Source organism: Lagopus muta, chromosome 4, assembly GCF_023343835.1.
Source record: "Lagopus muta isolate bLagMut1 chromosome 4, bLagMut1 primary, whole genome shotgun sequence".
Lineage (NCBI taxonomy): Eukaryota > Metazoa > Chordata > Aves > Galliformes > Phasianidae > Lagopus > Lagopus muta.
The window spans coordinates 8,877,655-8,949,743 of record NC_064436.1 but is presented as its reverse complement, the minus strand read 5'-3'; the positions used below and the strand labels follow the sequence as shown (position 1 = coordinate 8,949,743).

The 72,089-nt window shown below is 36.4% G+C and overlaps 1 long non-coding RNA gene across 6 annotated transcripts; it reads left to right on the top strand.

Moving 5' to 3' along the window:
- Positions 1 to 25,039: 25,039 nt before the first annotated feature.
- LOC125692486 (uncharacterized) lies at positions 25,040 to 55,529 on the top strand. Of its 6 annotated transcripts, XR_007376704.1 has the most exons (14): positions 25,040 to 25,080; positions 29,426 to 29,492; positions 30,336 to 30,386; positions 31,499 to 31,707; positions 32,056 to 32,169; positions 32,637 to 32,688; positions 33,628 to 33,726; positions 36,666 to 36,793; positions 43,644 to 43,678; positions 44,961 to 45,128; positions 46,441 to 46,581; positions 47,414 to 47,585; positions 48,075 to 48,158; positions 53,760 to 55,529. It is a non-coding gene; the product is annotated as an uncharacterized LOC125692486 (long non-coding RNA). The 6 variants fall into 6 exon arrangements; XR_007376706.1 differs by lacking the exon at positions 32,637 to 32,688 and having other exon boundaries at positions 47,522 to 47,585; XR_007376702.1 differs by lacking the exon at positions 32,637 to 32,688.
- Positions 55,530 to 72,089: the final 16,560 nt, after the last annotated feature.

Below are 72,089 nucleotides of genomic sequence, written 5' to 3'. Positions count from 1 at the left end.
TTTGGTTGATTGTTTGCCAAGATTCATCGAAAACACTGGAGAATTTGTAGTCAGCTACGTCAACAGTTTCAGTAGGTCTAGATGTCTGTCTCTCAAACTATGCCTTGTCTTTTCTGTGTAGACACAACCACACAATTTCATTTCAAATGCTGAAAATGCTCTGAGCGCTTTCTTGCTGCTATTATCCTTAAATTCCGTGAGTATTGTAGACTTTTCCAAAAGTATATGACCTCAGTTAAGTGTTTTTAATGAAAATACTAATGCATATTTAATAAACAGGGCTCATAATACAGTTTTAGATTTCAAACAGTTTTTAATTTCATTCAATATATATGAAATAACTCTGAAAGTTTTGTCTTTTATCAGCCCTGCACATTTAAGCTATCAATTATATGCAGCTTGCCATGCAGAATTCTTCTAAATGAGAAGAATAATACAACTTAACTTGATAAATGTTATATCAAAGTGTCAAACTTTTGAGAATGTGTGAGTACTATTTCTGATAAAACATGATACTCCTCTAGGTACTCCTATGCTATTAAGCTTCTTTAACTTCTCGTTTTAGTTTTTATTTCTACTTTTGGCATTAAAAAGAAAATGAAACTGTAACGTGAGAATTCTAACTGTAGTATATCTCTGATGTGTTGAATGACCATTACAGAATGTTTCTTTGCTTTGTTAATAAAACCTGTGACAACTTAATAACAGAGCATACTTTGTTGTTATTCCTCACTTGTTAGTGAACTAAATTTCTCATAAATTCTAGGCATAAATTATGTACTTTGGTGGGTGATGCAGCTGCTTCGCAGTTACGTACAAAAATGTTTTACTCTGTTTTTAGAAAGAGCATCGGTGAAGTTGAAGAAGGAAGCTGATTCTATCTGTGAAGATTTGCTGTGTAATGAAAATTATGTAAGTGTAAGAAGGGATGAGGATATTGCTTTTTCACTGAAAATAATGTAACAGATGTGTTTAAGGAAATTTCTGGTAGCTCCATGTACCAGAAGGAATTAATTTTATGCATTTCCTTCTTTTTTTTTTTTTTTTTTTTTTTAAGTAAACTTCATTGTGTTAAAAATTCATGATTGAGTAAGCTTATAGAGCTTCTCCTTTCAATATTTTTCATTAATTTCTAACTCCCTCCCCTATCTTTATGGTAGGGCAGATGTTCTCTTTTATGTCTTAATACAGAAATTTTTACTAGAATCCTTTTTGAGTTCTGGGAAACATTTTAGCATCCACCTGGGCCATCAAAATCCACAATAATTTGATTTTGCTATTGCAAATTTTTTAAGCTAGCGTAACTTCGCCAGTGTTACAGGGGTGGCCTTTCCAGCTTCAGTCCCTTTTTCCAGTTTCTGCTGTAAGATTTGTTGTATAATGTATAGGCTGTTGAATAATAACATGTGCATGGGCTTTTGTGCCGGCAACCAGTCACTAGAATTGGAGCATGGTGCACTCATGTCATTACTTATGCCTTTCCTACGTGGTCCTATTCCATCTGCCTCTAGGTAAATTTAAGTCTCATATCTCACATGAGTTTATTTCTGCTTTGTCTTTGGTAGAGCTCTTGTGTAAGCACAGATCACTATTCTGATATTCTTGCAGGATGCAAACTTTAAAACTGTCCCTCACGTCATTCTTCAGGATATGTAAGGATTTTTATTATGTCAGAAACTCACTTTAGAGAAGCTTAAGTTAACTGTTTTAGGAATGTAGTTAATATGCCTTCTCTTCAATAGCATGCCAAACTGCTAAGGATTGATAACTTAAAGCAGAAGCTATAAGCAAGAGCATTGTCACAAAAAATGCTGAACATTTCTGCAGAATAAGTGGGATATTTTCAGTTGGTTTGCGTTTTTGTTGTTATTTTTCAGAATTTGTGGTAAAGTTTTTCTCTGTTGATCTTGCCGAAATAAAACTTAACTTACAAATATGTTCTAAGGACTTCAGTTTCCAGTGTGATACATGAAACATATTTTCAGGGAAGTTAAGTCAGTTTGGCTAGTTTATCTCAGGTGTTTAAAGAGAGGAGAAGCTTGTTCAATTACAGAAGATCTAAAGAGATAAATCTGTTAGAATTTCCAAATTAAGAGCAAGTGTTAAAAAATTTACGAGAGGGAATAACTTTTTTTCTGCAAGTGAGTCTTTCAGTTAATAGTAGCAATAAGTGTTGTTCACTAACACAATTAAAATTATGTATGGAGATTTGTCTGGCATCTTGTTATTTAAACAATAACATAAGCAAGAATTTTACTAGATTGATATCTTCTTTCCCTCATTCCAGTACTAAGTATAAGTAGGATCTCTGAGACCCTGTGTCTTTGACATTCTTTTGTGCAGACAAATGAAGACATTTTTAAAGTAAAATATTATCTTTCTTGCCCACAGAAGAAATATTCTAGACTTTAGCTTCCTGTCAGGCATAAATCAAGCCTCAGGGTACTTTATATCCTCTGAATATCCTGAGGAAAGAGAAATTCATCAAGAATAATACCATTAGTGAAGGCTTGGAGAACAGCCATCTTTTATTCTCTTATACCAATGAATAAACCGCAAGTATGCAATATATTTCAATGGACTGGTATTTGCATGGAAAAAGATAGCAAAAAGATTCCTAATGTCATATTCTTCTTAAGATTTGAAAAATATTCCTACCCCAAGTTTTCAGTACCCAGATGCATAATATTTTTCTATTTTTGACTGAAAGTACTTTGTGTAGTCTTGTAAAAGTAAATAGAGTTATTAATAAAATAGATTTTTCTTTAAATACTGAGAAAAAATGCTTTCTTTCTGATTGATTAAAGTAGTGGTGTGATTAGTAAGAGACTAATTTTCAGACTTTATTTTGGTTAAAAAAAATATTTTAACAACATACCTTTAGGGAATCAGAAATTCAGACCGATAAACAAAGTAAATGTTGATTTAAAAAGTTACATACAGGCCCCCTTCACTTTCTAATTTGCATGAATGCTCACCTTAGGAACCCTTCTGAATCAGCTCAGTACTCCTCATCTTAACACTTTTCTCTTGAAGTATCTATTTTAATTTTCTGTGTCATAGTTTTAGGTTAGTTTGACCACAAACAAAACAGACTCAGTATAATGATATAATGCCATTAGTTGTTTCTGACCAAGTTACAAGTCTAATTTCCTCATGTATGCGTTTCCTTAATAGAAGTGTTGAGAAGTAGAGTATATTAACTTTAATTATACATACTATGTAGAGAAAACACAAAGTGCTTAAAGGTAACAAATGAAATAGAAGTTTGTTAAAAAGTGATGCCTTGAAACTGTAGAAATTGTATAGGGCATATCATGGGGGACCAAAGGAGAACATCAACACCTGCTCAAGAGGAAAACCTAGATAGATACTTACTGGACTTACACAATGCAGTATTTCGTAACAAGAGTAAGTGTAGGATCTTGCACCTGGGGATAACTGCATGCTTCAGTACAGGTTAGTCAACTAACTGCTGGAAAGGAACTCTGCAGAGCTGATTGCCCTGGTGAACAACAAGTTGGCCATGAGCCAGCAGTGTGCTCTTGTGGCCAAGAAAGCCAATGTTATCCTGGGATGCATTAAAGACAGACTGTGGCCAGCAGGTCAAAGGTGGTTATCCTCCCCCTTTATTCTGCCTTGGGGAGGCCTTGTTTAAAATGTTGTATCCAGTCTGGTCTGCCTTCCAACCTCTGTGATTGTGTGATTCTTATGCATTCTTACTGTGTCTTTAATTATACTACTCAGCCTTTTGACTTCATTGTAAAACAAACAAACAAACAAAAAAACCTGTGATATGCAAGGTTCTTAGTGATTAGGAAGAGCAAAAAGATCAGGGGAAACGTGCATTTGTAGTCCAGCTAATGTGCTTTTTGCTAAAGTTGATTTTACTGTTTTTGCAAATATTTTTTTCTTTAAAGGGGAGGGAGGGGCTTATTATTTTCTTTTTTTTTTTTCCATTTAAGTCTGCTACATAAAGCTTGCATATGGTAACACCAGAAAAATAGAGTAGTAATGTTTTTTTTTGCTCTTAATATTAATGAAAAGTTCATTTGTACTTTTTCAGGCTTGAAATCTTTTAGCTAAATTTGTTCGAAATTGTATGATATTTATTATTCAACTTTACATGAGATGATTATATGAAAAAGGGCACTCTGTTCCCCAGCTCTAACTTTGTTAATAAGGTATTTAATAGGAGTTGCCATGGTAATCAAAGTTAGAAAAGTGCTTTTTCAGACACAAAAGCAGAAAGTACAAGACTCCTAATCTTGTGATTTTCTGGAGCAGAGGTCTGCTACTATGACTTTGAAGCTTGCCAGGGAAAAAAAAAAAAAGCAGTCTGATGCTTTAAAGGCTTTACGTTTAACATGTTCTATACAGACATAATTCAAAATTTTATGGAAATTACTCTTCCACTTATTTAACTCTTCTTCCACTCTTTTTCTTTTTTTCTTCCAGCTCTGGAAATTTTTTTTTTTTTTTTTTTTTTTTTTGCATACGTATATATATATATATATATATATGTATATATATATATATATGCCAAGAGATATATACCTGTGTGTGTGTGTGCATGTGTATGTGTAGGACTAAATCAGTAGAATTTCAAAAAATGAGAAAATTAAGACACTGCAGTTCTTATTCCCTTGCCTGGAATAGGGAATGTTGAATTTAGTAATCTTGGCTTTTTACTTAGTAAGAAATACAGGGTTTATACGAATACGTATCTGAGTTATACTTCAGATTCAATCTTTTTCTTCATCTTAAAAGTGTAGATTGTAAATATTAAAGACTGCAATATCTGTGTCTTGGTCAGAATTGCAGGAAGATAGCTCCACAGTGATAATATATCTTCTGTATTCCCTATTTTTATTAAATATGAACAATTAATATGATAATATATCATGGTATTGCAAAAGTATAAATCTAATTGAACTATATTCCAGAAAAAAAAAGAAAAAAAGGAAGTAAGATTTGCAGTGGAAAAGTAAATGTGAAAGATGAAATTGGGAGATTTTGTTTGAAAGAGGAGACTGATGTAGTTTAGGAACCATCTTCAAGAAAAACACAATTATAAGACCAGTGAGTTGTAAGCATGCATGTAATTCTGTTTGGATAGATATTGTTTAGTGAGCTCATTAAATGTGAGGAAAAATACAATGATTTTCAATTAGAGAGAGGCTATGCTGCTTTGTGGACAAATGAGCTGTGGCAGAACCCATACTGCAGTTGTTATGAATCTAAGACAGGAATAATTTCTAAAGGAAAGAAGAAGAAAAAGAATCACCTGAAAGAGTTGCATAGAAAACAAAGAAAAAAACAACCAATTAGATACAGTGCTGTCATGCCAAACTATTTTGGGACTCAGGTTTTGTACACGTATATAATTCTAGAAGGATGTTATCTACTATTTGAAAAGGTGGAGAATGTCTTTTCAATATTCCAAACCTTATTAAAAGGCGCCTATGCAGTCATGTAAGCCCAATAATCACATTGTACAAGAATATATCAGTATTTACAATATCTCAAATGACCAATGTTCATAATTTGTAAATTGTTAAATACTTAATATTTCTAATTCCATAGTGTAAATGTTTCTGTGAAATGTGGCAGGCAGACAATTAATAGCAATTAATTTTACATTGATAGAAGAGTATTGGCATGTGAATGAATGATCAGTTTTAATTGTTCTCTAATGTATTTTTTTTTAAACCTTTGCTTGTTGCTCTGCTTCAGAAATATTTTAATTTAGATATCCAATCTCACAGCACACACAGCAATCATGGAGTGAATAGGAAAGGGAGCAATTCATCAAGAACTCACTGTCTGAAATTTGTTTGCCTACGTGATTTAAGCAAATATTAATAAAATTCAAAATCTGTTCACATCTGCCATTGGGCAGAAAGTTGGACCAAATTCATTAGGCTGCATTTCTAAGTAGTAGTTTGCCCAACTCTAATTAAAATCTGCTAAATAGTTATCATGGAGAAATGTACTGGAATTAAACATGAAATAGTAATCTAAAATATGAATTATGAGTTTCTTCTCCTGTTTTGCTATACAGATGAGCTGAATGATATTTAAATCAAAAGGTAAATGTTCTTCAGTGTGTAAGATACTTTTTTTTTTAATCAAGAATCAATACATTCTTTCTTTCTAATTAACATGAGAGAGGTTAGGAGAGAAGATCTCAATATTCTAGTTCAGATTCCTCTGCAATAGTAAGAAATACAGTTTAACTGTGCATGTATAACACATGGTATAAAATGTTAAGTTTAAAGAACAGATGCCCTACTCAGTATTTTGTCACTTAGAGGTGACCAGCTTTTTATTCTTTTCAAGCATTTGTTTTTAGAGTTGCACAGAGCTACTTAAACTTTTTCCTTTTACTAATGTTTACACTAATAAATTTAATTTAAGGACTCTTGTAAACTGAGGCTGGATGACTTCCAGTGACAGGGAGAGTTGTAGTGTGCCTTTCAATTGAATAATATAGATAAAGCCTGCAAGTTCACAACTCAGCTTATTTAATCGTAACTCGTTTGCATGCTTGCTGATTTTGGAATTAAAAAAAACTAATAATATCTAATAATTCTCCCAAAACTTTCAAACTTAGTTTTAGGATTTATCTTCATACGGTACAGTATCTGAAATTAGTGAGATTTTTTATATCAAGGTTTATAAAGAGTAACTCATTTTTGCAGTCAGTTATGAGTGGATATGCTAGCATTTTTTTAAATAAATTTACCACTAAGGTTATAAGAATTCTTTCTACAGCAATCTGAATAACCTAAAAAATGAGTTCATGCCACTACTTAATTCAGAGAACTTTTACTTCATCCTATATTTATGACTAAAGCAGCTAAGTAATATTTCAGATGTACTTTTGTCAGCCATTGCTACTTAAGTGTTGACCTTATATATTTAGTCCTGAACTAAAAATGCTGTGCATATAAAATGTAAAAAAAATTGCCTTCAATCTTTTCCAAAAAATTAAGTTCATGAAATAAAGAGAAAGAAAATTTAAAACAGGCTGAAGCTCGCAGCATTTAGAGTCATGTTAGTAGTGAATAAAATGAATAAAAGCATACTTATGTATAAATCATATTCAAAAAAGCTTAAGGTACAATGTTCATTTGTGTGCAGCTGAATAATTATCCAGTATAGATTCTAGAATGAAGGTTGCATTGAAGGTGTGTATTAGATCTGTTTTAATTCTCATCAGTTGGAAAGAATATAAACTATCTCCCAATATTCATTTCTTTTTAATTTTTATTTAAAAATATATGCCTATATGTATTTTAATCTGTTTCAGGCCAAATCATCAAGCCCCTAGTCAATCTGCAAAGCTATGAAACTCCCTTTATCTGGAATATTTCCGTTGATTAAAGAAGGAAAAAAAGTAAATTTGCCCCACAATTCCAACTAGTACACGTCACTAACAGCAAGGATATCCCAGCAGTAGTTGTACACAGTTCTGTAGGACTCGTTCCTTGTAGACAAACTACATACTGTGGCAATGAAAGTAAGGGATTAACAAATTGTAACCGTGATTTATGATATCTAAATGTTTAAGATTCTATAAAGCTTTCAAGTTAATTTGGTTTGAAATGTCAAGAGAGGAAGAAAAAGCCTGCTGCGTGTTTAAATAAATGTAACCTATAGACATAGGGTAATCTTTTTCTGCAATGTTGACAAGTACTTCAGCAAGTACAAGAACAAGGCAGATAGAAATAACAGAATTTGTGGGTAACTGAAAGTCATTAAGCTGGTTGAGGTTAGGAAAGTGAGTGAAGAAGGTATGAACATCGTGGCATGAGTGGTTAGTTACCATAGATTTCGAGCGGAAGGAAACTGAAATGTAGTACTGTCAGTTTTCATAAGATAGTTTTCCAGTATCCCTGCCGGCTTTGAACAAAATATTTTAGATCTGATAATTTTGAGAGAAACTTCCAGATACTGAAGAGCTACGTTCCCTTTCTTAGTATCATCTACTCTTCCTAAACCAACGAGGTTGAAAGATGGTTAGCATTTTCTATCCCCTCATAGGATTAAATCAATTAGAAACACAGATTAAGAACATCTTGCTTCTTTTCACGAGTACAAAACCTTTTTTCTTATCTCTTTTTAAGTAGAATCTGACTATGGCAGGACTTCTTTGACAATAGAGGGAACCACGGCTAGTCAAAAGCAGTGTAATCCAGTCCATATATTTGCAAATTGCGCAAGTTCCCAACTGCTGTTATAATCTTAAAAGGCTTCATCAAAACTCCTTCAGTAGGAGAGAAGAGCAGAAGAACTTCAAAGATTTCATGATGAATATGATTTTTCCTTGAAATTTTTGTCACTGTTGCTGGAAATCTGGCTCCAAGCATAGTGCCCCTTTCAGATGACAAACCTGATTTTGTGACAGTCGCTCCTGTACTTTTATGAATGTCCTAAGTTTCCTAGCTAAATCTAAAGAGAATAATGGGACCAGCAAAAATTAGGCCCCAGACATTAGATAGGGTGTTTTAAAGAGGTAAAGGAGGAATGAGGGAGTTCCAAATGTCAAAGACCTAAAGGACAATTACTCTGATTTCGAGAGTTAACAATTTGCAGCAGCTGTATATCAATTACAAAGTAATTTCCAGAGCTTAGATTTGGGCTGGGATAAATGAGATAACATCTTTTTCATTCAGGCACTTTAACTGAATTCCAAAGATTTATTGACTTGATCTAACAGTGCACTTAGGGGTATAATTGTTCATAATATAGGATGATCTAGCTTTGGTAATATTGACAACCAGAAAAAGGAAAAAAAAAAAGAGACAAATAGTAAACGGGAAATTTCCCAATATTTATTTTCAGAGGTGTTCACCCAGTCCCTAATTCTACTCCCTCCAAAGCGTTTCTAATTAGGAACTAGTATTTCAAGTCAGATTAATCAAGTCAAATACTGTACAGTTTGCACTAGTTTTGTTCCCTCACACTTCTTCTGTAACAGACTTTATAATCCAGTCACATGCAAATATTTCTTTTACATTCTGTCTGAAATATAGTTTTCTAATGCACCTTTCCATTATTCATATAAACTTTCTCTCTTCCTTTATCATTTATTATATTTTACAAGCTTACCCACTGCCCAAAAGTTTCTACAAAGCTATAGCAATGGAAAAAAAAAAAAAAAAAAAAAAAGGATAGAAGCTATACTACAATTGTAAAGATTTTAAATGGAAACTTCATCTGAAATCAAACATATCATTCTTACTGCATTTGGTTTCTGCATAGATTGCAAGACTCATGTTCTTTCTCAGCATAGCATCAATAAGCCATTTTCTCCTGTAGCTGCTGAGATGCTACATTTTTTGTAACTATTAACCCGTAGAAAAACTGATTCAGTATTGAATCTCACTGATGAAAAGACTGAAGTCATTTTGATTTCTTGCAGTTACTGTGTGGTGTTAACTGGTTAAAAATATTTATATTACTATCAAGGGCTTTAGCAATGTCTAATAACTATAAATCAAACAATTTCCCAAGAGTTTTATATTGATTTAACTAAATAGCTCTATAATTTTTGTAATATGATTCTGCTTCATTCTAGTTTTGAAGATTTTTGTATTTAAAAAAAAACAAACAACATTGAGATTGTAAATGTATTCCTTAAAGCTTAGCCTTTTTAGTAGATTCATAAATAATTTTTTATACTTCAACGTGTGCATATTCCATTTAATACTTCAATATTTGCAGTGTATTCCATTTAGTACTTTCTCTAAATGTAAATCTCCCCCAGTCTTCCAGAAATGCGAAATATCCAAACAGTAAAATCATGGATCATGTTGACTGTGGAAGTATGCAAGGCTTTAAATCTTTATCACTGGCTTCCAAAAATTTAATGAGCCTCTAACACAAGGGAAATAATTTGGCAATCCAGGTTATTTATCATTTCTAAGTTGTTTTTTGGTTTTGATTTCTGGCAAAAGTGGTGTGTGTCAAAAGAGCTATGAGAAATCTTTTCCCAACTAAGTATCACTTTCTGTTTGTAATGAAACTCGTACAAGATTCTGACAAAGATAGAATCACACGTATTTAGGATGTTCTCGGTTCTATGAATGGCCAATACTAGAGACAACTTCATAGAAACTGGTAATACAGAGATTGTTACTGTAAAGTGCAAAAAAACAGTTCAGAGTTTGTTGAGTTCTGCCAGATTTTATTGCTTTGAATATGGTGTTGCCCAAATATTCTTTATGGGTAAAAAAATTAGAAAACATTATTGTTTAAGGTGAGCAAAAGTGGCAAATAATGATGCTGGTAGCACTATTTGTTTCAACCATATTCTTGTTGAATGCTTTGCTGCTGAAAGTTTTTTTTGTTTTTGTTTTTTAACATAAGCAGTACTGTAACCAAGTGCTTGAAGTACTGTTTGTGCAGACAGAAAAATGTTTCCGTGAACCAGAGATTTCATTTTTATAAGTATACTCTTTATGACAATTCTAATTGCAAGTTAATTCCAAATGCTAAAAATTCTACTTTGTTTCCTTATCTTTTTAGTGCACAAGCGTATAAACCTTAATCATTTTCTTCTGAGACCAATAGTCAAAGCAGCCCTCACAAAATAGCACACTTATGTTGACTGAAAGAGAAGAAAATCTTTAAACCCTAGCAGAGTTCCTAAAATATGGTACAGTTCCATATTAATAGAAGTAGTTCTTTATCCAAACTCTGCAAAACAAATTTTACTTCTGAGTGTGGCATGTCCAAGATATAAATGCAGGCAGCGAAGAGCAAGAAATGGCTTGCTGATAAATAGGTTTCCTGTTATATTTTTATTTGTTGTCATCAGTCACTTCATGAGAAATAAAAGTAAGTATAGATAATAGGTAGAACTGGCTGCCAATTGAAGTTCATGTTTTGAATGTTGTGTTTAAAGTCACTTTGTCTGTAGGTAAAAATGCATTTGTGAATTGGATCTACTGACATGTAAGCACATTTGCATTTGTGAATGTCTGAGAATTTCATGGAAAAGTCAGTGAAACGTCATCTGATCTGTCTCAGCTTGTTACAGAGAAACTCCCGCAGTGAACAAAATCCATTATAGCATAGGATTATTTTGCTTATAAACAATACAGCACTTTAACTTTACATTCCTTATTATAACAGCTAGTACATAAAAATAATTTTTTCTAACTTATAAAAAAACCCCACCCTTTCATAGCAAACTACAAACACTATTGTTTATTTCAGAACAGATGGTGTTTCAGAGTGAAGATGCAGTAACCTACTAAAAAGGTATAGTTACTGGGATACTAGTTGGTGACAGATGTTAGTAAGAGCTTACAAGTTTATTTTGTTTTAATTTCCTTTGTTGTAGCTTTATAGTGCATCTCATAAAGTTTGAAACAATATAATCCTATTTTCCTTTAGAAATTTGGGTACAGATTTTTTGCTTCGTATTCCTGTACGTTGCTAAGTTTTCCTCTGTTTTGTTATTCAAACTGCCCCTTCTAATAAACATTTGACTACAGAAGGAAAATCTAATAATGTTTATCCCTATTTTTATTCCCATGGAAAAGATACAACTTATTGCAAGAGTCACAGAGGTTCCAAAGAAGGGAAAAGAGTGTGAGAAATGGACTGCTGTAATGTACACAATAGACTTAATTTTTTTTAGAGCATATGGGAAAGCGAATGCTTAACTGACAGATCTTTACTAAGAACGGCCCTGTTAACTAGGGAGATTGAAATCCAGGAGGTATTAGCTGACCTCAGCTGACCTTAGCTTTTTCCTGTTAGCAGAGAGAAGCTCTTAAGGATTTTCCACAACTGTGTTGAACTGAATTCATAAATGCACAGGAAAATGATGAACTTATGGAATATTTTTGCCTGAATCTAACTGTATCAAGTTTACAGACAGTTTTTTCACCTCAGAATAAACTAAATAGGAACTCAAAACCTTCTTGAAACTAGTTGCAAGAAGGGATTATAATGGTGATTTTTGGATGTTGTGTTCTGTCTTTTGTTGTTTTTTGTTTTGTTTTGTTTTCCCTCAAAACAATTTTATATTTTCTCCTCTAATCTAGGAGGCCCAAACAATATTTTTTATTATCACAATGCTCTTGAGAAAATTTCTCGGACAGGAAGAATCTCCCAATAAAGTTGGTTAGGTCTCAACTACATTGTTCTCTGCAGTCTTCAATTCAGTTAAGCCTTGAGAACTGCAAATATCACCTTGAAAGAGCATCCCCTTTGAAGCCTAAGGTATGAAGTAAATAAGGATTATCTGACTAACTTTACTCTTAGAATTTGAGGATGGATTTCTAAGAAAAGCAAAAAAAAGGAACTGTTTTAGAGTTTGCAGAATAACAGACTGTAAATGTGAAGCATAGATTGAAGATAGTCTATATCATAGACAAGGTAGGACTCAGTGGACTCAAGAGGAAATTCAGGTAATTTTGGGGAACTGAAAACAGCAAAGATACTAAAAGCTAAGAGAAATGTCACTTAGCATGTAGAGAAAATCAGTTCTATAATAAAAAGTATACTCTTATGAAGAATAAAATAATTTTTGGTAATCACAAAAATGTATGTATAGAGTGGACAAGGAATACATTTTAAAGATCCTCTAGAGGGAAAACAGGGAATGGATTGTTTTTTTTAACATTTCAAGTCAATTTTTCTTGTTGTCTTTTTGGATAATTCATAAATATTTCTTAGAGCTATGGGAAACATATAGTACCATCATTTTGCATGATATTTATGTCTCTAAAACGCTTAATTTGAGTACAAATACTGTTCTAAGTTTAATTTCTAGACTAACAAAATTTTATTTTGCTATTATGTTGTTTGTATGCCTACTGTGACCCGCCAATGTTTTATTTCATACTGCTATCTGTACCACTCATAAACTTACAAATAAACTTGTGTATTCTTCCTTTCCTCCAGGAGATGAAAATTTTGATTCTGGCAAAGAATCAACCAAGAACTTCTACAGCAAACCAAAGTTTAAGACAAAAATTGAGCCAAGTAAGCATCAAGCAGGGGGTTTTTTGTTTTGTTTTGTTTTGTTTTTTTTTCCAAAATAATTATTCGGACTACAGAACCAGAATTCTACAGCATAGATTTGGAATTATTTTCATTAGCATTTTGCAAAAAAGCATATTTGGTGGCATGCTTAATGGTCAAATTGTGATTCTAACTGTTCTTGCAAAAACTCATTAAGTGTCAGTAAATATGAAGGGACTGAAAGAAAACAGGAAGATTAAGGGGCAATGAGGATCCAGTGGAGTAAAGATGTATTTTCATTCACTGTATAAACAGAATTACAATTGCCATTTCAGGGCTTAGGTATCAATGGTAAATAATTAGTCGGCAAGGAAAGCATTTTATGTCTGTATACTGTGACTTTATGGGCATGCATGCAGTGAGAAATGTGCAGCAAGTGTAAAATGGATAAATATGCATAAAGATTGTGTTTGGCTGGGTAATATACAGAAGCCTGGCAGAGGGGATCTTGGTGCCACAACACAGCAATCTCTGTGCGTCTTGCTGGATTAAAGACTAGATCTGTGTCTTAGCCAATATAATGTCATGTTGAGTTATGTAAATCACATCACAGAAATGCAAACACAATGCAGCAGCAGCATTCTTTGGCATGGTCTCTTCAGCTGTTTTCCTGAAACCAATTTGATGTCTTGATGCAGATTAATTTTCCCTTGTGGATCAACCATTCCGTTAGTCAAATTCAGTTTTGTTTTGTTTTGTTTTGTTTTGTTTTTTTCTAAATTACTATCTTGTAAAACCTATAGTTTAATTCCAGTAATGTTTATTCTAAGTGCAATTCTTTAGTAGAACTAGAAAATTTATATCATAGTATGCAATGAAAATAGTACTACGCAGCAGAAAAGGGAAGGAACAATTATTCAAACTAAGAAATATTTAATGTTTAATATTGAATGTCATGCAAAAATCCTAACTGACAGTAGGATAGAAGATAATTTCTAAATGGTGTTTGGAGGCTGAGAATGTGAGGGACTACTGTTAACTGGACACTGAACTTACTGTAACCATTCCTCCAAATTCATTTTAATAACAAGCTTAGACCGGTTCTGAGTGTACACAAACAAAAAGTACTTTGGGCTTATTTCATGTCGCTGCATAAGTGGACAGGAAGAAAATAAAGCCAGACAGATGATGGAAAAAAGACATGCAGGTGTTCGCTGCTATGCAAAGCATCAGGATGAAATCTTCCCATGTGGAAAAAAGGTAGAGCTGCAAAACAAGGCAGCAGTTCAGGAACAAGCCTGGGTAAGTGAAACCATGTTTTCTGATGATGTGTACTATGACTGTCAATTTCTCCTTTGCTTAAAGGTTTCTAATTATAGCACTAATTTAGCCCTACGTTCTTAACCTGTAATACTAGGAATCAAGCAGCTAACCTGGCATTTTATGATAAATGCTAAATCATTTTAAGAATGACAGTTCAGACTCTGAGCATAGATTTTTGGAAGCAATCTTAACCGATGTCCTCAAACTAAAACGCCTACAGATGTCGATGTCTTCCCTTTCACATTGTCAGTTGTTACTTCTAGGCCTACTGACTGAAATAATGTGGGGTTTTCTTTTTGGCACTCAGTCTGCGCATGACATTTATTTTCATTTATAATGAGAAATAGAGAAAGATCATCAGAACAGCAAGATTATAGCATAACGTTCTTAAGTTATATAAACTGTTGTTTATTTTCCTTCATATTATCTATGGTGATGAATGAGGATTCCGTAATCAATGTAAAAATGTGAGCTTACCAATATTTAGTTTACTAGCATTCTTCGATTGTATAGATTTACTTATATTCACATTTAAGTTCAAGAATGTTGAGAAGCTAAGTGGTATTTATTACTTGTTCTTTTAAAGCAACTTTCAGTTTACAGTAAATTAAAAATTCACAAGGTACATTGAGAAAGTCACTAATCTCATTTAAAGGAAATACACAGTCAGGTGTGTTTTCAGAAGTAGTTTCCAATAGCACTTCAATTTTCATGCCTTAAAGCTCTTCTGAATATTTTGATTTAGTAGTTTGGTTAGACACTAATCTTGTGTAACAGTGCTCTTCAAATGTGCAGCAGCACTGCCTATTAAGATCTGTAAAAGCGCTAATAGATTCCAGAAGCACTTGCTACAGGAACAGTAGGTTGATTGCATATGTTGGCAGTGATGAAAATAGGCATCAAGCTGAGAGAGTCCATACCTGTCCTGATGTTAAAGGATTACCCTCTTAAACAAAAGAAAGTTAATTGAAATATTGGATCAATAATTCAGCTTGGAAGTCACTGCTTCTGGGCAAAGGTGAGATTATTTGGTTTTCTTGTAGATATGGGTTTATATAAACTCTACAGAATTTAACAACCCCCTGCAAAATGTGTGGGCTGCTCTGCAAGTAATGCCTCTCCTTTATTTCCATGGTAACTACAGCAGATATAAAAAGCACGACAACACTTTTTGATAGAGCAAATTCTTAGCTACAAAATATTATTTTTCAGCATAGACACCACCATTAGCTATACATTTTTGTCAGTAATGAACAAGTGCCCACATGCCACGCACGTACAAATCTACACCAGAAAAAGTGAACCGCTGTTGCTACTGCTGAAATGTGCCACCCGTTGCCTCACTACTCACATCCAGTGCTTGGACTCCATAAAAGCTCAGAAAACATCAATGAATGTCAGTGAGTGCCACTTCTTCCTCACGGTGAAATTCACTGACTTCCTTGATGATTGATGAATGTTTACGCAGACCAAACAATGGATGTGAGCAAAGTAAGGCATTACATGGTGCCTTTCAGCAGCGATGGTATCTATCAAGGCGACTGTGAAACAACAGCTCACCTTCACTGTTGCAGATTTTTACAAGTGTGGCATGCAGGTTCTTGTTCTTCGCTCACAAAACTGCATAATCAGTGGTGGTGACTACGTTGAAAAATATTATTTTGTAGCTTAGAATTTGCTTTATAAGAAGACATGTTTTTTTCTATCCATTGTAGTTCCCATGGAAATGAAAAAGAGGCATTACTTTCAGAGCAGCCTATTATTTTGCCTATTTTATTAGAAATTGGGTGGTAAGATCTCTTTTTGGAAATCAATGACATGTTGAGCTGGTTTCTCAACAAGAAATGCATCAAGCATCTAAGTAAAATTAGTTTTTATGTTGTAAATGTCAACAAAACTTTATTTTTGTAATACCAGTTGAATTTTTTAACACTAATATAAATAATCATAATGGAAATGTAGAAAACGAGCAGTGTTTAAGGACAGAAAAATTAAAGATTGTCAATGTCACGAGCTTCAAACTCCTTTATGAAATATCGCTGTTGGTTTTGGGTCATAAAAATGATAGCTTCACTTGCAAAAGAGCAATGAATCATATTCGGCAAGCCTGGGAAAAAAATGAGCTTTCATCTGTAGATTACTTTATTATTAACCAGAAAAGTTATTGCCTTATCTTGGAAACCTTCACACCATCTGGAAGCCACTCCATGGTTGAAAGATCTATGAAGATGTGCTTCAGTGGAAGGAATACATTTATGTGAAAGCATCTCACCTGATGTACGATGCGCTAAGCTTTGATTTCATGGTCTCATGCAGACTGCACAAATATCACTCAGTACAGCTTTTACTAGGAAATGACATTCAGTGATGGATGAATAGGAACTAGATATCCTGTAATTTCAAAACCTGCATTTTAATTCACTCAGTTGTTTTGAACTTTTACTTCTGATAGGTTTAAAACCATATACTAAATGATGATAATAAATGGGAATATTTACCTGAGAGTTCTCTTTGGCAAAGAGTTTAATTTCCTTGAAATAACAGGCAACAGTTGAGTGCTCTAGAAATCTAGATACGGAAATGTGTACAAAGGAATAGAGATATGCTAGGAATTAGAAGTCAAACTAGATTTTTAAAACAATTTAATTTGAGTCTAAGGAGCATGCCAAACTATCTACATTAAAGATATTACTGAACTGAGCAAAAGTACTGAAGAAATCAGTACTTGGGATCTCGGTGTGAATCTTTTTAGTTACGCTTCATTTAAGTATGTAACTAAGTAGCTAAAGCAAGTTTTTTTTTTTCCTCCACGCTCAAAATCACGTACTTTGCTATAATTTGCCACAGTTAGAAAGCATGTGTGACTTTATGCCCTTATAAAATGCCTGCATTTTCTTCAGCAAGTAGTTGTGATGTTCTTTATTTTAGCTACTTAACAACTTCAATTTGTTAAATTAGTATGCATTTCCAGAGCAAAATGAAAAGTTTTGGCCTTGCAAAGGTTTTAGATCAAGACATATAGATTTATAACTCTTATTCAAACAAAAGATATAGGTTATTAATTCTATATGTGGAAAACTTCCTGCAGGAAGTGGAATGTACATTTTAAGCTTGACTCACTTAGATTACTACTTAGACATAAATCAAATACCGTGGGTATTTTTAGACTTATTTTTATTAGAAATAAAAGCTACAAATCTTCCAAAATTAACACGTAACCAAGATAACACACTGCTGTTGAAAAGACAGCAATTAAGGCATGATGATATCACTGGCTTGGGGCCAGCATTCCGGGGACCTGTGATACATCATTTTATAAACTGTGCTACGCATTCTTTTACACTTGGAGAAGTTTATCGTGCAAGTTCTCAGAGTCGAAAAGGACAAAACTTTCTGTTCTGTCCTACCTGGAGATACGAAACCACATGGGATCTTCTATAAGTTCAATACAGACACAATACACAGTATCTTAAAGCACCATTGAAGGTTGCTATTTTATGTTTCTAATTGTTCTGCTCAGAAAAAAAAGTAATATTTCAATTAATTATATCTATTGGTAGGAAAGTTATTATATTCTTGCATAAATCAGTTATTTGGCACTCTAATAATTGTGATTTTTCCAAAGTAGAGAATTTTAGGGTTTTTTTTTTGTATTTTTTTTTGCTTGGGTTTTTTTCTTTGTTTGTTTCAAGTCTTTTTCAGGCTTTTCTTTAGGCTTTATCTTCATAAGCATAATCACCAATGCAGTTATATTTGGAAAATGTCATCTTCACTCTTATTGAAAAATTGCATATGGATGGCAGCTGGCTCTGTCATAAGATTGTATTCTGATTTATGGGCGCTAAAACTGAGGAATAATACCTAAGTCTATCTAACATGACTGAATCGAAGTTGAAGATTCTAGTCAAGAACTTCTTACAAAGACTGTTGTTTTTTGTTTCTTAAACATATGGTTTCATCCTGCAGTGTGTTGACTGTCACTTGGAATTGACATCTTAATAGGTTGTGCTAGCCATAAGATATCTAGAAAATAGTGTTTCAGCTTTTATTAACATCACATAAAAGCTCTGAAAATGTGTTTAGGGAAAATTAATGATATGAAAAATGTTCAGTCTCACTTGAGTATTTACTTGAGTATTTTTATAAAAAGCTAATAAGTATAACAAACCTTCCAAATGAAAAAACATGTGAGAAAGGAGAAATACTCTATTTCAAAGTGCTGTTGACTATTTATAAAATTTGCAATGTATTCTTTTAAAGAAAGACTGTATACTTTCGTATGTCAGACTAACAGAGCAAAATAGCAAATGGACTACGTATGCTGAATTTAATGAGTTACATTTAAAAATATAAATTCACTGGTATTACAGGCATTACTTTATGTTTCTTTCAGTGAAAACATTGATACAGATCTGTTTTGTATCTTTCTTTGTTATTCCATGATAATATGTTATGGCTTTGTGATTTTTGGTTTTCAGTACTCCACATCATAACATCATGTGGGGCACTGCGATTTTAACTGTTAATGCTCAAGTTCTGGGTACCTGCCCAGAAGAGAAGAAGAACTACATTCCCCAGGGGACTTTGCGGTCACAGAGAAGAGGTATAACTCCTCGCAAGATCACCTGATGCGCTCTTTTTTGTCCGCTCTTCTTCTTCTTCATATATATTAATGTATATGATGATATATAATGTATATATTAATATATTATTGTTATATAAATAATGTATCATTCTTTCTGGAGTAATTGAATGAGTTCTAGGATAAATATTTTCATTTGTATAATAGGTTTTAGAAGGTAACGTGTGCAATTTGAATGGAAATGCTAAGGGGAAAAAGTTGTGAGTTGTTTCCAGACAATTGCCATTAAATTTCACTGTGGAAACAGGGAAAGTCATTTTCCTGGGATCAACTAAAGGTTCTTTAACTTTATCGTAGGAGTTCAGAGTGGTGTAAGAGCTCTATGTCTAGTAAAGCAAGTTTTTAATACGAAGTTCAGTAACAGTAACAAAGTATATTTAGGTAGAATTCGAATATATTTACTGTTTTCAAAGTAGTTTGTTCACAATGGCTGATAGATTGATCTGTGAAGAATATGTTATTTCATTCTTTCAGGTTCCATTAAGCCAAGGCAAAGCCAAAGTAAGGTCAATGTCAGGGTTACAGTAGAGGCAAGTAGACTAGAGATTATATAATTGTGCAGACTAAATAGAATTGGGATATCTGAGCTAGGCACCATGGCATGAAAAGGGACTGAAGGAAGGAAATGTTCTAAACTTATTTGCAAGTACAGTGTTCTTTATACTCCTGAGTGAAATAAGGAATTGTAGTTTTCCTGTGTTTTAAATTTGAGTTTTCAAATTCATTAAAACAGAAGATATGCAATATTAGTAGTTGTAAAACTGCTCAGAAACCTTAACGTGTGAATCACAAATGCTATTTGAGGGTGTAATGAACTTCATTTTGACTGTGGATTTGCTAAAATGGTAACATTTAATTGGTAGTATGCATGCCATATTGGTGTAGGACAGTAGTAATTTTCTTGAGGAAAAATTAAATGCACTGTAGGCATATTTTGAATTTATTCCTTGCAATATCTCTCTTTCTGGAGGCTTCCCCACTGCATCTGCACTGCTGGGAGTGCTCAGAGCATTTGGAGGCTCTATTATGCATATTCTGTTTTCTAAGCAAGCCAGATTGTACACGTAGTACAATTCTGCTGCATTATTAAAACAAAAAAAAAAAAAAAAAAAAAAAGAGCACATAGCAGGGTGATACACAATCTTGTTCTTGCTACACTGACTGCAGAAAATCTTAGTAAGAGAACCTACACTGTTGTCTCTCCATGTTTTGTGTGAAGCAAAGCATTAAGCACCATCCACCAACTGAAAAGCATCCTCTCTGTCAAATGGTTTCAGCTGTCCTTCAGGGTACTTACCACTCACTCAAAAAAAAAAAAAAAAAAAAAAAAGGTTTGATACAATGACAAATGACTTTAAGAGGATTTTTCTGAGCTTCAAACTGGAATGAAGGGTTCTGCTCTTTTGATGAAGCTTTGAACCTGCAACTATGCTTGCAAAGCCTGTGCATGCACCTCCATCTCCTCCTTCACATACTACGGCTGTGTTTCAGGGAGAGCTCATCTACATTCCCATTCCATGAATTTAAAACTAAGGGGGGCTGCAGTAAGTTTAACTTTACCTTAGGTATTCAATAGTAAAATAGCATCCATATGTCACTCTGCTTCCAAGAGTAGATAAGGCACTCAGCTATATTCTTTAATGCAAATCCCTCTAAAACCTTATATGCTATTAGTAGACTGCTAGCTATTTGATGAAAGAGAAAATTAACTTTTCAAAGAGCAAGGCAAAAAATAGAACTGAGTCTATTACACCAACCAATCCAATATTCTGCACAATGAGATAGTGTTTCTTTCTTCTCATTATGCGGAGCAAAAGCAATCAACAGAAGCCTGAAATGATAATTGTACAGAAATGAGATCTGATTAAAAGTGGAGATCGACAGGTATTGGAAATAACTCACCTGTCTCTGAAAGAAAATCCAAATTCTATGAAGAGTGAACGTTGAATTGTTCTACTTGGCATTGCAGGCCTGGTTTTCTTTCTAGTTGAATTTACCGTGTATTGAGAGCAGTGCAGTCATAAAAGACATGTCATTTTCATACCGAAGTAGATAACATGGGATTTAAAGTAATAATTCAACTCATTCAACACAAATACTAGAATGTACCTAAATGTTTTGATCTCTATTCTACCCATAGCATTCAGTAAACTACAGTAAATCAGAAACTGGTTCTAAGTTGCACCAAGGTTAATTAAAATAAATTAAAAATGGTGTTGAATTTGCCTATAAATTCTGTAGCAGCAATTATTAACCATTTAATGTTTATCTAAAATTACTGGATAATATGAAACCGTGCCATTCAGGATCCTATATTTTACTTAAATGTAAAATGTACATGTAAAAAAAAAAAATATTTGAGATACAGTTATTTTGCAACTACTTATCCGTAGAAAAAATGTCAAGGAAATTGTTCCTTTGTAATAAATGGGAAAATAAGTGTCTTACACTTTTGTGTACTTTTCCACATCCCAACAATGAGGCTGGAGTGTCAGCACGTTCAAGATTAGTTTGGTAAATAACAGCTCCTTTTCTAGCACATGTTCAATTTCATCTGGTGAGTATAATGAGGACTGCAAGGGAAATCTGTGAGAAGGAAAAGATGAGGGTAGATCTAAAGCGTACCTAACTCCTACCTATCCTAATGTAAGATTATTTATGTACAATCCATCTAAATTGTGTGCAGTGCTTCCTATATCTCCCAGCACAGTAACTGTTCTCGGAATTTTTGTGTATCTGTATGCTTTTTATACCTTCAGTCTTCTTCCATCTTCTTCTCCTCCTACACAATGAACTGTCTCTAATGTTTCTACCTCCACGCCCCATCTTTGCTCAGGGAGTTAATTCCTGTTTACTTATGAGAAAAATACCAGAACAAAGGATTATATTCAAGAAAGCTTGGACAATATAGCAAAAATCTCAGACAGCATTACTTCGGGTTGCTAAAAAGGCAAAAGATGGAAGGAATACAGGAGGATTATAATTGACACACTCCCCCTGCGACCACAGTCTGTGTAGCCATGCAGTTTTTTTTTCAGCCGCAACAGGAAAAGGGGTAGGCAATCCAGGAGAAATGATTCTTAAGGTGAAATGTTCAGTTCCCTCTTTTAGGCATAGGTGAATCAGTCAGTCTCCTGGCCCTCAAGCTGTTGCAGAAGGCAGTTGAGTATTACACCTATTCTTGGAACTAAGTATATCTGCTGGGAATATCCGAGAAGAAAACTGGTATTGATAGTGCATCAGAAGGACTCAACCCAACCAACCTTGTTGTGTCAGCTCTGCAGGGCTACAGTGGAGTCCTAATTTAATACTAACTGTAGAAAATAAATAGTTGTTGGAAAAAAATTGTATGAGAGAGAAGAAAGCATTAGCTGCACTGTAGAGAGTATGCATGAACTGCTATATAGCCAAGAGAACTGTGACAGCAAGTGAGTAATTCCTTTATTGCTTTTTTTCATATGCAGAGAAAGCTGTATAATGGAAAATATTGAGCTGAATCTTAAAGAAATCAAAAGCTCAAAGTGAAGATTTTGCTGTTAAGGACAAGAGGGGGAAAATGGAATAACATTACCACAGAGGTAAGAAGCTATACTAATCATTTTTAAAAAGATAATTTTCTTTACATATTCTGTACTTTTGGGAAAGTACTATAAAAGGTAAAAATACTGAGAAGGTTGTCATTAGGTGGAATGTTACAGTGAATCAAATGACCTTGACAGAATTACTCAGTTGTGGAAAGACTTCCTCTGTCTCTAAGTTGCTAATCACTGTTTTGAAGCAAAAACTCTTTAACAATATTTAAGTAGAGAATAATCAGGGGAAAGCTGCAAATGTGATGATAGCAGCAACCGACGGTAAGAATATTCTTCAAGTAACAAACTTTAATATGAACTGGCCAGAATAACAGGCGTGCAATTTAGATAAAGATTAAAAGATGGCTGATAGTCCAAAGGAGGACAGAAAGCTGGATAAAGCCTTCATTTTTTAGGATAGTGCTTTAGCTTTTTTTTAGCTTTAGTTCTTCAGAAATGAATGTATACATAGAGGAAATGAAGATAACCATACTGTTTTGAATTTATCTTTATCATGATATATCATAAGTAGTGATGGAAGACATTTATTTGTTTACAGAGTCTGTAATATGGTGGGTTCATTTAATCTATCTAGTTGTATAATCAAAGATTATCAGGATGTTATAATCACAAAATAAACAAGAGAGTTAGGCAAAGCAGACTATGATAACAAAAGAGAATAAATAGAAAGCTTACTCCTGTTCTGGGCTCACTCACAAAACACCAGCAGAGGCAGTCTCCAGAAGAAAACCTTCCCTACTTGTAGCCAGCTCTTAAATAGGTCTAGAAGAGGTGCAGCCAGGCTCCTCCCCTTCCGGCAGCACAGGTGAGTTGCCTTCACCTGTGCTCCTCTGGCTGACTCAGTGCTCGCCTCAGGCAATCAATCAGAGGTTCAGGCCGTAACTCAGCAGTTCCCATTTGCAAGTATATGGTAACTACTTGTTCTGCCAGAGCATCTTCAAAATGCCTTTGGGCACACAGAGATTTACCTGTGCAGAAGTATCATGTAGTTTATATATCCAACCCTCCTACTGGATGTCCCATTTCTAATTTACAGATTTATTCTGTCCTCAAGCAGCTGCTCCCGACCGTTAATCAACTAATAGAGATGATAACCACAAGAAAAGAGTGAGGCCAATGATCTCTCAATAATCTAGCATTATATTCTGTCTTTGACAGAAGTGAGAAGTGCCATTTAGGGAGAAATTAAGGCAGACTACTGTCTGATCTGTAAATATTTTTTTATCTGTATGAAGCTGAAAGTCTTAATGAGTGCAAATAGAGATGTTTTGGTTTATTCTTTTTAATTGAATTATTTGAGAAACAAGATTTTTGTCATCATCTTTTAAAGCCACTCAGAGGAAATGAGCTGATGAGAAAATGGACCAAATGGCCATGCCTGACTAATTAGTACATAGCATGTCTGTTTTTCCAAGTTTGGGAAGTGATGATTTCTGGGAAATTTAAGATAAGCTCAATTTCTTATAACTCTGACTCTACTGTGACAGTGGTGCCCAACTCACTATTTTAATGCACTTACCACCGTTCTTCACCTTTTATCCTGAGCAGATAAAGTAATTTTGATGACACAATTACTGGTAAAATTAATTCATTAAATTACTGGTAAAAGTGATTCCTTAGTAGTTACGTGCATTTGGAGTTTGTTATATTCATGCTAAGAGAATTACGTTGTAACAATAGTATTTACTGTTGTCCATCGAAACTTAATGCTTCAGTTTGATCTTTAGAGCCTTTGCCTAAAGCTGATCACCTTTGAAAATACTGGAATGAGGCCTGTAAGAGACAGCAGAACACAAAAGAGGTGTAAGTTGTGCAAAATAAGTGCTGTTCTTTACAAAACTGCAGGAACATTGGATTTCCATAAATATTTATTAGGGACGTAAATTTTGTAATACTATTGCCACAAGGGACTTGCTAAAAGCAATGTAATAGGAGAAGGCTTCTGTGCATTTTTCTGTCTTTTTCACTGTACATCTTCTCAATGACATCCATTTGTTGCATTGCATTTAATTTACAGATTTGACTGCTTCATTTGCCTAAATTTCAATTAGCTATCTTCTCTGTGATGACCCTCTTTATTCCAATTCTTGTGAAGAACATAGCAGTTTAAGAAATAGAGAAAAAAGCAAATCAAGGTTCTTGGGGCCCAAATAGGAAGATAATGTCGCTATGAAGTTAAGGGTAGAAAATAAGCTCTCCTAGGCTGCAATTTTAAGCTTATATAGTTTGTGTCCTTTTGGTGTATGGAGTTGAGAATCATTGGAAACAAAAATGTTTATCTGAACCAATGCACATATTTCTGTGCTATTTTTCCTACTGTATGGGAACTGCTGAGTTATAGCCCAAAGCTCTGACTGATCACCAGAGGCGAGCATTGAGTCAGTCAGAGGAGCACAGGAAATTCACCTGTGCTGCAGGAAGGGGTGGAGCCTGGCTGCACCTCTCCTAGACCTATTTAAGAGCTGGCTACCAGTAGGGAAGGATGTCTTCTGGTGTTTGTCTTTTCTGGTGTTTTGTGGGTTATTCCAGGATAGGGTAAGTCTTCTGTTTTTTCTTTTTTGTTATCATAGTCGGTTTGGCCTAATTTGCTTGTTTATTTTGTGTCTATACCATCCTGATGTTCTTTAGTTATACACATATTTTCATTGTTGCTTTATACCTACTATTGAAATTATACTAGGTGATGAATAGACATGGAAGGAGGTGTAGGAAATATAGATGAATTAATTTAGCAGTACAGAAGGTTTCTGAAAAAGATAAAAAGGACTTACGTAGCTGAGGTGTTTTATATATTTTTGTAATTAATTTTCTCCAGTACTTCTATATGCATATATGTATATGTACTTTTTTTTTCTGAAAACAAAACAAAAAAAAATTATCAGGCTAATCTAATCTGTATGTAAAATCAGACCAGCAGTAATCATGTTTTAAAAAGTCACAGGAATTATTTAGAAGAGTTAAGAAAAATAACAGTTTATATTTTTTCTTGAGTGATGCTTATGTAATATATATCAAACAAACCAGGAAGAATTTGAAAAAATTTAAAAGCTTTCACATTTTTTCAACTCTATTTAAAAAGGGAAAACATAAAATATTTTGCTGTATCATCTGTGTGTGTTATGTTGACCATGGAAAAAACATACGTGAAGAATTTTAATTCTGTGTTTTTATTGTTTTGGTTGTTGGTAATTATTCTAATAAAATCCATTCACTGATTATTTGAGTATTATTTTGGGATTTATGAATATTACCTGTAAGAAGAAATAACTTCAACTGTCAAGATTCAATATTGATGTTAACTGTAAATTTCTGCTTCCTTTTTTCCAGAAGTCATAGAAAACAGCTGGGTAGAGTGCATTTAGCTAATCTGGGAACTTCTGTTTATCTGTTCTGAGGTGACAGGTTACATGGAATTTGTTGTACAACCTTTAACCTTTCTCTTTGATTTTACTCTTTTATCATTGAATTACGTAGTATATTTCATGTCTTTTGAATTGAAATGTATTTCTGAAACAATGAATAATGAAGTAAATGTCTACTTACATAACCAACCCATATATCTGTATGTCTACTGATATGTAGAGAAACATATGTGAAGTTTACAAGCAGCATGCTCCAGTCAAGTCTGTAAGGACTGATGAGTTTTCATTTCTTCAGTGTTCCATATATATGTTTTTGCCGTGTAAGTAAGCAATCAAATTCTTATGCCTGCATCTGTTTTGTTAAGGCAAGTGTCCACGTTGTCACTGGATACTTCAGAAAAATACATAGTGATGTGTTTTTTTTCTGTAGGTAACTGAGGGATTTTTTCTTATAGAGAGTTTCATTTTAATTTAATAAAGGTTGCCTACTAACAGTGGAGTCATAAGCAGTGATTCCAACTTGCATGGCCAGTTGCCAGCTGTGACAGATTTGGTTTTCATGGAAGTAATGTTTGATAATTCACTTATACCAAAGTGGGTAATTGAAAATACTTTTTGTATTGTTTTGGTGTAATTAGTAGCTTGATGCAGATTCCTGACCTAGATTTCATATGACACACCCAGGAATAAGTGGAAATATTTTTTTATGGCGTCAAAGCACAAATGGACTTGGATAGAGAAGCTGTGTAAACATTGGAGCAAAGAGTTTTCACGTAGGAATGGCACAGAAGCAACACATGAGTTAATATATTATGCACTATTCTTGTTGTCAAGTAGTTGGGGAAGGGTAGCAAAAAAAGTAGACATGAATACTGTTCTTTTTCTTTTTTCTTGTGATTGATACAGATTAGCATACATATTAAGGACTCCAGGCTCTTTTGAGACAGCACTGCCTAAGGAGAGCTACAGAAGTGTGCTTTATTTAGACAGCATCCTTGAGATGCACACTGTATGATGAAATACCATGAGAAAATCTGACCATGTAGGATGCATATTCCAGAAAATTTTGATTACACTGTTTCTTCACTGGCCACTTAGAGTTGAAAATAGCTGTATGCAAGATCTTATTTTATTAGTAAGAACATAATTAAATACAATGAATCATATAGTCTTAGAAATTACTGTCCAAGTTTTGTCATTGTGAAAAGAAAGAGATGGAGAATAGTTGTTTAAATTTACAAGTGGAAAAATAGAAATGGAAAATAAATGAAAAAAGCCGTTACAAAGTAGTACCCGTGATACCAAATAAAAAGAATTAAGAGGTGAGAAAAACTGCCTTCTTTCTTTGCCTTCCGTGAGATGGTCCACAGTGTTTTAAACATGTGCTGATTAAGTCTGAGTCTCAAAGAGAAATCAAGGAAAAGATATATTTCTTAGGTAAAAGTAGAATTTCATTCTCCAGCTCCATAGTTTGGGTAGATTAAAGGGAGCTGAGAGGACAGAGCAGGTGCTGTGCAAGCTGTGGGTTTTACAATTAATCTGTCAGTTTGAATTTTCTCTTTCCTATACCAGTAATATATATACAGAAATATATATATATGTGTGTGTATATATATATATGTATATATATATATATATGTATACTCAGCTTAGAAATAGGTGATCATTGTAAATGGCATGTTAAAACTGATTGGCTCACTATTTCACTTTTCATATTCTGATCTGTTTTGATCTAAGTTTTTTTTTTTTATTATTCTCTGCAGTTCAGTGCAGTCACAAAATCTGCTTACGATTTCACTACATTGTAACCTGGGTATAATAACAAACTAATTTGATTTTACAGGAAAAACCTGTATCTGAGACTTGCTGCAATGATCAGAGCTACAAATGTATGGAGACAAGCTTGTATGGGTATGACAAGGTTCTAGTCAGTAAAACGATGTGACATACACAGGCTGAGTGAGAATAAAACCAAGGGCATCTTTGTATCCCAATAAGCCCTATCATAGCAGTAGGACAAATCCTGAAAAAGCAAACAGGACCAGACACTAGCTTAGTCAAGCTGGGAAGCCTCAGGTCACCTTATTCAGGGGCAGTCAGCTACAGTACTGCATGATGAGAAGCAGTAAAGCTGTCAGTCTTGTTGTGATACTGGAAATACTCACTCATGCAAAAGCTAAATGTTCAAAGATCAGACAGTGTGATGAGAATTTGAGAACCTAAAATTATTTGGAAAGATGCCAACGGGTATCAGTGCCACTCACATGAATGCATTTGTTGTCTAGTGCTGACAGATCAGGAAAGCATCGGGTAGAGGACCTAGGGCTCTTTCTTTTTCCTCAAAGTGAATTGAATCAGAGGCACAAGCATCAAAGTTGTTGTTAAAACGTGGCTTAATTATTGAAAGTCTGTAACAAGAAATATCTCTGATCAGATTTTTTTACACGGTGTAAATGCTCATCATTGTGAGAAGTTGTGTACATGAGAAGATATAAGGAAGGTATTGTGTGTCTTATAACAAAATAGAGGTGTCTCATGGGTGCGAGTCATAAGTACGTAAGGACTCCATCCTAGCTCATGCGTCGCTGCCTTGTCTAAGAATTGCTAAGTCTAAATGGAGTTCATGGACGCTTTTTGCTATGGAACCTTTTGTTTTTTCCCCGCAAACATCTTCAACCATTTAATATAATCACGAAATTAGAAGAACAAAAAACCCAAAGCTGTTTCTTGTAACGAAACCAATGCTGCTACAGTAAGAAAAGGAAGTCAGACTGGAAAACCTAAAAATATTATAAATGTTATCTTAGACATGCAAATAGATGTCACGAAAGTTTGTTCTTGCTCTTTTGTCTTTTCTCCTGTTGCTCCAGGCCTGTTTGTAGCTCCATGCACCGTCTGTTATATTATTGAATCTCTTTCTCCAGATGTGCAACGGGTTTGTATTTATTGTGGGGGCAAGTAAGAAGTCTTGGGAGGTGAACTTTTCGTTATCAGCATTCATCCTTCTCAAGATTGTATTTAAGTTTTAAAGCATTTTTATTTTTATGTTATGATAAGTTCAAATGAATGTGTGCATTGTATATGTTTGCCAGTGGTCAACATAAAAAGAAAAATACAACGTTTCGTTAAGATAGTATTTTAACTTTAATGTAAGATTGCTTCTTTTGTAATCAATGAACTATAATGAAAATTGGAACTGATACCTTTTTTGTTGTTGTTGTTTTACAAGTTTGATGTTTGATAAAAGATGATCTACAAGTCTTCACCTAACACATTACATTGTATAGTCATTTACTATCTCGGCTTCCTATCCTTGGTCTTTCACTGCATTTTCACAAATTGTCACTTACTGGTTCTGTTGATTGTAATTGATTCTTTCGCTTGTTAATGATCTGGAATGAATAGTGTAAATCTAAAATGGATCGAAAAGAGCTGCTCATTGCTTTTATCTTTGCACATTTTCAAATGTATTATCTCAATCCATTAAAAGTGTAATTTAACTTTGGGATTAAATATAGATGGACTGCTATACTCAGAAATGGAAGATGACCAACTATGGAATAGATTGATAAACGTCTATTTAAGGTAAGACACTGAGAGTCTTCTCTCTGAATAGTGTTGGATCGTTCAGTCACAGCTGAATTTCGCAGTTTCCAGTGACAATATTAGTGAGTATTTCTTGGGTTACTGAGAATTAAACTGCGTTGAAAGGTATCTTTAGAAGCACTGTGCTCATAAGAATATTGAATTCATGTTAAAAGGAGGAACCAATCTACATTAGGAGAAAATGATGTGAACTACTTCCAAGATGGGATTTCTAGTACATTTTTCAAAATTACTTTTCAAACTCGGCTTGTGAAATTTTAGCTCAACATGTTAGTTTATAATAGACAAGAAATCCCTGTGAATATATGCATAAAACATTTACAATCTAAGATATTTAAATTGTGAGCTGTTTAGATTTCAGTCAAGGAATTCTTTTCTTTATACCTAGTGAACAATAGTAGTCAATGTTTTTAGTGCAAAATGTGTTGTATGTAATTGTAAATGTCTCTAAAATTGAAGGCTATACCTTTATGTTCATATTTAGATAGCTGTATAACTGATTTGATTGGAATCCCAGACTCCTGGAATCGTAGAAGTTGGAAGGGACCTCTGGCAATTTAGTCTAATCAATCTTGCTAATATATTATATTTTCAGTAGTAAGTACGTTTTGTTTTTATCAAATCTTTTTTAATATGTATCGAAGACTATTCAATGACTCTAATCATGCTGAAAGTTGATCTGGATCTTCTTAACATAGATATCTATAGATAGATACAGTTATGTATATATGTGTGTGTGAGATGGTATCTTTCTACTTCTATATGCCTCTGCATATATGTATACGATGTAGTCTTCTTCAAGGAAGGGTTTTTGTATTTTAGGAAAAATGCTTCCAGAAGAGCTCCACGTTCCACAGAACTCCAGTGTCTTAGGTATATTCTTTAGTATGATCAGCAACCCTGCTTTATATTTAATATTCAGTTATGTGTTTAGAATTAGGCACTGAATGATAAATCTTCACTGTAAACTAAGTGTTTTACTGTAATCGGAACATAAATTGACAAAACATGAAGTAAATCAGTAAAATTAAGATAGGAATAAGCAGCTTTCCTTACCCCTCTAGAAGAGAAGTTTAAACAAAAAAGCGCGTATCACTGTAGTCCTACCTCCTTAAGACAACTAGGAAAATTCATCTCACGTTCATCAAAAGCAAAGGAATTATTTATAGGTGGGTAACTCATTTCTTATTTTTATGCTGATTTCACACAAAACAAAGCCTTGCACAGCTGCTCTTTGGAAGATAAAAAGGATTCAAATTGCTGTAGCAAACTTCTGAGTGGAAATATTTTCAGATGTTCAGCAAATCAAATCACATGGGGAAAGGGCAGGTTTTATTTGCTTGGATTTCTTGCCTCTGGAAATATTACACCATTTGTTTATTCTTAATTGATTAGCTCTTCCTCACAGGTAGAGGGTATTTTTGTTTGTTTTTGCTACTGTGTAATGCATGGAAAGAAAGAATAAATAGTTTAGGAAGTTTATCCTGTAATGACCAGAAGACACTTCTGCAGCCTGAACTTTGCAAGGGTAGCAATCAGTAACATTAAATTCCCTGGTGTTCTGATATTGGTCCTGTTTTTTGGACCGTGATTTACTCTCACTTTCTACCGGGGAACTTACCAAGTATACTTCATTTTATACAATCTTCAGACTTATCTGAAGTTAACTTGGATGCATGATAAGAGATCTATTATTTAATTATTGACAATTGAATTAAGGTTTTCATAATAAAAATAACTTGCTATAACATTAAGGAAAAGCTTTCTTGGAAGGCAATAAAATGTGTGAATGCAAGCAGAGATGAGAAGAAAAAATAGGTCTTAGTTAAAGGAATTGTGAAGGGTATTTTTCTGCACGGAATCTAAATGTGTTATTTGAAAGAGGTTTTTTTTCAGAAATGCTGGCTATTTTGAAATGAGTGTAAGGGCAATCTGAGTTTCTCCTGAGATTCTCAAGATCTGCCGTTGTGACTTTATGTTGTCAGCATGACGGGGACTATTTCAGGCATCTCATCTCACCACTTGATTGACTCGGAGACCTGTCATGAGTTTCACCTGGCCTGCAAATCAGATCTGAAGAGGCGGAGGAGGACAGTGACATGACTTCTAGCAGTCATTCATTTGTTGTATAGAAATATCCTTCAAAAGATCTGTGCCTGCCTCGGGTGAAATAGATGTCAAATTTGCCCTGAGGGTATGGATCAAAGACTGTTGCCAACTCATACTACACACACAAGAAACAGCCTACAGCTGAATTACTTTTTCTACCGAAGCAGTTTTTTCTTTGTGTGGGTGTTGCATAAAATACACATGAAGCTGATTAAAATAAGTATTTTAAGTATTTGTACTTGTCTCACAGTTTCGTCTGTGAGAAAATATGTAGTTATATATAAATAATTGGCAGCATTGGACTGATTTGTGCTGTCTCAGATCTGCATAAGGGTACAAGGTTTAATGAGTCCTGCAGTATTTTTTAACCAGTTATGATTTTTTATTTTTTGCCGTAATGTACATTTGTCTGCTTTTTTGCTGTTATTTACAGCTGCAACAAAATGTGGTCACTTAATGCAAGGCTGCTTCTGTCTTCGTGCTTCCAGTAATTTTTCTTCCTTCAGTTCTGCTTGGAACGTTGTAGGCTCCTTGCACACTGGAGTGGGTAAGAAAGTTGTGACTCTGATTCTATCTGAGGATCTCACAAATCTGTGCGCTTAAACACTGATGCCCAAAATGTGGCACCATTATTTCTTGTCATTTTTTTTTTTCCCTGCACAAATTTATTCCTTGTTTAACTATGGAAATTATTTCTGTGGCCAGATTAAGAGGGACAGTATATGACAAAATTCAAAACTGATAAACAAAAGTCTGTAGATTTTGACGGACAAATGCTTTGCGATCTACTTACTGGTGTGGGTGATTTATTGTTCACTGCTGTTGGATATACTTAGCCTTCAAAATAGCATAAATTATTCAGTAAATTAAAGCACGTTTTGTCAAGTTCTTTACTGTATAGCAAGGACTTAGGAAGGCAAGGAGAGCCCTCCATTAGGAAAATGAGGAAAAAGCAGAATTGGTAAACCTGGAGTAATTTTTAATTTTAATTATTTTTTTTTTTTGCTTCACCAGTATAAGTGTTGCTTTCTTAATATAGGCAAAATATTCCATTCAGCTCAGCAGGGTAAGTCCTCATTTCTATATGTACAGTGACGCAAATAGAGAAACTTGAAAAGCATAAAATGAAGAGTATTTTGAATTACTTTTTTGAGTAATTGCTTAAGTAAATGAACATGTGAGAAAAGTCTTTCCTGAAGCATTCTGTTTTGAATTGGGAATATTTTTGATTTAGGTTCTCTTGGTTATTTCATTCAGTCTTGCTTGTTTTAATTAGCTATTGGACATGCAGAATAAAAATCTCATATTGCTCTTGTCCAGTTCACAATGCCCTTTTCATTTCTGCCAAGTGTGGTGCATATGAGAAAAATAATCTAGTTCCTGAAGTCATTCAGAAAAGCTACTATTGAAGTGAGAAATTTTAAATATAGTAGTTGTTCTGAACTGCTGCTCGTGTATTAGAGAGCTAGAGCACATAATTTTCCTGGGCTAGCTGTCTAGTTGAAATGGCTGGTTCTAAGGACGACCATAGCTCCTACTCTAGTGTTTGCTATCATTTATTTAATCTGTTATATGACAGTGTTTAGCTAAAAAATATAAATATCTGGAAACAAGTCAACTTCTGAAAGCATGCGTTGCAAACCACATTAAGTTTTAAATCTCCAGTAGCAGAATGTTGTGTAATCTCCTTGAAGTGGCCCTTAGACACAGAAATTCAAAAGACAATTTGAAAGCTTTTAGAGCTAACAAAAATGGGAAGTTATACAATTCTAAATAAGAAGTTGAACTCTGAAAATTTCTTAATTTCTGGCTGATTCTGTTATTTGCCCTAGATCACCATGGTATCTTCACTGGTAGAGAATAGGTGTGATTAATGCTGCCACTTTAAATGTAAACCCGAATTGGTTTTAGGGAATAATTACCTACTTGTGGTTTTAAATTATTCTTTCACTATTACAGCATAATTTATCATCAGGAATAATGAGCCAGTATTCATTTTCTTCAGGTAAATTGAAAATTTGAAGTGATAACGGATTTCATGTTAGCCTACATGAGAAATTCCTCCTTCATTCATTTGCCAGCCAAACTTTCGGAATAACTACAGGTGTGTTAATAAGCAAGCATTTAGTTGGTATGTGGAAATGCATTATTAGCACTCATCTGCTGAAGTGGAAAAAGAGATGACTGAAAAAAAACCGTTAAAACAGGGTCTTCATGTAATTCCATGCAATACATATATAATCACACTTCTGTGGTATCCTTGTTTCTGTCTCTTTTTTTTTTTTTTGTTTTGTTTTCTTGCACTGCTTTTGAAGAACTTTTCATGGCACGTAGAAAGGTGAGTGATGTAACTGTATTCATGTCTGTAATGCTATAATGGGGTGGAAAGTACAGGAACAAATGAGAATAAGCCCAAGTGCAGCAGCTACATACTCGGAAATAAAGCAAAAGAGCTGCTTACATTGAGAAGGTCTTAAGTAGATAGGGAGTTCCTACAGGAGATATCTTCATCTCTACTGCGAACACTTAAATGTGGTCAGGGAAGGCATGGACCCTGTCTACACCCCTTCCAGTCACTCAGGTGCATTGAGTGCACCAGATCTCCCTTCGGTTGGCCCTGCTTTCCCAGCAGGTGTTCGATCACTGGTTCAGGCCCTGACTTAGCATTTTTGTTACATCTTTTTTTCTTTGTGTCTATATTGTGTATTTACGTGCATTACATGTATTAGAAATTGAAGTACTGAGCTCTAATCTCGAAGCCTGATGGCCTACTGCTATCACGCTATTAATACTGAAGTTAAAGCCGGTGTTATCTTGAAGATAGAGGACTCTGCTCATATTTGGGTTTGTGGAACTGATGGTGGAGTTGTGGTTGTCAGTACGTGTAGGTGGGAAGTAACTAACGTGAGAGGCACCAACATGTAATTTCTCCAGTAGCTGCTCTTAATTGTCATGCTTTTGACTTGTGGTGCTGTCATTGCTCTGACTGACTAGTGGCGGACTTTAAAACCCATAATCAGAAATCCTATGGACCAGACTAAGGACAGGGATGGTAATAAAGCCCAATGCCATGGGCTTGTTTAGGGAGGATTATGCATATATCTTGTGAAGCTTGGCTTTCCTTTTTTAATTATTTAAGAGATATTTATGGCACTCATTTGTCATTCTGAATACGTAATTTGGAAACAGATTTTGTAGATCATCATACTTTGATGTACCTTCTCAAAATCGGAAATAGAAACTGAAGAGATTTCCACATCAGCCTCTTGGTCATAATAAGCTAAGTACGTGAAAGCTGTCTAGGAACAGATGAAGATGTATTAAGGAAGTATAGTATTGTTCGGAAAGTTTATTAGTATGATTTTAATTTATGATTTTTCTTTCCTCAGAGTTCCCACGTAGAAACTGAGAGTTAATCGGGAAATTAATTTTATTACCTGATTAAATAAGATATCACTTGGATTTAAATTAAACTGAAAGGAAACTTTAGATGAATAGCTGTAGTCTTTACTTTTAATAATGTGGTAAAGGATACAGCATTTAGAAGGGAACAACTGGAACATTGCCACAAAGCACTTTCATACGAACGAAATAGTTCAAGTATGAAAGGATTATTCTTTGAAGCTGTTATGATATGTGCAATAGGCGAGTGCGTTTGAGTACTGCTGCATTCTCTCTATAGACCGTGTACCACTCCAGAAGTCTGGTTTTGATGCATGCAAGAACAGGGTTTATAAGGGAACACTACAGACAGCATCAATGCAAAATTTTGACGAAGCCCAAGGTTAGCTATCTAGGCTTCCTATACAGCGTGCAGTAAATGAAATTTGTGTGTTTTGGTCTGGTGATTCTAAGTTTGGATATTTGACACCTAAAATAAAAGGCTTATCAGAAACACTAAGTTAATAGTTTCTTTGAATTCCTAGTAAACCACTGTAGCGGAAATGCCAAGTCACATCCTGAAGCAGTGATTGAGCACCTCTTGGGAAGGCGAGGCCAATCTAGGGGAACTCAAGTGCATGTGATGCAGCTGAGCAACCAGAAGGGCTGGAGCCAGGCTCCACCTCTTCCTTGACTTCTTTTAAGAGTTGGCAGTGGAGGTAAGGATATCTTGCCTGAAGGTCTTTTATGATTTTTTTTCCTTCGTGATTTATGGAACTGGACTGTTATTGTATATTTTGATGAAACTGCTCAACCAGCCCTGAGATGTCCTGATGCGTACATAATGTTTCATTCACATAAAAGCTGCTATGCTCTGAGGAGGAAACATAAGAATCATAAACGTGTTCTTCTTGAGGCTTCTAGAAAAGTTGAGTATATTCATTATTATGTATCTTTGACAGAACGAAGAGGAACAAGGGTGTACTAGCTTTTGATAAAAACTCAAATACTCTAGATTCTACGGTTGGCATTGTGGGATACCTTGACAAAAAATTCTGAGAAAAATGAAATTTCGGGATCACAAATCAATAATTTCATTTAAGCCAGGCCTTTGTTTTTACGGAGTGACAAGTTTTAGGGTAACACGTGGACAATTCTCATCATGAAAAACCCTGTTGCGTAGATAATCTTGAAATATGGTATGTAATTATCAATTAGATGCTAGTGACACTGTTATCTCCTCACGAAACAGAGGGAGGCAAACTCTATGCCCCAAAGCATGCCTATTCAAACACTGAGACTACTTGACAGTGATATTTCACAAAAAATAGTTATTCTGTATATGTATTTTACGTAAGTCTGTCTGTACATATGATTTTAACAACACTTCTTTGCAAGCGGGCTACCTAGAAGAACAACACTTAAGGAAGGGACGGGGGGGAGGGGGCGAAGCTAGAGCAGATATCTTTTGAATTTTTGGAGAAGGTTAACAAATTGCTATTGTATTGTTACGCCTTCATTGCATTTTGTTGATGATATTTAATAGCAATAAAGCTCAACAGTGAGCTAGGTTTAAGGTTAGTATTTTGTAAATATGACAACATTAGTATTTTTTTCTTATAAATAAGTTATTTTTGATTTCCTTAAATTGTGATATTTCAGAGGACGTGTAATTAAAGCTGTTGAGAAGACTCTGGGAATACCAAGAGTAATATGAAGACCTTCATTGATTTTTTTTCGTGCTGATACAGACTGCTTGGAATAATTTGTGGAACTTCTCCAGGATACTGGTGAGTCTCTCATCTATATAATACACTCCAGTGGTCTTTGAAAAGACACAGTGTGTCTTGATGTTTAAAATGCTGGAATATTTTCAAGTAATACCAGAGGAATGAATTGGTTTTGATATAATCTCCTGCTGATTAGCTACTATATAGCATTGACGCTCCTCTTTTGCTTACTGCTATTAATAGAACCCAGTAAGAAAGGAAATTGAAATGGTTCTTTAGTTTTTTTCCCCTTGTTTTAATGTAAGTGTTAGTCTGTTTTCCTTTAAGTTCCACCTGACTATAATTGAGTGTATATTTAAATTTGTTGTCATGTCTATTTTGAAGTTAAGAACTCATATAGGCCAACATTGTTTCTACTTGTCTTAGAGTTGTGGTTTTGAATATTAGGTTATATGCATAGAGATACATTTCCATGGCCCTCTCATCTGCCTTATGGAAAAGCCATGAAGAAGTGATTTTTCTGTATGTATTTTTAGTTTTTATTTAGTTTTACATATGACTAAAACATAAATTTATTGAAGAGGCCAGCCTCTGTGGCTTGGCATTTCTGTGGTGTTTTTTTTTGTTTGTTGTAGTTGCCCTGCCATTTTGATTATAATAATGGGTATACCAGTCCTTGATCATATTCACATGCCTAAACCATGTTATATCAAGTAGGCTTCTTTTATTTTAAATCTAGTTTAAGCTTTTAGAAAAACAACTTGAAGTTTGTACTGGTTCAGTTACTACTTCAGAATATTGTTTATAGATTTTTTTTATTTGGTCTCAAAATAGATGAAAGAGACTTTTAAATCTGAATAATAGGTCATAAGCTATTTATATCAGGCTGGTAACCTCTTTGCGTACTCAAACTACCAAGTCAAACTTCATGAAGAAAATGTTACTATACCACATTCTTTAAAGAATGGATGCTTTTATTTCCCAATACTAATTTTATTTTGACGATTTAGCCTTATTTGTCAACTCTTTGCCCTGTGAATCCTCTGTTGTTTGTTAATGCGGAGTATTTTATATTACTTGATTATAGTAATTATTCTGTATCTCCATCAGATTATATGCAATCAAATAATCCACAGTTTACTCACTTTTGTCTGGAGTAAACAGATTTTATGAATGTGACATTTAAAAAAAAAACAAACTATCTTAGAACTGGTGATCACATGTTGGTGTAAAATTGTGAGGAAAATTAACACTAAGATTATCACGATAAGGCTTGTCACATGAACACTTAAGCATGGGACTTAGTTCAGGAAAATAAGCTTTTTTAATAATTAAGATACATTACTTAAATTCTCAATATACTAAATCAATATAGGCAAGTACATAAAGTCTAGGTTTGTGTTACATGTGCTTTGCGAAACTGCATATCATACTTCATATACAGTAAAACAAGACAAAATGCCCATCAACTCTGAAGTGTCCTTCATAATGAAAATGAAAATTTACTGTAGCACAGAGAAGAAAAAAAAAATTGAAACTCTTATCTTCTGTTACTGGACAAATAATTCTTTCAGGAGTATGTGGTCTTTGTCATAATTTAACTTAAGCCACAGAAGTCAAACTGGATCAGGGAAATACTAAGAAATAAAAAAATGGAGATACTTTTCTCTACCTCATTCAAGACACTTTCATTTTTACTTAATCCAACCTGTGACTGAATGTATGTTGCATCTGGAGATATTAGAGATTATGGAAATAGTATTTGGGATAGGTTTCTCTGTACACATGTCCTGCTCTTATGCTCCACCAATGGCAACTGTTGGATAAAGGGTTAGTTAGACTTCTGTCCTGCTGTATTATTTGTAATTGAAAAACAAGGTTGGAGGACTTTACGCTGTAGTGATAACATAAAAAAAAAAAAAAGAGGCGATTTGCAAATACAGCTTTTGTCATTTGAGTCCCTTGTGAATGTCTCTGCTGTACGTAGAGTGTACAGCTCTCTGAACTCTGCATTCTGTGTCATGCTTTAACTTCATACTTCAGGACAATCAGCTGTAATTGCTTATTCTAACCTTTCTGATATAAGTAATTAAGATAAGTAAATGAACAAATACTGGCAGTATATATGGAAGATTTTAAGTCATTAAATCAGTACAGCTTTCTCATTTTTAACATGTTGAAAAAACACTGCAGATGTTTTGATGTATGCCTATGATCAGTGCTGAGTACTTTCAAATGTCTTACTCCAGTATCATGAAAGTGAGCATATTGAACGTGACTTAACAAGTGCCACCATGCCACAATATTCAGCCTACACAGAACTGAGTTACGAGCAAACATCACTGTGAGGCTTATGTGTTCTACAAATCCTACATGATCATGACACATATGTCAGACTTGAACTTCTACTGCAGTGCCAACTTTCTTGACATATGTAGCTCTTGTTCTGATTTCTCTGTCTGCGGAGTCTTGCTTTAGTGTACTTTTTCAAAGGATTTACACAAGATATTGTATTTTTTATTTTTTTATTTTTTTTTTTGCTATACCTTTTCTAAAAGGTATAAGGTATATCTGGCATGAAGCAGAGGGGCATTATCACCTCCGTCTCCATGCTGGCCACACTTCTGTGATGCAGCCCAGGACATGGTTGGCTTTCTGGGCTGCGAGAGCACATAGCTAGCTTATGTCCAGCTTGCCATCCATCATTTGTTTGGGGCAAAAAAAAAAAAACCATGCAGCAGGAAAACTGAATGATAGCCTTCATTAAATCAGCTTAATTAGCTGAAAATCCCTCTGGTAGACAAATAGGAAGTGCATGTAACACAAGGAAGGAAGTTGAGGTGGAGATAGAGTTCACATGCTAAACAGTTTTGTGCACTCCCTCATCCTAGTGGGGGAATATATATACCAAATAACACATTATCACAAACTCAAACAGAGAATGTTTGTAGAGGAAGGCTTGTGATCTGACTCACTTGAGACTTCTCCTGGAATGGAAGACCGAGTTACCATCATACTTCTCTAGAAGACGGACTGCTTTTTTGGAATGATTGTAAGTGATGAATAATGTTTGTTATTTATCCAAAACTTTTATTTGAGTTTAATATATATAAAAATATATTTAGATCTTTTCCAGCCTACAAGAACTGAGTTACAAGCAAGCATCACCTTGAGGCTCATGTTTTCTAGAAATCCTTGATATATACAAAGATATATAATGTATGTGTAGCGCGTGTGAAGTAGCTTCAGTTGTGTAATCAAGAGCTTTTCTTGACACTATTGACTACTTATACCTAACCATTTGTAGCAGTTCTGTGAGGAAGACTGTTAAGCTGATTTTTAAATGCTTTAGGGCAAATGTAAGTGGCCTCTTAGTTATGCTGTGGTGACCAGAATGATTTGGAGTGATCTGTGGAAAACAGAATGATGAGTGATGCTGGTGGGTGCTTCATCCGTGGGTGAAGATTACCAACATGTTAGGGCAAATTTGAAGATATTCAGAAGGCTAGAGATGCAGTAGGGTATCCAGATCAGTTTATGGGCATTAATGCGATATCTTTATCTTGCAGGTGAAGCTTGGAAATAAGGTGTTTTTGTCTTTGTTTATTTTTTCTTCTTCCTCCTCTTTGGGAACTAATGCCATGAAATGGAAGGGTGCAGTCAGGATTTTGATGGGCTTTTGAGCTTGTACATATATTTATTTTGTATTTCTTTTTCATGACGTATTCACCATCTACCTCTGTGTAGCTGCTAACTGCAGCATCTAACACACAGGAGCAACACTGCAGCTGTGGTTCAGGTCTCCAGATAAAACACAGAAGCTTTTAGAGCTTAAGCTTCAAAACAGACTCGGATTGAGCTCTGTAACGGCTTTTATTCTCTGCATCAGGCGCAGAGGAAGGGTGGTAGGCAGTACAAGCTTGATGAGGTCTTTCTGATCTCGATTAAAAACTTGCTATTTATTGTGGCCAAATGGGAGGAAATGCAACCTATATTTATATGCATGTTAGTAGTCTTATTACCCAAACTAATGTGGTGAGATGACTTGCCACCAATAAGAACAATTGAGTTTGAAAATATCCCTTAAAATGAACCTTTAACTCCAGTCTATTTTTCTAATAAATAAAGGATTGACAAAATTCCCTTTCTTAAAAGAATATATATAGGTCGGCCCACAGGTATTTTAATCTATATGCCTGCGATTAATTAATGGCAAATCTGAAAGCAACATTTTGCTGCTCTGATGGAAGTAGAATTTTGTGTTTATGTACCTTTTTAACTTTTTATGTTGTTTAAAACAATAACTTTGCACTGTAAGTTTTCTTTTGTCTTTTCATTTTAAAAAGTATTTGTCAAACTTACTCAAAAGTCTGAATTCTGCAGCTTTCATTATGCAACCAAAGCATTGGAAAAATGTGAGTGTTGTTTTTATTCAGAAACAAGGGATGGCAAGCTAAGGTAGGATTGAGTACCTATTATTTTAGCTGCATTAATGACCTTTAAAAATAACAAAATATCTTATGTTTATTCTCTGCTGTACACGATCAAAAAAATTTGTCATTAAGCTGTGACAGCGCTTTGTATTGCTTGTACATAAATCCTCCATGGTTATTGTACTAAAAGAAAAGGCAAATGACAGTTGGTGTCAACACTAAACAGCTTAGGGCAAACTATTTTCTCGGTATGTATGTAATTTAATTGAAATGCAATATTTCATGAATATTAGAAAGTGAGGCTTTATTAAAAATGGCAAGGAAAGTGAAAGCATGACTGTTTAGAGTAGCAAGCAGCACAAATTTATTCATTCGATACATCACTGAATTATTTAAAACTCCGCATAAGTGCAAGGTCACAGAATAATTTTGGCAACTACGCACTTTTGCACGAAGCATTTCCATAATTCCACTGCATCTATAAAGTTAATCACGGCTTTGGCATGCATGTGTGCTTCATGCATTAGGCTGAGCCAGAAAAAGATTCTGAATTAAAACCTAGGAATAAACCAAGCTACTAAATCTTCATAGAGGCAAATGATTTGTGGTAGGTTAGAGCAGACATGTTTTGTAACACTAATAGTTCTTAAAGTTACTCTATTTTCCGATATCCTGTCTTCAGTTGTAATGCATGTTTAGAAGTGAAAACATCATCAGTCTGGAGGTACGTGAAAAATTACACACAGAAAATCCCAAATACAAATCTCAGAAGTCGCCTTGAGGACCTGTTCTTTCTGTAAGGAGTGAGAGCTGACTGAAGGTGGTGTTTGGAAATACTGTGAAGGGAGTGGTCGACCTACCTTGGGAAACTACATGAAAACTTAACTGACTTGATAAGATGAAAACTAGTGTTTGGCTGTCCTGTGCCCAGACCAAATGCTTGCAACTCTCTGCAAACTAGTAAGGTAGTAAAGCTTAACATGTGGTTTTTAAAATTGTAGTGTCACTTCTAGGCATTAGGTGAGATGGAGTGGTAAGTGTGAATTGCATGAAGCGCAAATGAAGCGCAAGGCTTTTTCTCAGGGATGTTTACAGTTTCTGAGACCAAATTGAGATAGTTTTGGATTTAACAATAGAATCTGTATCAAGTATTTACATTCTGTGTCTGTGTGAGTCTGTAATTAAGGTCTTCATTAGTTTCAATAATCTTCTGTGGAGTCCAATACTCGTAATTAATATCAGCTTGAAGAAAACGTACCTATAGTAATTTTGATTTTAGGCTGGCTCGCATTATTGGCTTACTCTTGTTAAACTGTAATTGCCAAAACTTGTAAGACTTATATGCATTGCAGTTCTTACCAAACAAAATGCCTCATTACAAATTAGCTCTTTGGTTGGGAACCATTACCTCATAGGTATCTGTCGGTATCACGGGCCACCATTTGCTGAGGTAATGCAGAAATAGCCACTACTGAAACGTGTAAGATTGAGATGTGCTGGAGCCTGCAGCATTTGTCTTGACAGACTTGACTTTGAATGCTAAGCAGACGATCACATAGTAGTACAAACGATAATCTCTGTACAGTGATGGTCCTCTTCTCTTCCTATGTTTTGATAGGACTATGAGGTCCAGCTGGGACCTTTTGGGTTTTCTGACATTTCCTCTCTATTGCCTTGACATGTGCAGTGATAGGTATAAACAGAGGGACCTAAGCAGGATTCTTATTTGAAATCTTGTTGGACCTAATTTTTATTTTATATAATTTGCTCCTTTCATGTGTTAGCCACTTAATTTTTTTTCCAAATGAGTGTTGAAATAGAAGTAATTTATGTCAGTATGCTCTGAGGTCAGTGCACAAGTGACATTAAAGATGCGGCATCTATATTTTGAATATGTGCAGTGTGCCAAATATATCTTTGTCTCTTCATATTCTAAGAATCGTTCAGATCACCTTAGAGAGGAATGCCCTTAATGCAGTAATTTTAAGTGAGTATACTGGTGTTGTATATGTTGTTGACAGTTTGGTTGTCTGCCAAAGAATTCTCAGACTGTTTTGGTTTTTGTAAATGTAGAGATTTCGATCTCAGTGCTCCACTATGCTTTTGAAGTGTGACCATTGAGTTACTGCTGTGGTGACGTGTATACATCCTTTATTAAATCACTATGCGGCCAAAGTTAAATCACTTCATGAATTCCTTTAGACTTAAGTTATTAATAATAAAAATCAGTGAGATTGTTTCATTATGTTCTTTTTGCAGATGCTGAGAACAGTATTACAAGTGATGTGATGTTAAGTTGTGCGTGATGAAATTAACATCTTAGAAATTGATTCAAGTTTACTTGTATACTAAAACATGAAAGTAGTTTGGTTGCTGGAGAAAAAATGCTGGCAGGGCACGAGAAAGTTGAGATGATTTTTATAGTATTTATTAGGTATAATAAGCAGTCATTTCATTCCACGCTTCTGCATTTACAGAACAATGTCACTGGAGAAAATAGGCGCATTAGAAGGTAAGTGTTGTATGTATGAAATTTGTTACTTAATTTTGTATCATTATAAGTTTAACATCTATTCAAAACTGAATAGAAGTTGCTTGAGTACGCTTAAAAAGATTTCCCATTCGAGGTAGTGAATTTGTATGTGGAGAATTAATTCACATTCATTGGCTTACAACTAAAGTTGTACCCAGGACAAACAAAGTTGCAAACTACATAGTTTAGTGCATTTCCACAAGCCAGTAGGACTGGCTCAATGAGAGCCTGCTACAAGCAGAACTCCCACACGAAGTAGCATCTCAGATGTTACTACAGTGATAGGTAAGATCTACCATTAGGTTTTAAGAAGAAGATGCTTGAATAAAGTTCATTGCTGAATTGAGAGTTGGTTTGCTGGTATTACCGCAACCATATTAGTAGGATCCCACATAGGACTTGTGCAGGAGTGCATTTTTGAAGAAAATTGCTGATTTATCCTAGATGTCATGTTTTGGTCAATATGACAGGAATTCCTTTAGGATGCAATTAGACTAGAAGATGAACTCTTGGGGTCTCAGCAGTGTATGAACCAGTTTACATTGGGGGGGAAAAATAATAATAACAAATGTTGCGTTTTTAGTTTCTAATTGTAATGTACGGGAGAACTGGAAAATAAACAAACAAAATCAAACAACAACAGAAAGACACCCACATAGTTGGAAACAAATTGTCGAAAAGATACTGACCGAACTCTGAAACTAGTGCGATATTCACTAAGATGTTATTCTTCATTAAAAAGTATCAAAGCTATTATTGTCGGTCAGGTCTTGGGAACAATGAAGTGAAAGTGACCTTCTGCTTCTATCTGCAGTTGTCTTATTTGGGATGATAGCTAAGCACTTCACATACGTATTTCCACATTATGAGAAACAATTCTACTCACGAGTATGATATCCATGTAATGACTTTTTCTCCCCATCAATTTATTCAAAACATAAGCGCTTTTGAAGTGCTTGGCATTAAGTACCACTGACACAATAATTTCTGTTTATTATATTATCACTTATTGTCTTCAGATGAGCGAATCATTATGTGAATAGAAAATTTCTTAAAATATGAGCATATACAAAATGCCTCTTAACACTGCAAGAGAAGAAGGCTGTATGTGTCATCCTGGATCTGTCTTTAATTTTATGTACCTTATTTGATGGTCTTTTAAAAAACATAATTTGGAACTTCATAGAAGGATAGCAAATATCATCTGTTTACCTTTAACTTAACAGTTGGTCGTTATCTTTCTATATTCATTTCTCTGTAGGGACAAAGAATTGCCACTCCGACGTGACGTTTTGACTACAAGTGTTAGAAGAATATCAGATTGTTTCTACTAAATACACAAACTGTGGATTGTCTGCCTCAAGATTGTCCGTCTTAAGGCAGACTCTTCAAACTCCATGGATTCCAAGGGGAAATCCCAGCACAAAATGTAAGAAGTCTGATTGTATTTCCCTTGTTACTGATGAGTCTTGCATGCCAGACAGTTAACAGGGAAGGGACGAAGTAGAGATCTAAAAGGATTATATCATTTTTCGAAGTCACTCTTTGCTATGCTTAAGGGAATATATCCTATCTTAAGCAACTGACTTGACATAATTCCCTGGAGATTCAACTGAAGCCCTTCTTGTGTTGCGCAGCAGATAATAGCAGTGGGATTTTGAGATGCCTTTTCTTCTTGCCTGTAATTTAAGTGGTCTTAGGAAGAGCACTAACTGACATTATGTGTATACTGAAAACCTTTTTAAAGGTGAGTAGACCAGCTACTGTATCTCAGAGTGTAAATGGGCTTGAGCAGTGGGACCCAGTGAGCCTCATGAAGTTAAACAAAGTGAAGCACAAGGTTTTGCACTGTGGTCGTGTCCACCCTTGCTATTATTGCATGTAGGGGGGGGGAAAAAAAAAGGATTGAGCAGAGCCCCGTAGAAAAGGCTTTGCAGGCACCTTTGCATGGTAAACGGGATGTGAGCCAGCAGTGCACCTTCACAGCCCAGAAAGGTAACTGTATCCTGGGCTGCATTCAAATAAGCATGGCCAGCAGGTCAAAAAAGGTGATCCCGACCCTCCGCTTTGCATCAGTGAGGCCTCACTTGGAGTTCTGTCTCCAGATGCAGAGTTCTGAGTATGGGAGATGCGTCCAGAGATGCACTCTTGAAGTGCCTCTGGAGGAGGGCCACAGAAACAATCCAAGGGATCTGAGCGCCTCTCCTATGATGATGGGCTGAAAGAGCTGTGGCTGTTAAGACTTGAGAAGGGTCAGAGGGAGCCCGATAGTGACATTGCAGTATCTAAACTGGACTGATAAGGAAGAATGGGACAGACTCTGTAGTGGATTGTCTTTTGTGGATGGACTTCAGCAGATGAACAAGGGGAAATGTCTTCAAATAACAGAGGGGAGATTGAGACTGGATGTAAGGAAAAGGTGTTTCACAATAAGAGTGGTAAGGCACTGGCACAGGTTGCGCAGGAAGGTGACAGATGCCCCAATCCTGGTTACTTTCAAAATCAGGCTGGATGAGGCTCTGAGCAAGATATTCTAGCTGTAGGTATCCCTGTTCAATGCATTTGAGCTGAACTAGATGACCTCCGAAGGTCCCTTTAAACTTAAATGACTCTATGATTCTATACCCCGGCAATCTACGTATTTGTTTTCCCAACAGTAATTATTACGGTGCAATTAGCATAGGTAATTTTTCTCTAGAATAAAACTGTGTTCTGTTTGTACTATTTATCATCTTTTCCAGAGTTCAGATCTCTAGAAAAGAGCAAGAAAAAAATGGGAAGAACAATAATCATCACTGTTCTTCAATATCGAGCTGTAGGTGAAAAGATTAGTACAGTCTCTTCTGCTGACTCTTCCATAAAACTCTTTTACCTGAGCTCAGGTAAGGGTCTCTTGAGTGAACTATTGATTTCATGGCTCTGAGAAAGATTTCCAAATTTGCTTTGAAGTGGAAATAAGGCTGGAGCTCCTGTAGGCAACTTGGATCTCAGACTCCTGGAAAATGCTTTCCTTTGGGAGCAGTAACCTTCTGCCTTTTCAGCAACAGGGGTAATTTTTTGTCAGAGGTTTCTTTGTGGTTTTTTTTTTTTTGTGGTGTTTGTTTTTTTCGTTGTGGTGTTTTTTTTTTTAAAGATTATGTCAGGCACTTTTAGAGGAAGAGAAAATATGAGCCATGTGAACATTACCTCTGCAGGTACTGATAATGACCAAACTGTACTTGTGAAGTTACAAAATAATTAAGTAATCATTGGAAGACCAAAATGTCCTTGGCATCACCGTTATTAAGTGCCATAGCCACAATCTTCATCTGAAGAAATTTCACTAAAATGCGTTGAACAGCCTGTTCCCCTTTAGAAGGGACTGAAAATATGATTTCAGTGTTTCAAATAGAATGTGATTTTTATACTGTTCGGTATTTAAGTACGTCAAGGGTGTGAACACTGCTATATTTGCTTTCGTGAAAAAAAAGCTGTAGATGAAGGAAAACAAGCAATGGATTTTATGTACTCATGCCAAGACAGTTGTTTCTCAGCCTGCAGAGGTTTGTTGTACTTTAAAACTAAGAACAACTGCTAAACTTAAATTCCTTTCCAAACATTTTGAAGCTGATAGTATTTCTGAGGTAAAATACAGAACAGGGCTAAAGGGTGATCTCGCTTCCTAGAATGTGATTTTTTTTTCATAAGATTACACTGTGAAAATGCTTCCTGCAGCCTTGTTTTATGAACAAAGTGCCGCTTGTTCCATTGGTGGGTGAAATTAGAAAAGGCAGAAGATGGTGACAGCTATCAGTTCTTACTGCGTTATATCCTTCTTAAAAGCTCTGCGCTACTGATGGCAAGCCACACCACCTAGAGGAAAACTACTTCAACTCTAAGGGTCAATGTGAGTATGCAAATATTTCTTCCTCCCCCTCCCCCCCCCATTGCACTATATATTTAATTAGAAATGTAGCAGTCATTCTACTTGATTTTTTTTTTTTTTTTTTTTTTCTCCCAAATCATTTTTACCTCAGAGGCCCTGAACCACAGTCCTTTTGCATACTGCTGGTTTAAAGCACAGAGTATTCTTTCCCTTGACAAGTCAGCAACAGTGCTTTGGTCAGCAGATTGCTGCTTGCCAGTAGTGATATTTCTTTCTGTAGAGATAAACAGCTTCGTTGGCACTCCTAGTCTGTTTGCAGCTCCCCATGATGCTCTGCATTGTTACCACTAGCCTGTGATTTCAGCTGGCATATGTGCCTTTTGATCTTCTCTGTATAGATTTTTTTTTTTTTTTTGTCACTATAACATATTAAGGCTTTTAATATCTTCACATTGCTAAATAGGTGGTGGATTGTTCTGTGAATTCGTTTACAGTTTGCATCCCCTATAGGAGCCGGATCCTCACAACAGTCAAATGACTAGATGTTTAATGCTGGGGATGCACTGGTGGCTGCAGTAGTGGGAGATGAAAAAGGTAAGTGGAGTTAATTTTTACTTCATTTTGCATGCAGTTTACCAGTCAAGCTACAGGTAATGAGAACAAAGGTGCCAGCATATCTGTATTTTAAATGAAAGTGTTGAAAAGATGTTGTGCAAGGCTGCCATTATGTATGCTTAATATGTAGTTGATCTATTAACTCAGATTGATGTGAAGATGTTGTTAAGGTGGCCACTTCTAATAGCTGTTGTGTTACACATCATAGTAAGACGAGCCACAAAGAATTAAGTTTTACTTATTAAGTACTAACGCATGTTATACAAGCAGCTGTCTCATACCAAAGAAAGCTGAACTTTCTCAAAAAAAACCTCAGTTGTCATCTTCCTTTCTTTGCACTGGTCAAAGAAGCGAATCAGAGAATAGAAGCAAAAAGATATTTATTCTGAGTCTGTGTAGTTCTTTATGTTTATAATAATTGATTAGAGATAATATCCTGTATTGTCACGTTAACTACAATTTTGTGCCATTAAAGGCCTTCAAGGGTTCTGTAGAGAAAATGCAAAGTCATGGCCTGAACCAGTGATTGAGCACCTGGTGAGAAGGCAAGGCCAACGCAGGGCAGCTCAGGTACGTGCAATGTACCTGTATGACTAGAAGAGATGGAGCCAGGATTCACCCCTTCCCAGACCTCATTTGAAGGGCTGGCATTGGACGAGAGGGTACCTTGCTGGAGATCACTGCCTGTTGAACACCTTCTGAAGTAGTTTCTCTTGTTTTGTTTTTGTGTCTGTCTGTTGCATTTGGGCTTGTTCTCATTTGCTGCAGTCTAGGATTGTGCCATTCTGCTATTATGGCTGTATTTTCCATCACGCTATAGCATTATAAGTTACAGGTTCTTATGTCTCTTTCACTTCATGTGCAGTACTTTGTTAACAAATGTGAAAGACTTCCAAGCTAAACATGTTTATTAAAGCTAAAGTAAAACTTCTCTGCAGAATCTGAGGTTTAAATATAGTTGAACTGTTGGCTAGAGTTGTTCATTAGGCTTCTTTTTTAGAAATGTCTTTATTTGGAAAGGTAAATGGTTGCAAATAGCTGGAAGTTAGTTCAGGGCACTATAAATCTATGCAAGCTAATGCACTGTAGATTGGTCAGCAGGATTTTTTTTGTATATTGTCTATATCGATAATGGTGCTAGCCTATCTGGCTAAATACACTGTCTGATGCACTTTTTGTAGGATTTCAGGAAAAAGGCCTGTTGGCAGTGTAAGATGGAAAAATATGATTCCTTTCTGTTTTGTTGTTGGCAGTGGTGGTTTTTTTTATTTAATTTATTTTTTGAGAGGCCTGATGTAGGAATTGTGAAAAATATCAAAAAAAAAAAAGACATCTTGTGTTGAAAAGACAATTCATTGAACAAATTCCATTTCATTGTGATTTATTATCTACATTTCTCTTTTATTTCCTACTTATTGAAGTTATACCTACAGACTAAATTCTAAAAGCTGTATCAGTGCTATGCCTGCAGATGATAAGCTCTGGAGATGTACTTGAGTTTTCTGTAGTAACAGGTTTTCAGATAGCTTAGGCTCTCTAGTTTTGCTCTTTTCCTAATTCTGGCCCATAAGCCCCACCTCCGGCTAAGCTGGCCCATGGCTTTGTGCAGATGGTCATGGATATGCACTAATTCTAAAACAGATTAGAGAAAATGATTTTTTTTTTTTCTGTCAGGCTACTTCACCAATCCGATTCACATTATTTTCATGTCAGTGCAATGCAAAGAATTCACTCTAAAGAGGCAGTGACTCAGGTTGCCACAGGCCTGAGAACTACCCCACAAGTTTGCACCGAACTGTGGTTTTGAAGCAATGCAGAGGAGGCAACAAGCCATGTTTCCCAGCTTACCCTGGGCGTCTGCTGGACTACAGACTTTGTTTCCTTCTCAAAAGCCAGGCTGAGGGATACAGTTGCAGAGTCAACTTGTAGAAACTATCCCACTTTGCCATTCCGAGCGCTTCTGAACCCAGTTGCTGTGAAATGCTCTCATTTTCCAGCATTTACACCAGTCTGTCCACAGGCCTAGAGGAAATCTGTGATAGGAACAGGAATATATTGCAAGTTTTTCAGGTGAGTGGTCCGTTACTGGTTGAGAAATTCTGCTACGATGATGCATCAAAGGCAATATAGCCAGCTTTACACCATTGCTCAAGCCCATAACTGTGCTCTGAAAATCCTCGGCTGCCTGCCTAATTCCTCTCAGAGCAATCAGAATACTCTAAATTGCTTGTTTTAAGAAACATGTTGATTCTCACCGGTGTCAGATTCAGAGTTGAATCTCTCGATGAGTATTGTTGTACTTCTAGGTCCCCAGGTAGTTGACCTATTTCTTCTGTCTCCTGGGCTTATTTGTTATTTCAAATGACTTTCCTCCCATAATGTCCAATCCAATGCACTTTTTTCCCCTGTATGTACATATATATATGTTTCTCTTCTATTATTTGTACTATGTGCTGTAGCTGATATCTTTTATATGCATTACTACCCATGAAAGTTTTTGACATCTCATTTGAATGAAATACAAGCAAGAATCAGATATGATTTCTGGCCAACTTTGCCTTTACTTGTTACAAAGCTATAATACACATGTGTATGTCTTAGTTCAACAGCAGTCTTTATTTTTTGTGAGTGATTATGTTGGGAAAGTTTCCGTTATCCAGCACTGAATCTCCTACAACCATTCATTTAAATCCTCACAGCCCCCTTCACTTGCTTGCAGCTGGTCTCTACCTAGCCACAAATATATCTACATTGGATATACATGCACACATTTAAGCATACGTAAGTATAAACACTGCTTGAAGAAAGGTAAATTTTATAACAAGGTATAAATGTATTTTCTTTAAGATGATGCCATGCGATATCGTAAGTAGATCTGAAAGGTCTGCTGGCAGCCTACTGTTCATCTGTATTAGGTTTGTCTCCATTAAATCAAAATGCAGAAGGCTGCATCTGTGTCTGAATGTCAGTTTCCTATTCAGTGGGATGGAGACAGACAGTCTGTATGAGTAAATATGTCTATCAAAAATGAAATTATTAAACTAACAATAGCAACAAAAAAGAAACGCTGTAAGCATGTCTCCTTGTAATTGCATTTAGTGTGAAATCATCAAGGTAATAATGGATCTGATTGCATCACTGACTTCCTGCCCTACGTTGTTTAGATATTCTGTGTCTTGTTGAATAACATTTAAAATACCATTGTTGATAGTAGTCCCCAAATGAACTTATATCTCTTAAAACTATTATAAAATACAGTATTCACCAATTGTCACAAGATAATTATCTGTTTTAAACTCTCTCAGGTACACTAACCTAGTCTAGAGCAGTTTAGAATAAGATTTAATACCAGCAGAAAGGTAAATACGATACATAAGAATTTTAGGGAAGAAACGGCTCAGAAAGTTATCATAGAAAGAGAAAGAAAGGCTAGGATTCTGACTGCAAAACTAGAACTTAAGTATTCTGAGTTTCCACTTAACCTCTTAATTGCAACTGGTTGCTTTAGACATAGGATTTGTACAGTAGAATAGTGAAGAAAGGATTATTTCCCTGATGGCAACAGCTGGTAATTGTACCTAGATGAGGATGTGCTGCAGTTTCTGCTACACTAACGACATAAAACAACTATATTGCATCCACTCGTTCTGCTTTTTTTAATTGCCATATATGATGCTAGGCATAATTAACAGCATTTTCAATCTAGTTTGCCTAACTTATTAAAACTTCTTCCCTTTCAATTGTGGCTTTTTTTTTAATTGCTTTTCCTTTTTAACCGAGTTCTCTTCCCTTAGCATCTGCTTTTCTTTAGTTGTCCTTCAAATGAGTAGTTTGCTACCACATAAAAATACGGTGAGCTGCTTTTTAGAGTAAAGTATTCTGTCTAAGTTAATAGAAAAATAGCAGCCACTAAAAGTAGTGGCTTTCTACCTTATTTTCTTGTAGTGATGAGTCATAAAAGTCTACAGTTGACTGAAACAATATCTGTGTATTTAAGAACTTAGGAAAGCTCTAATATGAGAACTGATCATCAGTTAGATTGTTCTGTGGCACTGCAAAATCTTTGTCAACATCCTGTTATTGACAACACAACAAAAACTGTTCATGAACCCTAATAGATTCCTCTTCAGGAGAAGCCTTGTTGAAAAGTATCTTGTTTACAGAAAGTAATGGGATATGAATGAACTTCAAGTCTACTTTCTGACGGAGCCTTGGGAGTCTGATGTGATGTATTTGTGAGATCAATATTCCTGAATATTTGTCACTGTCATAAATGCTTAAAAGTCAGATAACGGATAAGCTCTTAGTGTTACACTTGCTTCTGTGCTTATCTTCTCACTGGAACAGGACTGTCTCCTCTGTGTCTCCTCCATGTCTCCTCAGTGTCTGCCTGCTTCAGGATTCTCTTCAATGTTGTCTAGGGTACATTACTTTTCCAGTCACATCTGAAAATGTAGCCTAACTTCAATTTCTCCTTTCCTACTCAAGCAATTATTACTATATCCAGAAAATTATATTAAAAAATTACTAATGTGACTAAGTCAAGCACTCAAATAAAAAAAAAAAAAAAAAAAAAAACATTAAAATTGAAGTTATCCATGCAATCTCCATTTAGCTCCTTTGGGCATGCACATGATAATGGTCTTCAATTACATCACTACAGATTTTCTTACATGGGATCCCTGACTGCTTAAGTCAGGGACACTACTTTCTTAATTAGGAATATTCAGTCTTAAGTTGTCTTGCCTTTGTTCACAGTATGGACTTGCCTTATTGACTTGAAGCTATTCAGAACACACTATTTGAGCAGAAATTATTGATTTTTCTATGCCATTTTTTAAATGGAACTCATTAATATAGTGAATATAGTGTCAGGCTTTACTTTATATTCACAGAATCCTCAATAGGTTAAGGGATTTTATTATCTTAATTTTACACATGGATAGTGACCATGCAGAGAAATTAGACTTCAAGGTACTCACTAGCTTTGGGTGCCCAGGTTTGAGTGTTTGTAACCTCTTGTTTCTTCAGTGTGTTTAAATCTATACGTGTTCAGGCAATGAGCTCTACTAAATTCTCTGTTAGTTTTAAATACTCAAATGAGAAAACTAAGACTTAAGAACTAGCTAAAGAAAGCCTTTAAAAAGTTGTCAAAAAGATTGAAATGAAACATTTCCACAGGGCATTTAAGGAAAAAGTTAGCATCTACTGCAGATTTGTAGTACAGACAGAGATGACGTATTACCAATTTACCAAAATGAAGAAAACAACATTAAATAATGACAGTACTATTAAATAATGACAGTAAACACTTAAATAGTGGTTAGGAACAAGTAAATTTAAGTTAATTTGTAGAAATCTCAAATTTTCTGTTCGTTTAATTTTGAAACTTTGATTTTCTATCAAGATGGGAATATGCATGTAATTACGGTTGGAATAGAAGGGCTTCTTTTATTTATATTTACTGATTGCATTAATATTAAATGACTGACTGTATATTTATGCATTTTTGGCATGTTTTCAAACAAGAACAGAAATCCATCCTCCCGTTTCTGATAGTCACTACTCATTTCACCAAAGGTACTGGAGTCATTTCCTTGCCAGCACAGCCTTCTGGCCTTTGAGCTATCAAAGTGGGAATGCAGTGCCAGAGGTTTCATCCTCCAGATACATAGATTCTAAGGCAGCTGTGAATTACGTGTGTTGTTGGAAGGATATGGCCATCTTTGCTGCCATATGCTGCCTATGGAGGACTTAGAAGTCTCACTGGAGGATCTGGAGAGATTAACAGAAGGCTAAAGGTACCGTGTACTGGCTTTGCCATTGTCTTGTTTATTTCTCTGAGTCTCATCTTCGTTCCGCTGCAGCCTACCTTACTTAACAGATCCCTGCTCACATCATTTAATATTCTTGATTTACTTTTTGACTAAAGCTCTTCTGAAGAGTACATAGGACAGAGGGATATAATTTTCAAGCATTAAAAAAAAAAGTAGGTCAACTTGCTGCTTAGATCAAATATGATGGAAAGAATTTGTTACGTATGCAGGGTGAATTATTATTTCTAGTAATAGCGAAGCTATTGTACTATAAAGCTATTGTATTATTTGTCTAGGTTACATTGCCTATGTATGATAATCTGTAGAAACATTGTGTGATTACAAACAAAAAAAAATGAGAAATGTCAGGACAAATGAATATATGGTATTTTTAATCTTATTTTAACATGGCTTGGTTCAAATTACTATTTAAGATATGCGTGAGAAAAATGCCTTGTCCAGGCATGGCTGGAATTGATGCTTTTAAATATCAGTTGTCTTGAGGTTGTGCAGGGTTATGCATAATATTCTTTACTGTATGCAACTGTTGCAGAAAAAGGAAAGGAGAATTATTTCCTCAAGACTAATGAAAACAAGAGAGAAACAATCTTGTACATGCTTTCATCTACAGAGTCTTATCCAAATTGAGCTCAAAATAATCTGGTACAATGCGAATGTTGTGGGGTGCTTTCGTTGTTGCTGTTACACAATAAAAAGTAAAAATCATCTCTACAGAAACCGATTGCTCAAGCACTAAGTTTATTTGAGAAAAACAAATTGTGCTTTCACAAAGCTTAAGAGTAAGTAGTCAGAAATGCAAAAAAAAAAAAAAAAAAAAAAAAAAACAGCAAAATGAAGAGACTGAAGCAAAACTGGAACAGAAATGTTCGAGTGTGTACATATGAGGACTTACACATGTGGAGTACCTGAAAGAGGAGACATTTGGCAGTTGGAATGATTAATAATGAACAAATATAAAAACAAGCTTTAGAAAGACAAGTTGTGATTTGGATTTCCTAAGATTTCTGCACATGATCGCTATTCTCACTTACTGTGGCCTGTCCCATCCACATGGAGAAGAAATGAACCTATAATAGTTAAAGTGGGAGGATTGAACCCAAGTACTTCAACTCGATGTGAGTTGTTGCAAGCTGTGGTGGGGGTGGTACAGGGGATGTGTTTTCGCGTAGAGCTGAACTGCAATACCTGAAACTGAATGTGTTCTTGAATATTTTTTGCTGCTGTGTTTCGTTGTCTCTAGTTAAGAACTGAAATATTTAGACCATCATTTAAACTCCAATGTACTATTAGCAAATGCAATTTCAAAAAGAAACAATAAAGTTCATAACAGAGCATTCAAATTGTACAAAATAAGAAATAAAAGGCATGAATTTACACAAAAACTCAACACTAGAGGTCAAGATAATAAAAATCATTAATAAAGCTTCACTTAAAACTCCAACAATGTGTCCAGTTTGTTGTTCATAACCAAGTGTGGATTTCCTGACAAAATTCACCATGGAAAAAGAGGAATTATTTCAGATGACCAGTGCACCAAGACAACCTTGTAAGTAGTGGAAAAAGGTAAGAATGTTTTCCAGGTAAGTGAGTAAGATGTAACGTAAACGTAACGTTAACGCAACCTTGTGATTCTATGATTCTATCAACATTGTAACAATATTCTTAAGGCTGCCCTGAAGACAGACTCCCAGTCCCTGCAGGGGTGGACGAAAAGATTATATGAAACCCTGCGGGACCTGAATGAAAGACCTCAAGATGGCAGACCCAGTGCCCGGAGAATGTTGCGGACAACATGGGCCACCCCGCTTAGGATCCCTATTACAGGCACGGATCATCAGGTAAGACCCCAGATGGGTAACGAAAATAATATTCTGTTCCCTGCCCCTGAGAATTTAGATCCGGGTGCCCATAAAATAAAGTGGCCCTGGAAGGTGCTGATAGAACCCAAGCGGTATGGCCTACTTGCACCTTGGGAGAGACTATTGGAGGAGGGAGGCTCAGTAGTCCCTCCAGTAATAGGTACATGGCCTACTGATATTGTGGTCAACACTCCGATCTTTATTGCTAAAGGGACCCCCATTGTGTCCCTGTGGCAGATCATGACACCTCTTTTGGTGCCTGATATCATTATGCAGCCGCAGATATCCAGCCAAAAGGTGTGGTGCAGGGGGCCAGGACGTGCTCCAGTACAGGCATAAGTGTTGACCCAGGATAGAAATACAGCCTGTATCTTACCCTGGAGAGCAGACCTTCCCCTCCTGGTACCTCTGAAACATCTGTATTACTCCCTGGGAGTCTGTGAGCCTTCAGGATCATCAGAAAGAACAAAATGCCATCAAGCGTTCCAGCGTTGCTGTCAGATCACGTACAACACCCGGTGATGGTCTGCATGGGACTGCTGGAACACAGAACAGACCTGCACCTCAGGACCTCGTGCCTGCAGTTACATCCTGGAGCACTGGCCCATAGAAGAACATGGACATTGACTGATCATCACTCGTCTTGAATTGTACCAACACATGTAGCGATGAAAATTGTATAAGCGTTGCGATATAGCTGATATCTGTATTGGGGTAAGCTTAGCCTTTAGTCAACCTGATCAGTGGATCACGCTGTGAAGGCATGAGTGTATGCTGTATGAACGCTGTGAGTGTATGGGAGATGCTGGGACAGGGCCTGAAGCACTGTTTGATCACCTGAGCTGAGCCATGAGTTAGGCAGAGGAGCACAGGTGAAGGCTCCACACTTCCTAGACCTATTTGAGAGCTGGCTTCCAGTGGGGAAGGATCTCTTCTGGAGATATGCTCTGCTGGTGTTTTGTGAGTGAGGCCAGGATAGGGGTAAGCTTTCTGAATTGTTGTTGTTATCATAGTCTGCTTTGCCTCACTCTGTTGTTTACATTGTGATAATAACATCCTAATATTCCTAGATTAAACACCAAATAACAGGTGAGAGATAATCAACCAGCCTTGTCTGATCTGAGAGAAAATCAGTTTTATGCAGTTTTGAAACAATTCTGTATTTTTTTTTCATTAACTTTTATGTAATAAAAAAGAAATCACTCTTGATACTATGTACAAAAAAAAAATGTATTAAAGAAAAGAAGATAGTCCATGCTTAAAATGGAAGAAGAAGAAGGTTACCACTACTACTTAGATAAATCAGGCGGAAGAAATGAAAATGATGGAATAACTGATGTAACAGATTTTCAGACACCACAAATGACTGCCTAGCAGGAAGAGTTGTAAAACAAGTTTTCATGAACTGGGAAGTTGTTTGCATTAAAAAAGTGTTGTAAATAAAGTACAAGTGTAATTGCTGAATCCATTGTAATACAGAAGAGTTGGATTGTTAAAAATAACAAGATGCTAACAAAAGGCCAATGTATATTTTTTTTGTGTGAGAAAAAAAGTAAAAACAGTATAATTAATTGTAAACATTACAGGATGGCAACAGATTTTGACAGCACTAAGGAAAGATGTAAGTATAAATAACGGTGACGTGACGTGACGTGACGTGACGTGACGTGACGTGACGTGACGTGACGTGACGTGACGTGACGTGACGTGACGTGACGTGACGTGACGTGACGTGACGTGACGTGACGTGACGTGACGTGACGTGACGTGACGTGACGTGACGTGACGTGACGTGACGTGACGTGACGTGACGTGACGTGACGTGACGTGACGTGACGTGACGTGACGTGACGTGACGTGACGTGACGTGACGTGACGTGACGTGACGTGACGTGACGTGACGTGACGTGACGTGACGTGACGTGACGTGACGTGACGTGACGTGACGTGACGTGACGTGACGTGACGTGACGTGACGTGACGTGACGTGACGTGACGTGACGTGACGTGACGTGACGTGACGTGACGTGACGTGACGTGACGTGACGTGACGTGACGTGACGTGACGTGACGTGACGTGACGTGACGTGACGTGACGTGACGTGACGTGACGTGACGTGACGTGACGTGACGTGACGTGACGTGACGTGACGTGACGTGACGTGACGTGACGTGACGTGACGTGACGTGACGTGACGTAACGTAACGTAACGTAACGTAACGTAACGTAACGTAACGTAACGTAACGTAACGTAACGTAACGTAACGTAACGTAACGTAACGTAACGTAACGTAACGTAACGTAACGTAACGTAACGTAACGTAACGTAACGTAACGTAACGTAACGTAACGTAACGTAACGTAACGTAACGTAACGTAACGTAACGTAACGTAACGTAACGTAACGTAACGTAACGTAACGTAACGTAACGTAACGTAACGTAACGTAACGTAACGTAACGTAACGTAACGTAACGTAACGTAACGTAACGTAACGTAACGTAACGTAACGTAACGTAACGTAACGTAACGTAACGTAACGTAACGTAACGTAACGTAACGTAACGTAACGTAACGTAACGTAACGTAACGTAACGTAACGTAACGTAACGTAACGTAACGTAACGTAACGTAACGTAACGTAACGTAACGTAACGTAACGTAACGTAACGTAACGTAACGTAACGTAACGTAACGTAACGTAACGTAACGTAACGTAACGTAACGTAACGTAACGTAACGTAACGTAACGTAACGTAACGTAACGTAACGTAACGTAACGTAACGTAACGTAACGTAACGTAACGTAACGTAACGTAACGTAACGTAACGTAACGTAACGTAACGTAACGTAACGTAACGTAACGTAACGTAACGTAACGTAACGTAACGTAACGTAACGTAACGTAACGTAACGTAACGTAACGTAACGTAACGTAACGTAACGTAACGTAACGTAACGTAACGTAACGTAACGTAACGTAACGTAACGTAACGTAACGTAACGTAACGTAACGTAACGTAACGTAACGTAACGTAACGTAACGTAACGTAACGTAACGTAACGTAACGTAACGTAACGTAACGTAACGTAACGTAACGTAACGTAACGTAACGTAACGTAACGTAACGTAACGTAACGTAACGTAACGTAACGTAACGTAACGTAACGTAACGTAACGTAACGTAACGTAACGTAACGTAACGTAACGTAACGTAACGTAACGTAACGTAACGTAACGTAACGTAACGTAACGTAACGTAACGTAACGTAACGTAACGTAACGTAACGTAACGTAACGTAACGTAACGTAACGTAACGTAACGTAACGTAACGTAACGTAACGTAACGTAACGTAACGTAACGTAACGTAACGTAACGTAACGTAACGTAACGTAACGTAACGTAACGTAACGTAACGTAACGTAACGTAACGTAACGTAACGTAACGTAACGTAACGTAACGTAACGTAACGTAACGTAACGTAACGTAACGTAACGTAACGTAACGTAACGTAACGTAACGTAACGTAACGTAACGTAACGTAACGTAACGTAACGTAACGTAACGTAACGTAACGTAACGTAACGTAACGTAACGTAACGTAACGTAACGTAACGTAACGTAACGTAACGTAACGTAACGTAACGTAACGTAACGTAACGTAACGTAACGTAACGTAACGTAACGTAACGTAACGTAACGTAACGTAACGTAACGTAACGTAACGTAACGTAACGTAACGTAACGTAACGTAACGTAACGTAACGTAACGTAACGTAACGTAACGTAACGTAACGTAACGTAACGTAACGTAACGTAACGTAACGTAACGTAACGTAACGTAACGTAACGTAACGTAACGTAACGTAACGTAACGTAACGTAACGTAACGTAACGTAACGTAACGTAACGTAACGTAACGTAACGTAACGTAACGTAACGTAACGTAACGTAACGTAACGTAACGTAACGTAACGTAACGTAACGTAACGTAACGTAACGTAACGTAACGTAACGTAACGTAACGTAACGTAACGTAACGTAACGTAACGTAACGTAACGTAACGTAACGTAACGTAACGTAACGTAACGTAACGTAACGTAACGTAACGTAACGTAACGTAACGTAACGTAACGTAACGTAACGTAACGTAACGTAACGTAACGTAACGTAACGTAACGTAACGTAACGTAACGTAACGTAACGTAACGTAACGTAACGTAACGTAACGTAACGTAACGTAACGTAACGTAACGTAACGTAACGTAACGTAACGTAACGTAACGTAACGTAACGTAACGTAACGTAACGTAACGTAACGTAACGTAACGTAACGTAACGTAACGTAACGTAACGTAACGTAACGTAACGTAACGTAACGTAACGTAACGTAACGTAACGTAACGTAACGTAACGTAACGTAACGTAACGTAACGTAACGTAACGTAACGTAACGTAACGTAACGTAACGTAACGTAACGTAACGTAACGTAACGTAACGTAACGTAACGTAACGTAACGTAACGTAACGTAACGTAACGTAACGTAACGTAACGTAACGTAACGTAACGTAACGTAACGTAACGTAACGTAACGTAACGTAACGTAACGTAACGTAACGTAACGTAACGTAACGTAACGTAACGTAACGTAACGTAACGTAACGTAACGTAACGTAACGTAACGTAACGTAACGTAACGTAACGTAACGTAACGTAACGTAACGTAACGTAACGTAACGTAACGTAACGTAACGTAACGTAACGTAACGTAACGTAACGTAACGTAACGTAACGTAACGTAACGTAACGTAACGTAACGTAACGTAACGTAACGTAACGTAACGTAACGTAACGTAACGTAACGTAACGTAACGTAACGTAACGTAACGTAACGTAACGTAACGTAACGTAACGTAACGTAACGTAACGTAACGTAACGTAACGTAACGTAACGTAACGTAACGTAACGTAACGTAACGTAACGTAACGTAACGTAACGTAACGTAACGTAACGTAACGTAACGTAACGTAACGTAACGTAACGTAACGTAACGTAACGTAACGTAACGTAACGTAACGTAACGTAACGTAACGTAACGTAACGTAACGTAACGTAACGTAACGTAACGTAACGTAACGTAACGTAACGTAACGTAACGTAACGTAACGTAACGTAACGTAACGTAACGTAACGTAACGTAACGTAACGTAACGTAACGTAACGTAACGTAACGTAACGTAACGTAACGTAACGTAACGTAACGTAACGTAACGTAACGTAACGTAACGTAACGTAACGTAACGTAACGTAACGTAACGTAACGTAACGTAACGTAACGTAACGTAACGTAACGTAACGTAACGTAACGTAACGTAACGTAACGTAACGTAACGTAACGTAACGTAACGTAACGTAACGTAACGTAACGTAACGTAACGTAACGTAACGTAACGTAACGTAACGTAACGTAACGTAACGTAACGTAACGTAACGTAACGTAACGTAACGTAACGTAACGTAACGTAACGTAACGTAACGTAACGTAACGTAACGTAACGTAACGTAACGTAACGTAACGTAACGTAACGTAACGTAACGTAACGTAACGTAACGTAACGTAACGTAACGTAACGTAACGTAACGTAACGTAACGTAACGTAACGTAACGTAACGTAACGTAACGTAACGTAACGTAACGTAACGTAACGTAACGTAACGTAACGTAACGTAACGTAACGTAACGTAACGTAACGTAACGTAACGTAACGTAACGTAACGTAACGTAACGTAACGTAACGTAACGTAACGTAACGTAACGTAACGTAACGTAACGTAACGTAACGTAACGTAACGTAACGTAACGTAACGTAACGTAACGTAACGTAACGTAACGTAACGTAACGTAACGTAACGTAACGTAACGTAACGTAACGTAACGTAACGTAACGTAACGTAACGTAACGTAACGTAACGTAACGTAACGTAACGTAACGTAACGTAACGTAACGTAACGTAACGTAACGTAACGTAACGTAACGTAACGTAACGTAACGTAACGTAACGTAACGTAACGTAACGTAACGTAACGTAACGTAACGTAACGTAACGTAACGTAACGTAACGTAACGTAACGTAACGTAACGTAACGTAACGTAACGTAACGTAACGTAACGTAACGTAACGTAACGTAACGTAACGTAACGTAACGTAACGTAACGTAACGTAACGTAACGTAACGTAACGTAACGTAACGTAACGTAACGTAACGTAACGTAACGTAACGTAACGTAACGTAACGTAACGTAACGTAACGTAACGTAACGTAACGTAACGTAACGTAACGTAACGTAACGTAACGTAACGTAACGTAACGTAACGTAACGTAACGTAACGTAACGTAACGTAACGTAACGTAACGTAACGTAACGTAACGTAACGTAACGTAACGTAACGTAACGTAACGTAACGTAACGTAACGTAACGTAACGTAACGTAACGTAACGTAACGTAACGTAACGTAACGTAACGTAACGTAACGTAACGTAACGTAACGTAACGTAACGTAACGTAACGTAACGTAACGTAACGTAACGTAACGTAACGTAACGTAACGTAACGTAACGTAACGTAACGTAACGTAACGTAACGTAACGTAACGTAACGTAACGTAACGTAACGTAACGTAACGTAACGTAACGTAACGTAACGTAACGTAACGTAACGTAACGTAACGTAACGTAACGTAACGTAACGTAACGTAACGTAACGTAACGTAACGTAACGTAACGTAACGTAACGTAACGTAACGTAACGTAACGTAACGTAACGTAACGTAACGTAACGTAACGTAACGTAACGTAACGTAACGTAACGTAACGTAACGTAACGTAACGTAACGTAACGTAACGTAACGTAACGTAACGTAACGTAACGTAACGTAACGTAACGTAACGTAACGTAACGTAACGTAACGTAACGTAACGTAACGTAACGTAACGTAACGTAACGTAACGTAACGTAACGTAACGTAACGTAACGTAACGTAACGTAACGTAACGTAACGTAACGTAACGTAACGTAACGTAACGTAACGTAACGTAACGTAACGTAACGTAACGTAACGTAACGTAACGTAACGTAACGTAACGTAACGTAACGTAACGTAACGTAACGTAACGTAACGTAACGTAACGTAACGTAACGTAACGTAACGTAACGTAACGTAACGTAACGTAACGTAACGTAACGTAACGTAACGTAACGTAACGTAACGTAACGTAACGTAACGTAACGTAACGTAACGTAACGTAACGTAACGTAACGTAACGTAACGTAACGTAACGTAACGTAACGTAACGTAACGTAACGTAACGTAACGTAACGTAACGTAACGTAACGTAACGTAACGTAACGTAACGTAACGTAACGTAACGTAACGTAACGTAACGTAACGTAACGTAACGTAACGTAACGTAACGTAACGTAACGTAACGTAACGTAACGTAACGTAACGTAACGTAACGTAACGTAACGTAACGTAACGTAACGTAACGTAACGTAACGTAACGTAACGTAACGTAACGTAACGTAACGTAACGTAACGTAACGTAACGTAACGTAACGTAACGTAACGTAACGTAACGTAACGTAACGTAACGTAACGTAACGTAACGTAACGTAACGTAACGTAACGTAACGTAACGTAACGTAACGTAACGTAACGTAACGTAACGTAACGTAACGTAACGTAACGTAACGTAACGTAACGTAACGTAACGTAACGTAACGTAACGTAACGTAACGTAACGTAACGTAACGTAACGTAACGTAACGTAACGTAACGTAACGTAACGTAACGTAACGTAACGTAACGTAACGTAACGTAACGTAACGTAACGTAACGTAACGTAACGTAACGTAACGTAACGTAACGTAACGTAACGTAACGTAACGTAACGTAACGTAACGTAACGTAACGTAACGTAACGTAACGTAACGTAACGTAACGTAACGTAACGTAACGTAACGTAACGTAACGTAACGTAACGTAACGTAACGTAACGTAACGTAACGTAACGTAACGTAACGTAACGTAACGTAACGTAACGTAACGTAACGTAACGTAACGTAACGTAACGTAACGTAACGTAACGTAACGTAACGTAACGTAACGTAACGTAACGTAACGTAACGTAACGTAACGTAACGTAACGTAACGTAACGTAACGTAACGTAACGTAACGTAACGTAACGTAACGTAACGTAACGTAACGTAACGTAACGTAACGTAACGTAACGTAACGTAACGTAACGTAACGTAACGTAACGTAACGTAACGTAACGTAACGTAACGTAACGTAACGTAACGTAACGTAACGTAACGTAACGTAACGTAACGTAACGTAACGTAACGTAACGTAACGTAACGTAACGTAACGTAACGTAACGTAACGTAACGTAACGTAACGTAACGTAACGTAACGTAACGTAACGTAACGTAACGTAACGTAACGTAACGTAACGTAACGTAACGTAACGTAACGTAACGTAACGTAACGTAACGTAACGTAACGTAACGTAACGTAACGTAACGTAACGTAACGTAACGTAACGTAACGTAACGTAACGTAACGTAACGTAACGTAACGTAACGTAACGTAACGTAACGTAACGTAACGTAACGTAACGTAACGTAACGTAACGTAACGTAACGTAACGTAACGTAACGTAACGTAACGTAACGTAACGTAACGTAACGTAACGTAACGTAACGTAACGTAACGTAACGTAACGTAACGTAACGTAACGTAACGTAACGTAACGTAACGTAACGTAACGTAACGTAACGTAACGTAACGTAACGTAACGTAACGTAACGTAACGTAACGTAACGTAACGTAACGTAACGTAACGTAACGTAACGTAACGTAACGTAACGTAACGTAACGTAACGTAACGTAACGTAACGTAACGTAACGTAACGTAACGTAACGTAACGTAACGTAACGTAACGTAACGTAACGTAACGTAACGTAACGTAACGTAACGTAACGTAACGTAACGTAACGTAACGTAACGTAACGTAACGTAACGTAACGTAACGTAACGTAACGTAACGTAACGTAACGTAACGTAACGTAACGTAACGTAACGTAACGTAACGTAACGTAACGTAACGTAACGTAACGTAACGTAACGTAACGTAACGTAACGTAACGTAACGTAACGTAACGTAACGTAACGTAACGTAACGTAACGTAACGTAACGTAACGTAACGTAACGTAACGTAACGTAACGTAACGTAACGTAACGTAACGTAACGTAACGTAACGTAACGTAACGTAACGTAACGTAACGTAACGTAACGTAACGTAACGTAACGTAACGTAACGTAACGTAACGTAACGTAACGTAACGTAACGTAACGTAACGTAACGTAACGTAACGTAACGTAACGTAACGTAACGTAACGTAACGTAACGTAACGTAACGTAACGTAACGTAACGTAACGTAACGTAACGTAACGTAACGTAACGTAACGTAACGTAACGTAACGTAACGTAACGTAACGTAACGTAACGTAACGTAACGTAACGTAACGTAACGTAACGTAACGTAACGTAACGTAACGTAACGTAACGTAACGTAACGTAACGTAACGTAACGTAACGTAACGTAACGTAACGTAACGTAACGTAACGTAACGTAACGTAACGTAACGTAACGTAACGTAACGTAACGTAACGTAACGTAACGTAACGTAACGTAACGTAACGTAACGTAACGTAACGTAACGTAACGTAACGTAACGTAACGTAACGTAACGTAACGTAACGTAACGTAACGTAACGTAACGTAACGTAACGTAACGTAACGTAACGTAACGTAACGTAACGTAACGTAACGTAACGTAACGTAACGTAACGTAACGTAACGTAACGTAACGTAACGTAACGTAACGTAACGTAACGTAACGTAACGTAACGTAACGTAACGTAACGTAACGTAACGTAACGTAACGTAACGTAACGTAACGTAACGTAACGTAACGTAACGTAACGTAACGTAACGTAACGTAACGTAACGTAACGTAACGTAACGTAACGTAACGTAACGTAACGTAACGTAACGTAACGTAACGTAACGTAACGTAACGTAACGTAACGTAACGTAACGTAACGTAACGTAACGTAACGTAACGTAACGTAACGTAACGTAACGTAACGTAACGTAACGTAACGTAACGTAACGTAACGTAACGTAACGTAACGTAACGTAACGTAACGTAACGTAACGTAACGTAACGTAACGTAACGTAACGTAACGTAACGTAACGTAACGTAACGTAACGTAACGTAACGTAACGTAACGTAACGTAACGTAACGTAACGTAACGTAACGTAACGTAACGTAACGTAACGTAACGTAACGTAACGTAACGTAACGTAACGTAACGTAACGTAACGTAACGTAACGTAACGTAACGTAACGTAACGTAACGTAACGTAACGTAACGTAACGTAACGTAACGTAACGTAACGTAACGTAACGTAACGTAACGTAACGTAACGTAACGTAACGTAACGTAACGTAACGTAACGTAACGTAACGTAACGTAACGTAACGTAACGTAACGTAACGTAACGTAACGTAACGTAACGTAACGTAACGTAACGTAACGTAACGTAACGTAACGTAACGTAACGTAACGTAACGTAACGTAACGTAACGTAACGTAACGTAACGTAACGTAACGTAACGTAACGTAACGTAACGTAACGTAACGTAACGTAACGTAACGTAACGTAACGTAACGTAACGTAACGTAACGTAACGTAACGTAACGTAACGTAACGTAACGTAACGTAACGTAACGTAACGTAACGTAACGTAACGTAACGTAACGTAACGTAACGTAACGTAACGTAACGTAACGTAACGTAACGTAACGTAACGTAACGTAACGTAACGTAACGTAACGTAACGTAACGTAACGTAACGTAACGTAACGTAACGTAACGTAACGTAACGTAACGTAACGTAACGTAACGTAACGTAACGTAACGTAACGTAACGTAACGTAACGTAACGTAACGTAACGTAACGTAACGTAACGTAACGTAACGTAACGTAACGTAACGTAACGTAACGTAACGTAACGTAACGTAACGTAACGTAACGTAACGTAACGTAACGTAACGTAACGTAACGTAACGTAACGTAACGTAACGTAACGTAACGTAACATCAGTATACCTCTTATTTATCATAATGTTTATTTATGTATGATATTATATTTATTATATACAATACATATTTATTATATACAATACATATTTATTATATACAATACATATTTATTATATACAATACATATTTATTATATACATAATAGATATCTATTATATATATATAATACATATTTATTATGTATATAATACATTATATATTTATTTCGTTATTTTAATATATATTTTAATTATACTTATATATATTATTTATTACCTCTTTTATATTTTATTTATATTTATATATATACTTTATTTATATATATATATTTATACTTTACTTATATTTATATATACTGTTTATTACCGGTTTCCTACTTATTTAACACAATGAAATATAGGTTTTAAATTGTACTGATAATTGTCAATTGTTTTTGATTGTTATATGTCTGTGTTGTAAATGTGTGCTATCTCATGTTACTGTTAAATTATATTAGTGTTGGAACTACGGTGTCCTGAACCTCTGATTGATCACCTGAGGTGAGCCATGAATCAGGCACAGGAACACAGGTGAAGGCAATTCATCTGCGCTACAGGAAGGGGAGGTGCCTGGCCCCACCCCTGCTAAACCCCTTTAAATACTGGCTTTGAGGGTGAAAGTATTTCTTCTTGAGATCTGCTCTGCTGGAGTTTGTTAAGGGATCCCAGTATACAGGTCAGCTTTTTCTCTTTTTTTCTTTGAGTTATCATAATCTGCTCTCATAACTCTATTGTTTTGTTATTTTTTTCTAATTGTAAATTTGTAATATTCTTTGTCTGAAAGGTTGGGGAGCCAGGCAGGCTAATTAAACTGAAAGTTACACCTTGTCTTGTCTTTCAAATTTCTCTAAGTGTATAAATTCTACTAATTAATGTTACTGTCTTTGTTAAATGTTTAAGACGTTATGGAGCGTTAGGGTATGGAACATCACAGTATGGAAAAGAAAAGAGAGAAAATGAAGGTAGGTAACAAGAACAAGTTAATTAGTAAATTACAAAACAAGTTAATTAGTAAATAAGAACAAGTTAAAGTTAACAAGTTACCCAATTACTACAAAAGATTTCTTGGGCTTGGTTACAAATGTTGCCATGAACAGTAGACATGGTTACAAAGTACATGGAGGATACCATTTCGTAACATACCCTTGCGTTCCATTACCTTTCAGTAACATCTTAAACACTTAACAAAGCCTGTGATGTTAATCACTACAATTTGCGCCTATATAGATACTCAAATGACAAGACATGATGTAAATTTATTTGGCCTGCCTGACTCCCCAGCTTCCCAATCAATGAATATTAAGCTGATATAATTTCAAAATGAACAAGATAGTAAAGTGAATCAGATGATGATAACGCAAATAAATCAAAAATTAAAAAAACAAAACAAAAACCAAATAGAAAGCTAACCCACATACAAAGCTTAGCTGTATTGTGGGCTCACTTACCAAACTCCAGCAGAGCACATCTTCAAAAGAGATCCTTCCCCACTGCTGGCCAACACTTACTTTGGTTTGAATTGCCTTCACCTGTGCTCCTCTGGTTGATTCATGGCTCACATCAGGTGATCAATCGGAGGTTCAGGCCGTGACTCAGCAGTTCCCACACTAATGTAACGTAACGTTCTGTACCATAATGTAAAACATTTTCACAATGTAAACATTCAACAATTACAAAGCAGTGACAATTATCATTACAATTTATTCTCAGGATCCCTCCTCTCTCTGCCTGCCTCCAGCACCCAAACTTCCCTCTGTATTTCTCATATTTGCATAGCTGCTCATTTCCTTCTCCAATAAACAACGTATCGATGACAACATCATTTCCATCCATGAGTGGAAATTACACCCTAGAAATTGATCTGGTTATTCTGTTACACTTACAGGATCCTCAGTTAAGGAATTCTTGTTAAAACTCCTACCTTTTCTCCTAGTAAAAACAGCAGGCATTAGCGTACCCTATTTCTCTATGGCTTAAGGAAATGGCCTCAAGACCGTAAACAGAAGTATCAGTAAGGTTAGTGTTAGAGAAAGGAAAACTCTCCAGGTCCCATTTGCTTTACTCCCACTCCCTCGGTGATCGAGAATGCATCCTCTCTGCTGCTTGCATTGCTTTAGAAATTGAAGGCTGGAAAGTTATCTAAGAGATCCCATTTATGATTTTTCTGTTTATCTTTCCGTTTTCTTCTCAAGTTTGACTCCCTCTTGTGAAGAACTTTTTACTTATACCCATTAAGAGACATAAGCCAGCTCTGTTTCAGAAAAAGGAGCCTTACTGGTCACATATAAATACAAAGTCTGACAGGTCCAATCTCCGGCAGAACCCTAATTTGGTCAAAATAAGCATTTTCCCTGTAGTAGCTCTCTAGGCTGTGTCTGTATACAGTATTTATACCTCTTTTCCCTGTAACATAGTGGAATGTAATGGTGAATAATCAATTAATATTAGGATGGTATAATCACAAAATAAACAAAAGAGTTTGGCAAAGCAGATTATGGTAACAAAAAGAGAGTACATACAAAGCTTACTCACATCTTGGGCTCACTTAAAAAACTATAACAGAGCAGATCTCTAGAAGTGATCCTTCCCCTCTCCTAGCCAGCACTTAAATGGGTCTAGCAGGGGTGGAGCCAGGCTCCTCCCCTTCCTGCAGCACACCTGAATTGCCTTCACCTGTGCTCCTCTGGCTGACTCGTTGCTCACCTCAGGTGATCAATCAGAGGTTGAATTACTTTTAGAAATTGAAGGGAGGGGAAAGTTATCTAAGGGATCCCATTTATGATCTTTCTGTTTACTTTCCCTTTTTCTTGTGAACTTCGATTCCTTCTTGTGAGGAACTTTTTACTTTTTGCACCCATTAAGAGACATAAGCCAATTCTGTTTCAGACAGTGGAGCCTTACTGTTAACTATATATACAACTATATATATAGTATAGTGTATATATAGATAGATAGATAGATATAACTATAAATACAAAGTCTGACAGGTCCAATCTCCGGCAGAACCCTAATTTGGTCAAAATAAGCATTTTCCCTTTAGTAGCTCTCTAGGCTGTGTCTGTATACAGTATTTATACAGCTTTTCCCTGTTTTTTGAAGCATTTCTCCCAAGGGGCTCGAGGCACATTTTTGGGGACTTTTTTTCCCCTGCTCTCGGGAACTCCTATTACCCATCCCTCCAGAATGCTTCTGTGAACTCCCCAGCTCACAGGTTACCACTCCCTGATTCTTGGATCTTGGGCCCAATCCCTCAGTAGTACTACACTCCTCTCTCTCAGATTAATAGGGGTGTACTGCTGGCACTTCGTCAAGTGCACAGGGTACCACACACCAACAGTTCCCTCCCGAGACTCTTCCTTTCACCCGCACAGTCGCTCCATCCGTCCCTGGCCGTGCCCCTCGCGGGGCAGCGGAACTGCAGGTTGGGACTCAGCACTCACTTCGCACTCAAAGTGCATCTCATCACACACTCAAGAGTGTAAACTGGCCCCCAAAGCAAGAATTAAATTCCCTTACCTTGGTCCGTGCACGAAGGTACTGGGTCACGATGGCCAACAGCCGTGCCTACCTGCCCCTTGGCTTTCACACAGCCCATCCTTTGTGTAACAGTCTCTGTTTCTTATTGCCTGTCCCAAGGAGTCACCTCACCAGCCAGACAGGACTGCTGAAAAGAGCGTGGTGCACCAATCTTGTTCAGGGTGGTGGGGGAAACCCCCCAGGGGCGATAAATATCCCGGATGGGCCCCCAAATGCTTGGAAATATCCAAATAATTTTCTAGAACAGTTTCTCTGATAAAGCAGATTTTATTGGCAGTTGCAAAGGCAGGTCTCCTGCAAGCAGGAAAGCCCTGAGAAAACAGCATTATATCTTTTATCCCCTACTGCCCTCCGCTGATCTCTTTCTCCCCTGGTTCCTCATTGGCTGAGTACTGCAGGTGCGCGCTCTTTCGCGATGATTCTCTAAACATACAAACACCAAGTAGACGCAACTCTTTGCCACCCAAACACAGAAGTCTTACTTGGTTAATGGACTTCCAACAATTGCTTTCTTAACTAACATTTGCTCGTAACTGTTGGGATGTCAGTTTTGCAACACAAACATAGGCATAGCCTCAATTGCTTAATTACCCCCCTAACATTTGTGCCCCTTCACACTGCGTCATTGTTCTGGTCATTTATCTGTCCTTACATGGAGAGTTGTTCTGTTGACAATGACAACGACGACGAAGCACAACGACGACCATGGTGATGATGGCCCCTTTTCAAGAGTTTCAGAGTGGTCGAGTCAGTTGTCTTTAGAGCGACAGCTCAAATCCAAAGTGGTTGAGTCTGCTCTCCTTTGAGTGGCAGCTTCTGGCTCTGGGATCTCAGCAGAAACTCCCTTGTTCCCATCTTCCGGGCCTTGCCAGCAGGTAAGAGGGAGCAGGGATGCCCATCTGCATCCTGTTTCTCACAGAACACGATGGCATCGTTCCCCAATTTTCCCACACCTAGCTGGAGCTGTTCAGTCACAGGCCAGATCTTCCACCAGTAAACACTCCTGAGCACTCTCATCCGCTCTTCTGTGGAGCAAGCAGCTCTGGAGGAAGGGGCTTTCAAATGTTCCCAAAGCGATATCCATTGTTACACGGTTAGCACCCAGTAGTTGCCTTCTCAACAAATCACTCAGAGTCTTATCACAAGAAATACCTCAGGAAGCAAGCTTTGAGCCAAAAAACAAAGAAGGATTCTCACACCATCCCGTGGCTCAAAGATTGCTTGAAACGAAGCATAAGTGACCCTCCATGGTGGTGAGGAAAAGAAAAGGGAGAAAATAACAAGACAGCAGCGAAGCAAGAGGGAAAGAGGAGGGGGAGAAGGGGAAGATAATCGTTACACAATTACTACAAAAGATTTCTTGGACTTGGTTACAAATGTTGCCCTGATCTGTTGGACT